Below are 60948 nucleotides of genomic sequence, written 5' to 3'. Positions count from 1 at the left end.
CAACTGACAGTTTGAGTTTTGGGTTTGGATTTTTGGATTGTGATGGAACGCCAAAACTTAGATGTGCTAGCACCTGCCAATTTGCTGATGGTTTGGACATGTGATGAAACAAACCTAGTAACTTTTACAATCCTACTACCTAACTGCATGATTTTATTCATTTTTAAATTTAATATACAGTTATGAGTAGTAAGTGAATAAGTTTGTATTAAAATAACATTGACAAAATAAAATTTTAGCAAATAATTTACATAAACTTATTGAAATATAATTGCACGTGAATTATAAATATAAAAATATTTTGTAACATTTCAATTTTGTCTTGAATATTACAAGTTTTTAAAATGCGAAGAAACGTTCACACTTTTAGAATTTCATTTATTACAAAAAACGTAATTTTGATTTCTACGGTGTTTATAGAAAATTCCTTTAAGACGACACAACATTATTAAAAATCACAAAGAAAAAGTCAATTATACCTGTAACATAAGTCTTTAAAAGCACTTGTTTTATGAGATTCGCAATTCAACAACTCGGCTCCTTACTGGCTGTGGGTTGGTTCAGCCTCCACCATTGGCACAGGTGTGTACGTGGTGGCATCCGACACGACAAATATCTGCCTATATGAACCTGGGTCGATAGGTGCTACATAAAAATCGTTTAAATTGATTAACTGAATAAGATAAAGAGGAACAAAAAAAATTGTTTGCTACATACAGATTGTTGCCAAAGTCACCGGTGTGGTACTTGGCATTTGTGTCGGAGAAGAAGTCGAGTTGGCCGTATGTCAAGAGGCGTGCTTTTTCCTGTGTGACATCATCGTGGATCTTGATACAAATGTTTTACTACAAATATCACAAGAGTAAGGCCGCTCGCCGGTATGCAGCCTTTTATGAATGGCCATAGGGGAGAATTGGGTGAAGCCTTGCCCACAAATATCACATTTGTATGGTCTCTCACCTATTTTTAAAATGACCGACATTGATTATTTACATATTTAACATAGAAAAAAAAGGAAAACAATTGTGCAACCTTTTTTTACTTAGTACTTATAACATGGTGCATCTAGTGTGGTGAATGTATCAAAAATGTGTTATTTCCCCTAGTAGCTTGGTAAAAGGACAAAGTACATATCTGGTCACCTGTAAGAGAACCACCCCAACCCAAAAACCACAGTCCTCTTTTTAGGTCATGACATAATAATCCTAATGAATAAACCGTTTCCTTTTTCTTCTCAAACACTTTTAATTCCTTTTGAAACCATCTTCCCATCTAATTCTATCTAGTTATAAACTTATAGAGGAAAGGCACTCACAATCTTCTGGAAACGGTAAATGTGGAAAGGGGTGTGTCTGACGCCCCATGCAACAGTTTTCAGAGGTGGGTCATGAAGGACAGAACAACAAACATAGTTACGGTGATCTGGTCAGATGTATCACAATTGCTTGGACCAAAAACCAGCAATGAAAGTATTAAAGCTACCACCCTTGGTGAAGCCAGCAGCGTAAATAGAGGTCAACAATACTTCCAGAAGGTATATCATGAAGGTCAAACTTAACTCAGCCAAGGAAATGAACTGGCATAGATTATTATGTACATGTTGAATATTAAAAATTATAAGATTATTACGAGCGGTAGAAAAGAGGGAACCGGGAGGAATCATATGTGTCATCACAACACAGTAATGACACATCTACACAGAAAACAAACACTTTGAGTGAGTACAAATACTTTGATTGAGTCTAAAATTTCTATTAGAGTATAAATTCATTTTTTCACATCTTACATACATTTGTATAATTCAAACAATGTTTGTAAATCCCAGGCCCTGAAAATAATCTCAATAAAGAATGAAACATGGCACGATAAAGAAAATGTTTTTCTAAACCTATCTCACACCAGACCGCATCTCACAATCTCCAAATAATCGTTGTTTTGTATGTTGAAATTTCAATTATATCAAGTCTCACTATTTTATGGAGTTTTGCGAGCCAAGGAAGAAAAAAAAATTGGCTGGAAAAATTCCATAAAATAGTACAACCTGAGATGCTTGATTTTTTGTTAAAGGATAAGAAACATGTCCAAAACAGGATTCTTCCTGGGTCAATCACAAGTGAGATTAAGTGGAATATGTTAAACATAAACACGTTAAGAATCCTGAAATTGTTATTGTTTATGAAGATAATAAAACTTATTTCATAAACCTTACTATAAAAGAAAAATATGATTCTCATTTTTGAAACAAATTACTTTTTGATGATGGGTTTTGTTGAGTTGGTGAACTCATGTAGAACCAGCTCAGGTTCACTTACTCATGAGTTGTTGAGTTATTCAAATATGTTCTGGCATTGCGCCATCTTCAGTGAGGAACTTAGGAACAGGAGTTTCTCGAGTGAAGATCAACCCAGTAAATGACCCTGTGCCAGTTCAACATGGGATTAGATTTTATTGATTTATTACTGGCTTACCTGTATGGCTACGTTTATGACAGCGCAGTGCATCTCTCCTCGCAAATGCTTTGCCACAGATTTCGCAAACGAAGCTTTTTTCGCCTGTATGCATTGTCGAGTGTATTTTCAAGTCAACCCTCGTTAAGAAGCCTTTTCCACAGACTTCGCACATAAACGGTTTCTCACCGGTGTGAATTCTCATGTGTGTCACCAAGTACGATTTGCTCACAAACAATTTATTGCAAACTGAGCAAGGGAATTGACGGTTGTCCGTCCCCGAATGGACCCTCTGGTGGCTCTTGCATAAGCCCTTTGTTATAAAACCACGTCCGCATATTTCACAGAGGTAAGGCTTCAGTCCTAAATGACGGTTCTGATGGTCCAAAAGACTGTGCTTTGTTTTAAAGTTCCTCCCACATGTTTCGCATGGGTAAGGTCTCAAATCACTATGCACCCTCTGATGAACAATCAAGTAAGACTTACACTGGAAGCCTTTTCCGCATGTATTGCAGGTGTAGTCGTAGTGACCCGTGTGCTTCCCTTCATGCTGGGCAAGACCAATTTTAGACCTGAACGTCTTTTCACACATTGAGCATTTAAAAGGTTTTTCACCAGTGTGCTTCCTCATGTGTTGAGCAAGTTTGTAATTAGTCCTGTATTCCTTTCCGCATTCATGACAGGTTTTAGCATCCCCTTTTACTTCTTTTTTCGGTGCAGGTTTTGACTTGTCATCAGCTTCTATTTGAGGTTCCAATACTGCAGACTGGCTATGAGCAGTCTGCATATGGGCCAGAAGAGAATCATCGTTTGAACATGAGATACCGCATATATTGCATTTCTTCCAATGTATTTCACAATGCTCTTGGAACTCGCTACTATTTTCAAAAGGTTTGCCACAGATGTTGCAAAAGTACCACGTTTCTTGATGTTCTGTCTGTGCTGCCACAAGAAAATTTCTTCCTTCTTCGATGTCTCCATTAGTTTTTAATTCTTGAGCCTGTACATTTCTAAAACAAATAAATACATTACCTAATTGTATATTAAATTTAAATATACAATATGATAAAATATATATTCACTATTTTTATTTTACCTCATTTCAGATATCTCAATATTATTTTCTATTTGTTCGTTCATTGAGCAGGAGTCATGGGCACTGTCTACTGCTGTTAATGTCGTTCTGTCATCGCCCTCGCTATCATCGGGCAATAGATCTTTTGAAAGTGAGTTGTCATTTTTTATGAGTACAAGCTCTGGCTCGCATTTTATACTTGAATTATCATTGAGAGGAATCCCCATAATTGTATCGAGGTGGTCGCCATTACTCTCCATATGGACATCCACCTGAGAATGTACCAAATTTATACGATAAAGATTTTTACTAAATAAAACTTATAGACAAATAGACTTTATACAGGTAATTATTCTTCATATACATTTTCCTAGCAGTCTGAGCTACAGTTTTCCCTTTGCGGTAAGAAAAAAAACCCATTAAGTGACAGAATTGCACTTTCTTCCTCCATTTTAAATTAACAAAACACATAGTAAAAGTAAAAATATGAGAACTCGATTGAAACTGACAAATAAAAACACCTTAACTAATCAGAAATCAATCAAATTTAAAAAACGAAAAATAAAAAAAGCATGATTTGTAAGAGAAAAAAAAACGTTGTTGACCACAAGATCATTTGTTAGTCTAAATTGAATTTCTTTTCCATAGTTGCAATAATAACAGTCAATGCAATATCACTGTCATGTTGCCCTCATGATCATTTGTTGTACATACTTAATTGGTAGCCATGATTTGAAAAAGAAATTTTTCCCCTAGTTGCAATAATAAATCATCAGTGTAATGGAACTTTTATGTGACACACCCTGACAAATCGTGGTCTACAAACACACATACAAAAAAAAAAAAAAAAAAAAAAAAAAAAAAAAAAAAAAAACCTTCCCCTAATTGCAATAGTATCTAGTAGTATCAAGTAGAGAGTAGAGTTAGAGCAGCGGCTTATTGAGCCAAAGATCGTGGGTTCGAACCCCGCTTGTGACACTAACTTTTTCATTTCAACCAAAACCATATAAAAAGATTAATTAATTGAAAGAAGTAATTTGGTCAATAGACCACTAAATATAATGGATTTAAGTAGTACACAATGTATCTGTCATGCTAACCACATGAACATTTGTTTTCTAAAATTGAATTAGTTGCCATAATTTAAAAAAAAAATCCCTTGGAATATATCAGTCAATGCAATACAACTGTTATGTTGACAACATGATCGTTTGTTACACTAAATTGAATTCCTTTTCCCTAGTTGCAATACTAACAGTCAATGCATTGTCACTTTCATGTTGCCCTCATGATCATTTGTTGTCTAAAATTGAATTGGTTACCGTCATTAAACAAACAAAAAAAAAAGCAACTAGTTGCAACAGTATCAATCAACTCAGTGTAACTGTCTTATTCTTAGTTTCAATAATAAAAATTAATGCAATAAAATTATCACATGACCATGATTTTGTAATGTGGTAGATTGCCTTGAAAATTTAATACTTATAAAAGAAATTATATTAAAATTTTAAGTACAAAAAATAATCAAGCCATCAATGCAATGCAACTTTCATGTTGATCACAGGATCATTTGTTTCAAGAATCGAATTGGTTACCATCATTTAAAAAAAAAAGAAAAAAAATTTCTTCCTTAGTTTTAATAGTAACAAGATAAGCAACTTTCATGTTGACCACATGATCATTTGTTGTCTACATTTGAATTGGCTAGCATAATTTAAAAAAAAATTCTCGTTGGAATATATCAGTCAATGCATTGCAACTGTTATGTTGTCCACATGATCATTTGTAATCTATAGTTGAATTGGTAAGCATGATTTGAAGAAGAAAAAATCAGCAGAATTTGTCTTAACCCTAGTTGCCATATTAGAAGTTAAAGCAATGCAACTGTCATGTTGTCCAGATGATCATTTGTAATCTACAATTGAATTGGTAAGCATGATTTAATCAGCTGAGTTTTTGTCTTAATAATAGCTGCCACATTAAAAGTCAAAGCAATTCAACTGTCATGTTGTCCACATGATCATTTGTAATCTACAGTTGAATTGGTTAGCATGATTTAATCAGCTGAGTTTTTGTCTTAACAATAGCTGCCACATTAAAAGTCAAAGCAATGCAACTGTCATGTTGTCCACATGATCATTTGTAATCTACAATTGAATTGGTAAGCATGATTTAATCAGCTGAGTTTTTGTCTTAACAATAGCTGCCACATTAAAAGTCAAAGCAATGCAACTGTCATGTTGTCCACATGATCATTTGTAATCTACAATTGAATTGGTAAGCATGATTTAATCAGCTGTTTTTGTCTTAACCCTAGTTGCCATATTAAAAGTCAAAGCAATGCAACTGTCATGTTGTCGATATGATCATTTGTAATCTACAATTGAATTGGTAAGCATGATTTAATCAGCTGTTTTTGTCTTAACCCTAGTTGCCATATTAAAAGTCAAAGCAATGCAACTGTCATGTTGTCGATATGATCATTTGTAATCTACAATTGAATTGGTAAGCATGATTTAATCAGCTGAACTTTTGTCTGAACACTAGCTGCCATAATAAAAGTCAGAGCAATTCAAATGTCATGTTGTCCACATGATCATTTGTAGAGACTGCAAAAATTCATTGAGTTGGTAGCTATGGTGACTTCTTAAAAGCTAAGAATAACATATTTTCATTGAGTAGAGTTATACCTCGACATTAGGGCTGGTATGCGGATGGATGCTGTCAGTATGGAGCGGCTGGGTGCAGATGAGCGTTTCCATCTGTATGCCGAGAGTTTCGCTACATGTTGTACTATACAGTGACTTTAGCATGTTGTTCAGGGCATACTCTGTTTTCATACTCTTTTCCCTGAACTCGAACAGAGCGTCCAATTTGTAGACGCACTCTTCGCACACCATTTTTGGAAGCTTATCATTGTTGTTCACCTGGGAGTGAAGATTTAATTTTAAATTAATTTTTTCGTTAAAAAAATTGCATGTTAGGGCTCACTTGTATTGGAAGACAAGCTGTGATTTTCTTGTATATCTGCCTAAGGTCGCCCTCCCTGTCGAATATGTGGAGGCCCATCAAAACGCTAGTCTTTGCACCGCAAAGGCGGCACAAATCGCTGAATTCTGATAGCTGTATGTTCACAGATGCCATTTCGACGGTGTTCACATTAAAAAAAGTACCAAAAATGCCAAATCTGTAAAATGTAAACGAAATGGGACCGTTCCACCGGCTACATGCCCCTCGGCCGTCTGCCCCTCATCGCCCCGCTGGGAAATTTGAAATTTTGAAAATTCCACCGAGGTTATAAATATTTTAATAAAGTTAATATAACTAGCCTAAAATAATTTGAGTGGGTAATAGATCACGGAGGTAAGAAAGGGAAAAGCAAAAGCAAGAAAGGAGGGTGCCATGTAGGATCGACAAGGTGGTAAACCTAGGCAACACCCTGTATATTCTCCCACCAGACCCTAATATAGCGTCATCCGAAGTCCTTACATAATCCCATCAATATAAACTAGCAAAATCCTAAATAAAATATATTTCAACCAAAGGTAATTATTCTTCAAATTGCTTATTCTTCAAGCTTAGATACTCTTTTCAATCATATTTGAGTCTGTATGTTGTACTATTGCTCTCGGTTCAAACTCGAAAAAAAAATAGTTTCCCAATTAAATTTTTCATTTCTGTCCTTTACATTCGATAAATAGGAAACTAGCTCTTTGCTGATGTATTTTTTTATATTAATTTATGACTATTTAGTCTGTTCAATAGACCATAAAGCGGGAACACTAAGATCAGGACTATCAAGATTCATCGATGTTTTTTTTTTTGTGCAAAACGAGTCCGCAAAGTCTCGCTGATTGTTGTGTTTACCCTCGTAGACATCATCAATAAAATAAACAATAAGCCAAACTAGACGAATTTACATTTTTTTTAAGGAAAATCATCTATAGATAGTTTTCTTCTGCAAGTTGCTCGTTATTTTGATTCAAATATTTAAAAACAAATACGTTTTTTAAATATGTATCACTCGAATTTTACCGAAGTGAAAAATATTTGGCATATATTAGCCAAAAAAACCATACTTATCTGGAAACGGGATTAAGATAAGAGTAAATTTATCAGAAAAAAGCACGCTTGGTGTAGACATTTTCTCGATAAAGAAAACCCATATATTGGTCATTTTCCTCTAATTCGTGGTTGTTTTAATAAACTTATCGAAAAGAAATACATTTTTTAATACACGCCAAATTATATAGCCAGGATCAAGAATGCTTTCCTGAAAACATTTCCTACTCAAAGAAAAACCACATTTTTGTAGTTGTCGGCTAGTTCCTGGTTAATTTGATAAAAGTCGAATATAGATACATGTTTAAATACGTATCATAAATTTTATTTTTATGTAAGTAAATTTATCAGACAACAAAAGACTTGCTGTAAGCTTTCCTCAACAAAGAAAAACACAATATTTTGGCTGTTTTCAACTAGTTCCTGGTTAATTGGATAAGCGTATTGAAACTAAATACATTTTTAAATACGTGTAACACGTTTTTATTTATGTAAATTTATTAGATTGAAAAAGACTCGTCTAGCTGGAAACCATATTGTGATGATTTTCAGCTGATGCCTAGTTAATATTATATCAATTATTTATTACTTTTATGTAAGGTCTTAGTTGAGGTGAAAAAGCCAGTGTCAAGAGCGGGATTCGAACCCATGACCTTCAATTTACACTCCACAAACTGCAATTAAAAAAAAAAATAACAGTTTAAAACTAGCCCCTTTCTATGTTTGTGCAAATATTGAAAATAAATATGTCTGACAAGAAGTTTTATTATTTTTGACATAGTAATGCAATTTTGTAAATAAATTTATATACATTTTAACACAGATAAATAAGTTTAAAAAAATTATGCCAACCGAAAAACATGGTCGAACTGCTTCGAATCTTATTAATAATTACATTTTATTACTCCTGAGTGGCAATAATTTTTCATGTATTGGCCAGTAAAATCACCCTAATTTGAAAACTTCTCGAGGACGAAAAAAAGTTCGAGATTTGATTACAGCTAGCTTTTCCTTAGAAGTAAAAAGAACCACAGATTTGACATGTGTATTTACATAAAATTTATGAAAAAATATGTTGGAATGAGTAAATCAATTCAATAGTTGAACGGATAGTTCTACTCAGAAATTGTTTGATTGAAGGCACGCAAGTTCTACTATATTGTTTCTGTCAAATTAGTTTACGGAATTCTCGATAAGTTTTTCTGCTTATTTTACACATTCTTTAGTTAGAATATTCCTAAATAAATTGGTAACATCAAATTAAAAATTGAATATGTATTTTAGGTGTGGTAAAATTGTATTGATAGTTGGAATGTGTGTTCAATTGGGTCACCAAACTGTGTATAGAAGTGACTCCCTGAGCCCGTTTTGAATGTTGTACTTCTGGTGACGCTTGGTGGCATCGAAGAGGGACCATAGCCTCAGCGGTCCGTAAAGAGCGATTTTAGGGCATAATTTTTAAAGTATGATACGAATCTTGTTGTTTTAACGAATAAAGTGTAAAAATCTAAAGAGGATTTTCAACGAGCGATATTTGTCATAAAATATTTCAGAAAATCACCAAAGGGTAGAATTTGAAATTTTAGTCCTCCGATGGTACAACGGTGTAGAAAGCTCGTCCTGTAAAAACGCCGATGTAAAAAAATAAGTAAAACGCTGTGGAAAAACATGGGAAAAAGGAAAATAAAAAAAACAACAAGTGGTCGCTGTATTCTGATTTGTTAACAACGGCGTTATCGAACCTTTCCATTGATGCGACCAGATATCAAATAGGACGTGGTTGTTCTCAGTACATTGTGGTAGAGTTTGTGATGTAGAAAATGGCTGGCGTGAGTGAATACTTTGCGATTGGAAGTATCGTCGCCTGCAAGACTTGTTACAACAAAGTGCTGGAAGGAGAGGTCCAAGCGTTCGACCCCCAGACGAAAATGCTCGTTTTGAGTATCCTTTTTTTGTACTTCAAAAATGGAAAACACGCCGTGGAAAACCCTTCGGTAGCCTCGGAGGGACTTTAGGGATTTTCAGGATTTACTTAAAGCCCAAGTCCCCTTGGTTTTTTTTCCACCGGGGGCGGCTGTTTGCCAGCGAAGCGCGGGTGGATGGGAAGCGCGAGACCCTTCCAGTTGGGTACGTCAACATTCCAACCGTGCGTCGGCTGTTTCCAATCCGCAATGTTTCTAGACTGCGATCTGCGACTGTCCCAACTTTTTCTGAATAACTATCTTTTGATTATGATCTAATTGTATGTTGTATGAATATTTTTCATAAGGAAGGGCGTTTCTTTTTGTCCTACCCGTCGAATAAACTTTAAATATAAAATAATAATAGCTGTGAGCTTTGGATCCATGAACACCACCCAGAAAACAGAAGAATAAGCATTCTGAAATTTAAAAAACTTATAATTATATATAATTATAATATATTTATATGTACTATTTATGATATTATAAATATATTTATTTATTTGTAAGGTTTCTGATATCTATTGGTCAGTAAAATTTCAAATGTGTTCAATATTATACTTTCAATATTATGTATATGATTAATATTAACTTAATTTATATAATTTTAAATATTTAGGTACTCATTTTCAGTTATGCATTGACCTGTTTGCAATTGCAGTTTTTTGTTATTGGCTTTGCTGAACTGGGGGAACACACACATACCCCCCCAAAAAAGAATATTGTTCATGTTTCGTTGCTGATGTAGAAATTTCAATTATTTCAGGTTTCGCTATTTTATGGACTTTTCCGTTCCAGTTTAAAATCTTGGGCAAGAAAAACTCCAGAAAATAGCGAAACCTGAGATAATTGAAATAGGAGATATTTGGATCCTTGTTTAAATTATATATCTAACTTCTGTTTGCAATTGAATTTTTTTGTTTTAGGTTTTGCTCAATTATCTCACGTGTTATTTTTTTATCGAGTTTGAAACGCTGGCTTGAAATACTATAAAATAGTGAAACCTGAGACAATTCAAACTCGAAATATTTGTATCATTATTTAAAATATATACCAACGTCTGTTTCCAATTGCAGTTTTTTGTTGACTTTACTGAACTGGAGGGAAAACACACCCACACACACCAAAAAAAGAAAATTGTTCATGTTGTTTAGTTGCTGATGTAGAAATTTCAATTATTTCAGGTTTCACCATTTTATGGAGTTTTTCGTTCCAGTTTAAAAACTTAGGCCAGAAAACTCCCAGCAAATAGTGAAACCTGAGATAATTGAAATAGGAGATAATTGGATTCTTTTTTAAATCATATATCTAAACTGTGCAATTAAATTTTTTCTTCTAGGTTTTGCTGAACTTTCACAAATCACACAATGCTTATTTACTTTTATATTTAACCACCTTAAAAAGACACATACCTGTACAATTATTATATTATAATATACTAGTATTAATTAAATATTAGTATTTATAATTTATGTATAAGTATATTAGTATGTATATATAATCAAATTGTTGATGTTGGTTATTTACTGGCATTAAAATTTCAATTATCTCTGGTGTTATGGAGTTCAAACAATTCAAATACAAAATATTGGGTTCATTATTTAAAATATATACTGACCTTGGTTTCTAATTGGAGTTTTTTTTTAAATTTCTTGGTTTTGCTGAACTTTAAAAACACACAAAGTTTATTATTTTTTTATTTACTTTGATTTTTTAAAAAAGTGAAAACACCTATTTATATTTGTTAATTCAGCAGAGATTGCAGAATGGAATGGTAACCAAAAACATGTGTATCTACGATGGTATATATTTCAAGACAAATAAATCCTGTCTCCTCTTCAGCCATACCAAGTTTTCGGGACTACTCAATGTGGCTGAAGAGGAGACAGAATATATATACCATCATAAATATAGATTTTTCGATTGTCCCCCAGTTCTGCGATCTTTGCTGAAGTTTTTATAAATATAAGAAACTTAGCAAAAATCAAAATTTTAATTAATCTAAATATATACTAATTTATACAATTTATGAGTGAAATACAAAATATTGACACTTATTTAAATTATGTATCTACTTCTCCGAATTGCAGTTCGTTTTTCTTGGTTTTGCTGAAGTTTAAAAAAACAGTTTATTTATTTTTACTTATACTTTTACTTTGAAAATATTGGGACCCTTATTTAAATTGTATATTGACTTGTTTCTAATTAATTTTTTTATATATATTTTGTTTTATTTTCTTTTATTGAATGAAAACAAAAGGTCAAATTGTTCTTATAATTGATTACACAAATATTCACTATTTACAAATTTCAATTTTTTTCTTTTTTTTCAGTTGGATGTGTTAAAATGTAAATGTAACATATTGCTATAGGATATTTATTTAATCATTAACCTTGAAACATTGAAATCAAGCTTACTAATCAAATTTCTTGATGAACTCATCAGTATGATTCACCAGTGTGATATAGGTACAGAACGGAGGATACAATTGTTCTCGAAGGGCGCAGTTTTTACACGCCCTGCATATTCATCTACACCTAATCTTACAACATTAATAATCGTCATGGCTAACTAAAAATGTCAACTCCAATCCTTAATTTGTTTACATTCTTAAGACTAATGATTTAATTTCTATTTTCCTTAACAATTTGTACAGAATGCCCTGCATCAAACAATAGACCGAGATGCAACAATGTTTATATAGTAAATTTATCGTTAGTTAGTGATGTTGAAGTTAAAAAAGAAGTAACTGCACCTCCTGAACCAACCAAACCATTAAATCTGCAAAGGGTGAGGACATTAAATTTGTTTGTCTTTTTGCGCCATACTGACTCTTTTTCTCAAATTACAGATAAACAATAGGGTAAGAAATAACATTGAACAGAAAAAATGTCTCGTAGCAGCGATCAAGGCTGGAGTCACCCATGAGGGTATGCTGCTCTTTCACACCATTAGCAAAACGTATGTTAAAAAAAGACCCTTTGGTCAAATTTTGTGTAGACGTACTTTTTAATTTTGTTCTGATCTGGTTATAGAATAAATGAAACAACTTGGCAAGGACCAAACATATTAATAATGAATCAAGTAACGATAACACCACCTTACAAAACTGAAAATATAAAGGGTGATTGTCATAGCAAAGCATATAAACATATTCGAAAAGTAGTAAGTTGACTCATATTACCCTTTAACTATATCTTTATGTTTTCTTATTTATTTTTGTTTTATTTTTTCAGGTAGAAAAACATTTAAAAGATATGCAGCTGATGAACAGCAAACAGGAGTGTGAAAATAAGCTAACTGGGGTCTCATCTACAGCAGGTGCAATGGCTCATTCACAGTAGAAGCCTATCTATCTTTTCAAAAAATTTAACCCTCGCCTCGATTAATGACACACGAACGTGTTGCCAGCCAAGAAAAACCCAAATGTTAATAGACTGACACTCAGAAATAATTATTTTGTATAGTATCATTTTTTACCACTCATCAATTTTTCCATAATATCCATTAAATTTTTTTGTTTCTATGTTTGAAATCTTAACAGACAACAATTAGTTATAAAAGTTCAAGTTCGTTGCTAAACTTATAATTTGTGTATCCAGATATAATTATTGAAATGCAATTAAGATAGTAAAATCTTCGCTGGTGTTCTCATGTGAGTGATTTTGGAGGAATCGAGGGCTAGTATTCTCTTTAGTATAACCATTTAAATTGAGAGATGGGTTATCTGTTCATATATCGAAGGTTTATAGTAAAATGACTGGCTATTATCGAGTGTGTTACAAGAATACACTTTTGAAATCTCTGTGTTACCATTGTAATATTTTGTAAAATTGAGGAGGACTTGGTATCGCCAATTTTGTACATTTATAGAAACCGAAATCTGGACCTCCATTAAGTTTAAATTTTTAAAAGACAGGTAAATTGAACGATAAAGAATTAAATGTTAAACAAATTATCCTTTCACCTAAAATACTGTCTAACTGCAATGACATATTTTCAACAATGGACTGGAGTCACTAACGTCAAAATGTTGAACGTACATACTTTGTATATGAAGATGTTTATCCCATATTGGGATAGAAGGAGACCCAATTATAAAATAATACTATAAAAAAAAAGGTACATTCTTATTTACAATAATTTTTTTATACCTTCCTCAAGCAATAAACGATTTTGTTATTCGTTTATTCATTTGATTTTGGCTTATATCTTTATTGTTATGTCAAATATTTTGTACATACAAATATTATTTATAAAATTCATAAAATGAGATTACAGCACTGTTACATTTATTTGTGTTTTTATCCTTTTTCTACTATATGATAAGATAGATGAAGTCATAAGAATTTGTACAAAGCAAATTACATACAAAATAATTCCTTTTATAAAAAGCCCTTTATTTTCTAGTTCTCGTTAAAACGCTCTTAAAAATTAATAATAATTCTATTTCTCATCTTTGCCTGAAGTCTGATTTGCTTGTCATAATTCTTTTTCAAGATTTCATTTCGCCAAATTCAGTCAAAATTTTTATGTTATTTCCCAGTGAAAGATGGATGTAGTCATGGGGAGATGCATGTGAAAAATGTTAGAAATTTAAATCTAAAATGCAGTCATAGACAAAATTATATTCAATTCTAGGTTTTCTGCTTTTTACAGTTAATGTTTTCATTGTACCCTACCTGCACATGATACTTGTCGACAATTTTCTAAAAATTCAGATTTGATAAAAAAAAGCATATTGGGAGAAATGGGTCCCAGTTAATGCTGACTTTATCTGGTATATGGATGGACCTGAGACCGAGTATTTGGTCAGGAGCTGGTACCTATAGTAAATGCAAATAAGCCTAGATGATATACTAGTCTTTATGGCGCAGACCATGTATAATAAAAATTGTGCCAGGGAAATCAAAACCTGCTTATAACCAAAAGACCATATACTTGGCACCTATACAGCACTAAAGTACCTCATCGGTAGTAAAGTTCAGACTGCTTAAGATTGCATCAAGCACCTGTCAAGCATTGGGGAAAACAACAAAATTACTATTTTGTATAGCAGAGCAGAGGGGCCACAAGGAGGCAGATAAATTGGCTAATGAAAAGTTCAAGCAGAACACCTATTGGTCCTGAACACTTGCACCATAACAAATTGCCAAAAACATATATCCATCAGTCAATTAATTGGTTAAGAATAAGTCATTAATTCAATAAGATCCCAGGCATGCAAAAAATTCATCAAAGTCACATTACAGAAACATGGCAGAATTACTATCCTAGGTCCTAGAAGGTATAATCACAAAGGAAGTGCTCACTCCAGAGGCATATGTATAAACTCAGAACAGCAAAAAAATGCGTGCGCAGGTATTGCCTAGAAGAGAGAGAAACAGCACTACTTGTCCTCTGTTGGTATGAAGGTCTAAGCAGACTAGGCTGAAATTCCTACTACTCGAAGAGAAAAAGCCTAGGCCTGAAGCATACACACGGGAGCACTTAACAAAACTGTAATTTAGTAAAAAGCCTTTTAATGAAGTGCTCTGGACAATGATGGAGATTGCACGACAGGCCAATATTGGTCGCAGTCCGCAAGGGAATAAAGAGGCCGTCTCATTTTGATTTTTGACTACCTGCCATTTTACTGCTTATGAACACTGGACCAAGATATGGTCTTGGAGTGAAAAAGTGGTTGATACTTCTAATAATGAAAACAGAAATTTTATTGTTTGATAGTTACCTTGGTCTGCCTACGCTCGCTGAATTTGTCAGTCAGACACAATTTGACATTTTGCCAGCTTCAGTATGAGTTAGGGTGATTTCTTGTTAATAATTTAGCTTTACTAGCTATGCTAAATTGTGAATTTCCTCCCGTGGTGTGATGAACCTACAGTTTTATAGTTATCTTTTGGTCTGTCTATCCTCGCTTATTTTAGCAGTAATTGTTGAGTTTGTGTGATTTCTTGTTACTAACAGCCTGGCTAGCTATGTTAAATTGTGAGATTTCTTCCTGTGGGGAATTATTCTTATAATTTGTATTACTTTGCGCTGCAATGGCATTCTTTTATTTTCCTATTATTGTTTACGTATGCAGATTGTGATTGGTGTAGATTGTTCAAGCTACGAGATATTAGAGTTTCATGTAGGATCATAATGAATTTCATTAAAAACAAAAATAAAAGACTTCAATTGCATTACATTGTTTTATTGTTAAAAAAAAAAAAAAAGAAAAACAGAAAGTAAGTAGTGCCGAGTATACACAAAAATTAATTTGAAATAAAAATTTTAAACATACTTTTCTGTGGTTATTTCAAACTAAGTTAATTAGTTTTATAAACAATAAATTAGAAAAACATTAAAAATAACACTTTTAAGATAATTTGTAAAGAAAATTAGTTTTGAAATATATAAAAACCGTACAATGAATTTACAAAATTCTAATAATTTGAAATTACTCAACTAGTTTTTTTCAAAGCTATGGTATAACTACTTTCTTTTTGCAACTAATATATTTAGTTAATACTACAATAAGACAATACTAGAGTAACAGTTATTTTCATTTAGCACCAAACAAAAAGGCATTTATTTTTCTTTCGTTGTCGTTAACCATCGTCAACACAATTGAGCAACAAAGGCACGTTTGTATTTTACTTTAAATTATAATGTATATAGAGTCTATGCATACAAATACATGACGTGTGCAGTATTTTTAATAATGTAACTCATATTAAAAATATACAAAACATTATCACAGTTATATAATTGATAACATAAAACTGTTTTTTTTTCTTTTATAAATTATGATGATGAAAATAATAAAACTGCACATTAAATTATTTCCTTATACATAATATTAATTAGTCTTTATGATCCACAATTAAGTAACTCACTTAAGTACAGGGTAGTGAGATGGTAAGTAATCATTGAAAATTAAAACAAATTTCGATGTCATAGACAACCATGCAAAAATTATGGTAACAAAGTTTAAAAATATGAAACAATTAAGACTAGAGAAAGATGAAACAAAATTATTATATACATATTTTGGTTTTAGCATTTGTCTTAAATGTTAGTGGTTGTTGTAAAATAAAATTTAACCTTTAAACAAAACATACATATAGGTAAAAGTACATTTGCGTATTTTATTAAGATATCTTCAAGATTCATTATCAAAATTCATTGTTTTGGTTTCTGATTGACTAGTTCTTACCTTAATTGCACAAAAACGAAAACCATTTAATACTGAAAGTGAAATTGCAATTCAAGTTGAGAAAATAGTCTCATACCTTATTAATGACCACAGATCATCAAGAAACAAAAAAATGAATAAAACAGGTCTTACCTTAAAAATTAGAAGTTTTGATTAGTAAAAAATACTCTAAATTGCTGTTTACAATATTAAGTTCTAAGACATTTGTTTATATACATATTTCTGTATTTGAAATACATACATTATTTTCTGTTTTTTCAGTTTTTATACATTTTTATCTTTATTTTTTTATACTTTTTTTTTGTTTGTTTGTTAAAGTGCAATTCGTCTTATCCCACAATTACAACAAAACTTGGCCATAGGCACAGGATACCTCGAACCGCATTCATGGCAAAACCGTGAACCTTCGGTTTTCAAAGAGTCACCTTCTCCAGCCGCTCTCGTCAGACTGTCAAAACAAAAAGAACATGTTACATGAATTCTATTCAATTTCATAAATGTATATGAATTTATTGTTTTGTCAAGTTGTCGTATTTGTAAATGTCTTAATGATTTAAATTACTTAAAGTAACAAACTTCACCGGCTGTTTTTAACAAAAGGAGTCAATAGTTAAACAAATATATTTACCACGAACATTCAGTTTTAAAGAAATACTTTATAAAGACATTCCCAATCCATGTTGCTTGTTTCTTCAGTATGCGATATATATTAAATTCGCAGTTACAAGGTTTGATTTAAGTTATAAATACATCTTATAAAACTTTAATTTATAACATTTGTAATATAAATCAACATGGTTTTTACAAATCAAGTTACTTTTATAACTAAGTAATAATTAACAATGTTATATTTTGTATAAATCAGCTATAAAATAAAAGTTTATTTAATAGTTCAAAGTTAGATCAAATGATTCTATTTATTTGCTAATCAGATAAAACTAAAATATAACACTCGCAATAAAATGAAAAATTAAGAAAAAAAGCAAAAACAAACAATATTAACTTGAAATTTTCAAAATTATTAAATTAGTTATCTGTTTATTATTATTATTATTATTTCCAACTTTATGCAGACATTTGTAGGAACAATACAGAAGTCAGAATAACCGAAGGTACTAGTTGATTCTTTAAATTTTTTTCCGAACATTTTTTTATTTGTAGAAAATTGGTAATATAGAATGTTATTCTATATATGTATTTAATAATTGTAAAATATTATTTGCTCACTGTTCTTTTATATGCTTATGAATACTTTGTATGTGGTGATGGTTTAATCCAGTGGTTTTTAATTTTTTTTATTATATCATGTTTTTATTAGTTCAAGAACAACTGGTTTTGCGAGTTTAACATTTCTCTATTGTAGTTTTAATTTTTATTACTGGAGATATGAAATTGTGGCCTATTTGCTTGATTTACCCTCCTCATTAAATGGTTCATATTTAAATAAATTTATTCATTTGAAGAAGAAAAATGTCTACATAGACCCTGAAGTTTCTTTCCCAATTCAACAAAATTGCATTAAAACAGAAGGTTCATTGGTCGCAGCAAGAGGATTTGGATAAATCAATCCACCTTCCTTACCTACTATACGCAGAATCAATGCTGGTAGAGAATTTTTGTATTTTCTTTTCTGCGATTTCTTCATCAGACCCTTTGTTTGCTGGCTTTTCAATTTGATTGGAACTGGAACTAAAAGGGGAGGAAGGTTTGATCGAAGGTACTGGAGAGGAATTCAGCATTTTCTCAAATTCTAACATCGAGACTAACAACTCAGCTTCGCACGTCTCAATATTACCGCTCGGGTTCGGACTGACAGGGGAGACAGGGTCAGGCACATTTTTTCCGTATAGCATTTGTTGCATATTTAACTTAGCTCTTGTATTTTGCCGGCCTGATTTACTTGATTCGACCGCCGAGAACGAACGTTTCATTTCTTCTCTACCTCTATTGTGTTTTCCACTCAATGCGTTACGATTACAATCGACCGAATCAATGCTAATGATAGAACATAAGCTTAAATTACTAAGACTAAAATTTTTTTTGTTATCAATTTTTTCAACCGGAGGAGACATGGTCCCGTCTGAATCTAAATTATTGTTTTCATTATTTTCCTGATCAGGAGACCCGGCATTACTACTAGTGACTGGTGTGTAAATTGCAAATGCTGAAACAGGAGAGGTTTTGGCAGTGGAAGGATTAGAAGGACTTGCTTCCTTTTCACCGTTGTTGTTGTTGCTTTTATACCCTTCTGGGCTGAACAATTCCAGCATCTGTTGCTCTGCAGACGCAAAGGGGTCATACTTTTCTGCATCTCTAAACATGAAATAGAAGTAGTTTTTAGAAAAATATTGACTATGGGTTTAAAGAAAACAAATGTTCCACATCAAAAACATGCATGAATAAATTAAAAGAAAGTTGCATCACAAAAATCTTAAAATAGTGTTTTAACCCTTAACAATTGATTGAAACCTAAAAATTGATCATTCACTATACATTCCGATATATTTTTGCTTGACAAAAACAAACAAAAAATATTCACAAATTATCAAAATAGTATAAACCAGCTTGAAAATTTTCAAATTAAAATAAATTACAGAGAATAAAATTTACAGTTCTTTGATTACAAATAAATTAACATAAACTATGCAATATTATTTACATGGTGATTAAATATTACACAAATATCACAACACTAATATTACTGAATTTCATGTACATTATCTATATTGTGCAACAGGACAAGAAACAAAAATGTGCAAAATTTCAATAATCCGTGCTGTATGATAATTAACTCACTCTAATGTAAATCGTTTTGGAAGAACAGTTGCAATGACATGTCTGACTACTTGTGGAAATACTCTATAAAATCAGACCCAAAGATATTACTTTTAACAAATAATAGTAAGAAGCCAATTTACTTTTTATATATTCTAAATTGTTGTCGAAAGAAATTTGCAATCATAAAAAGTAATATTAATTAATAGTTGTTACACATATGTAATATTAGCCATAAGACTTAGAATTGTTTCACATTCGTTATGAATCAATATAAATAACATATTATGATAAATAACTGTATTGCAAAAATAAATAACAAGAAAAATTACTATTTCATGAGACAAATTCACATTTAATGGCATTCAATTTTTTTTTCTATTAAAATATTAAAAATTGGATTCTTAATATGATTTTAGTAAATAAGAGATAAAATAATAAGTTATTTACTAGAGAGAACTAAAAAGAAATTACTTTATGCCTACCTATGCATAAATATATTTTTATAATAAAGAGTATCCTGTTCAAAAAATACCAAGTTAAAAAAATTAATATATAGTAAATAAAATATAGTAATACTGCAGGAAGAAGTACAAATCACCTACAGAACAGACATAAAATCTATACTAACCAGGAAGAGCTGCTTGGCTTCTTTAAGGGTGGTAACTTTATAGTACTCAGGCAACCAGATTTCCGTTTCATTCTATTTTTCTCCAAAACCCTATGGTGGTGTGGCCAATTGCTCGATTCTAAATTCGGGGGGTACTGGGGCGTGGACTGTTTATGCGAATCTTTCGACGAATTGAGTTTTGGCACAGTTTTTAAAGGCGGAAGCTCATAAATGCTTGTCTTTACCGTCTTGTAATCGTCCATGTCCTGCTTGTATTCAATTGTCTCGTAATATTTGACTTTTTTTCTGTGAACGGTAAAGTTGTCACGTTCTTCATGCCAGTTCGATGAGCTGCAATCCCAATCAGAGCTTGTATAAGCATCTTCAGCAAATGATTCAAATTCAAGGCTGTCGATTGGCATAAGTGATTTATTTTCGATATTATTATTATCATTATGATTAATGACTTTTCTAATAAAATTCTTATTTTTGTTATTTTCAACTTTCTCTTTAGTTTTTGCGTTGTCTCCTATAAAATAGCAATTATCAAATTCTAGGCTATCTCTATCCAGGCTTTGTGTACTCTCACTGCTAGGAGAACTGCAATGATTTGTCACTGCTTTCTTTGCTAATTCAGTCCATGTAACTAAATTATTTTTATTTACATTATTAACATTATCTTGAGTGCATTTTCTCAACTCTCCTTTTTTCAAGTTTTGAAAAAATATATCATTGAATGATGTCAAATCAGTCTGCACTAGCTTCGCATCAAGTGTCTTGCTCAATTTCCCCTTACATTCGGGCCTGCACATCCAATTAAGTTCATCCATGAAACTTAATGAATGCTGTCCAGATGGACTTTCAGGCTCCTGTGAAAGAAACTCGGATAATTTTGTTGCCATTATATCCTCGGCGAAATTGAATCTTTCTTGGCTCTCTAGATATTCATTAACGCTGTCCTGACTTAAACTGGAAGGTGGTGCAGAATCATTATTATTGACGAATAAGGCATCCCAAAAATCAAAAATATCATCCGGTTCTGATATGTTTGAACGTTCTTTTTGTAAAGTTTTTGAATCTGGAAGAATTTCTTGAACCGTGTTTTCTGATTTATTTGTATTGCAATCAGATTTGGTAGATAACAAATCAAAGTTTGAAATAAGTTCTGACTTAGTTGACTTGTCCATGTTAGATGATGTATCACACTTAATTGTTTTCAATATGGTATCCTCTTGTTCTTCCAAGTTTTCTGATCCGCATTCGTTCAAACAGTCGGAATGCTCATTAAAAAAATCAACATTTTTTTCTGTAAGACTGTACATTTGAGCTGTTGCGACAACTTCTTCAACTATGTTTGCTGCAACATAGTGCAAACATTTATTACAGCACAATTCTGATTGCTCAGAATTTGTATTATCATGATTAACAGTGGCATTGCTACCACAAATTGATGTTTCAGTACATTCTCCATTGAACTGTTGTTGTTCTTGTCTTGTTTCCAAGTCGGGGTTTGTATCTAAATTTTCGTTTTTTGCATTTTCCAAAATTGCAGACTCAGCATTGTTTTGAGCTTCTATGTAGGTATCGAACAAATCCATGTTGGTAAAAGCATCTTTTACTTCTGTTATCTTATTGATCTTAACCATATAGGATTGATTTCTTCTACAAGAATCGCAAGAACAAGAACTACTGCTTGAAGAAGTTAAATAGGAATCATCTGTCACAGAATCAATAATTTTAAATTCAGGATCACAGAAAGTGCTACCCATTGCACGGAAAATATATTCATTCGGGCTCACAGCTGAAGAACTGCCACTTGTTGATGGTTCGTGCAAACTATCACCTTTCTCAATCCGTGTTTCAGTGCATTGAAAATTGGTGTCTTTATTTTCTTCTTGCATATTTGAACATGATTCGTCAGTATAAGATATCGCTTTTTGTTTTGATTTCCATCTAAGGAACTGCATAAACTGTTTAGCAGCAAAGTTGAGAATTCTGTCCCTCCAATATGGTAGTGTGTATGAAATAATCGTTTTGGTGGTGTTACCTGTTTCTATTTTGGTATCTATTTCAGAATTACATTCTATCGTTTCAGCCATACACTCATCAATTTCTTTATTTTCTTCTAAATCATCTTCATCCAAGAGACAGGTTGATGGTTCAGATAAAGGTATATCTAATCCCGAAATGATTGTATAAGATTCTTGACCTACAACGCCGTTGGGTTTTGGCGATGCTTCCTCATCAATACGGGCAATCGTTTTATCTACAAAATCTTTAATTTCATTTGCAGTTATCGTTTCGATATTAGAAAATTGTTGCAATTTTCTTTTATACTTTCTCCCTAAAAATGAATCTAGGTATGACCTCGAAGTGGGGCTCTGTTGGGTGCTACCTGAAAGATTGCTATCACTACTTACGTAGCCTGATCCCTTTAAATATTCCATTCCTTGGATTCTAAGATTATTATCTGAGGGACCTTTTTCAGCTGGTTCATGTATGACACACGAAGAAACATACAGTTCTTCAATTTCATGGTTAACCTGAGTATCGTTCAGCTTAAATCCAGATTGCCCTTTAATTATACGTCTGTTTCTTGGTACAGTAACTCTTGGTGGCACCAACATCCTGTGGGTCGTCCCAATTTGGATCAGGTCCTTCCAAAGTTATCACACAGAAGTACTTACAATTTAAAAAGAAGTGTCTACATTTGTCTTAAATTGGCACATATTGGTACAACGTAGGAAAGAAAAAAAAATTACATTTGACATTATTAGTCGTGTTATACCAAAATACACCATTAGTACATTCTACATTTTATTCATATAAAAGATAATTGTTTAATATACTCACTTCTTCTTAGGGGTCGCCTCTGGGTACATTTTCGGCTTTGTTTTTTCATGTAAGGAAGCACTCATAGACTCATTTCGATTGTCAATTATAGAGGAAGTATGAGTAATTTTATTCTCATTAAGAATTCTGCAAAAAATATGTATCAGTACACATAGTCATAAAATTTTATTTGTTTTATTACCTAGGAGATGTGACAGGGTTTTTTACGACAACCGTTCTCGACCTGCCACTAACTCTCAAGGAACTTGATCTTTCCAAAGGACTCGCCATTTTTGACTTCTGGGCTTCATCTGAAATTTAAAAATATTTATCAGAAGATGAAATAATACCTCAAACTTTTTACCTCTTATTTTTAACCCTCTATTCATTTGCATTATTAATATTAACGTCAAAACTGATCAAACATTTTGAAATTTTCCATCACAAATCTAACACAAATTTTTCAAAATGATGAAGACAATTTATTATAGAAGTAGATCATTAGACTGAAAATTTATAGCTGGGTGAAAATCATTAAGTTGAACATAAACAAATCAATGTTGTTATGGCAGTCCCTTTTTATGTTACAGCTGTTCATGAACTCTGAGCAAAATGGATCAAAACATTACTATTGATTTTGTATTTTATATTGTTTTATTGTTTTCTGGTACAACAAACCTATCACTGTTTTATAAATATTAGAAATAACATGGCTTTTTATTGTTTTAAAATTTAATTATTTTATTTGTTAATCAATTTTTAAGAAAATATAATGAATAGAGGGTTCCATTTTTAAAAGACTTTTGTTTTCTTCCAAATAAAATTGTTTTAAATGTATTTCTCTTTAAGGTATTTAATTAATATCAGGAAACCTTTATGCTCAATAATTTTATTCTATAATGTTGAGGAAAATTTAAAAATATTATAAAAGAAACATATGTAAATTGATTACCTGTAATTTTCGGTACACTCATTGGACTTGGATCTCTACTTCTCGGCAAATACTTATCTCTTGTTAAAACTTTGCTAGTTAGAGGAGCTCGGTACTGAAAAATTTAATTTTCTTTAAATAAGTTCTTAATGTGAGAAAACTGATTTGACAGGTAAAACAAATTACCTTAGTTCGAACTTGCAATCTTTCCCTAGCCTCATTTTGTACATTACTAAAATTTTTAATTTTTATCTGTTGTTCTTTGCACCACTCAGTGTGCCTATCGTATGCCTTTGGGCCAAAATATCGCTCGCAGTGGGGACACTGCTCATGGTCAGATGGCTTAATGTGGACAGTAGGGTCGCTTTTCTTCCTGGCGGCAGCTTGCAGTGTTCTGGCTAAGTCAGCATGTCTGTCTTTCCACTTCGACTGCACTACGTTCTTGACAGGAGTTTCTTTTTTACCGCTTTTGGAAGTAGATGGAATATTCAATATGTCAGTCCCTTGCAGTCTTTGTTTGGCCGAGTCAAACTTTTTACGTTTCTTCATCAATGTTTTTTCACAAACTTTAGCATGTTTCGCTAAAGCTTCTGGACGGAATGTACGAGTACATGAACTGCAAGGCAATAGTATGGACGGAACTGGTTCGATTTCTGCAAGTAAACAGATAATAAAACTTTATATTACACCTTCAAACCTTGTAAAAATATATATTAATGTGAACCGAAGGAAGACACATTTCTAGTTTTAAATATTAAAAAAGTAAATGATTGACCGAGCTAACTCATCAAGACTGACTTAGAATAAGGATGCATTTTGCAGACAGTGCAAATTTGTAGTTATTCCACATCAGCGATTTTAATTTAACTAACTGTTTACTTGTGCAAAGATTATTTTTTAATTGGATTTAAAGTAAGAGCAATAAACTTTTTGTGTTACTCAAACGTCCAAAGCCTTTCCAAATGTTTAATAGATCCATCGTTACTGGTCAGATATGTTAAGTTTTATGTATAATAGTAAGTATGTTTTTAAATTTAATTATAATTTTTTAACTATTAATTTTCTTGTCACACCCTAGCAAATATTTAAAGGTTTTTGAATAAGGTTCCATAGACCTGATACACACATTGACACACACTTTTTTTTTAATCGAAAGCAGATTGGAAACAGTTTCAGCTCAAAAATCAAACAAAATACTATTTCTTACATAGTAAAAAAAATTTCCTAAGTACATAATAGTTTAATCAGGGAAAAGTTTTTAATAAAATTGCTTTCATATTAGTTTCTTTTTAATAAACACAGCATTTTTCAAGGCATTTCTCTGAAGTTCTACAAGATAATTTTAGAAAATTTATGTCACAAGGCTGCAATAGAACAGACTGATTTTCTTGACAATCACTTGTATTTAGATAAATAATTTTCTTAGTGGTAGATGTTTATCTTACGTCTCTTAACCAAATATTTTCTTTTTGGTTGGGAGTAGAAAATACATCTATTATGTACATAAAAAATTAGCAGACAGAAAATCATGAACAAGCTTCACACACCTAGTAACAATAAGGATAGTGATTGACTGTTCAACACTGAAAATGGAAAATGGTAAAATGCATCTGACTGGGACCAGGATGATTAGAGATTGAGCCAATGCTTCATCGCCTACCAGACCTCACCACAATATCTTATGTTAGTTGATAATTTCTTTGAAGGTAAAATAGTAAAAGTTTAGTTTGGTTGTTTTCAATCATTTTTGACTTTATAACATTACATAGATCAAAATATCCATCAGCCTTACCATCTTCCACTGGGTCTGCCTGATTACTGCTTAACTGAAACCCTTTATAAGTTATTCAATAAAATTGTGAGACTGACCACTGAAAATGGCTAAGCTGAAACTGTCTGACAGACCAAAATGATCGGAAATGATCAAACTATACGTCCGTAGCCCCAAGAGTAAGTTGTAGAGTATTAATTTAGTCTGCCACAGTTTAGAAAATATCTTATACCTACTTTAATAGTTATTCACTCAATGAAACCTTTCCTTGATAACAAATACAAGCTTTAACAAATCTCATTTAAAAAAAAATTGTTTTGTTATAGTTCTAAAAAATATGAATAATAAATTAAGACTTTTCCAAATGGAGTTAATAATTTCTCGAAAAATGTGAGTTTTCTCTATGTGGTCTGTAAGATGACAAAACTGTAATTTGGTCATTACTGATCATCCGGGTCTTATCCTTACTGGATTGGTCTGTCACAGAAACAATGAAGAAAATATCGAAACACATCTGACAGAATCAGCTAGGATAGGCAGACTAGAATGATCGGTCATGACCAAATTACCATTTCTAAAAAATTTGGGTATTTTAGTAGGCCAGTAATAAACCATAAAAATACTTTCCTTGTAGTTTCTGGACAGAGTTATAATAAAGTTCTGTTTGTTTCAGATCAGAAAATAGCCACCGATCTCTGAGGATGTTTCAAGTAAATAATTTATTGCATAAATTTTTAATACAGTAACCTCAACAGTTTCAATTTAGAAATTCTAAAATTACAATTACTTATATTGTGAACAAGTTTATTGGTTTTAACTAGTTCAGTGGTAATCTCTAATGAATATGAAGCCTTTTCAAACTTTTCTCAGTAGTTTAACTGATATAAAATTAAAAAACAGTTTCACCGAGCTAAACACTATCTAAATAGCAATAAAAGATTTGTTTCCTATTGCAATTATATTGGCCATGTGCTTTCAGGCGCACCCACTAAACTGGATTGGACGCTTTGATCAGTGATTCTTTGATACAGTTAACTCAGTAAATAAAAATCCAAATCCAATTGTAAGAAACAAAGTTACTCAAAAAATTGCTCAAATTTTTTCGATTTCTTTTTAAATAATAAATCGCTCTAGATAAATTCTAAGGGATATAAAATTTCAAGGTCAATTTGTAAAATGCTAAGCTTCCTGTAAAATAATTCCTGTCATACAGGACGGCTTAACGTCAAACTAGCTGGGTGTCACGGTGCTAAGCTTCCTGTAATTAATAACAATTAAATGTATCCTTGTTGGAAGGATTTGCTGTGAGTGTTACAATTACACCTATTGCTTTGAGATAAATAAGGTCAAGCCTTTTTGTGCTGAACTGGTAGTTTTAACTAGAGGTTTTAAGACCTGAATTTAAATACTAACAATTTTCTGTATAAGAGATGCCAAATCCCTAGAAAGGTTCTTAACAAAGCTGTCCTAGTTTCTAACAATCCAATCTTTTATTAATTTTTTCAACAATAAGTCACTTTAGATCATTTCAAATAAGTCTAACCAGTACTAAAAGACGATGAACCAAAAATTTACAACAACCTTCATACAATTAGTGACAAAAAATATTATCTTGAGTGAAAATTTTGTCGTGTGAAGGGATAGTAATGAAAATTTTGGGTTGTCTGTCAATCTAGCAGATGGTCAATACTTCATTTAGTATGATTGCAGTAAGAAATGAATCGAATTTGATATTTCATCTTGAGTAGTGAGTATTTTAAGTTCAGAAACCATGGGATTTGCCATTCCATAAATTGTAAACCATATTTTCGTGTTGGATATAAAGATATGTGTTCTCTGGTTAATATGGTTCATTTGTAGAAATACATGTTTTGAGAGAGACTGGAAGTCAGGGTGTCATTCTTGGAAAGGCCTGGACAATCTATGCATGTAGGCCTACCAGATATTCATAAGCCCTTTAAACATTAAAATGTAATAAACTTGAACTTACTATTAAATGAATAATGTGGGCTCAACACGTTGGGGCATGGTATACAATTTGACATTTTCCGTATTTCCGAATTTGATCTTCAATTTCATATCATTGAATTTTGAGTGGACGCCGGCCGCTGAAACTAGCCACCCGAATATTAGAGTGATATTTACCGAATTTGAGACTCTATAGATACATATGGATCGAACAGAAAATCGAGAACCAGCCAGATATCATGATGGAAATATGCACTAAATGCAATTTATTTAAAAAAAACATACGTTTATTTGAAACGCATGGATGTTTTTTCGTCATGTTTAACCAATGGATAAAATGAACTTTTCATAAAATATTGTCTACTGTCTACATGGGCGAAAAATTAAATAAAATCAAAAGTGAAAAATAAGGTGGTGAGATAGCGGATCAATACAGCTAGACGAGTTTCAATCTAGCCTAAAAGGTATATATTACATTGTAATAGATTGATTTATCTGCTTTTATATCAAGAAAAGTGCCTGAGCTTTTTGAAAATTGTAAAAAAACTTTATTTACTAATGTCAAATAAATATTTGTTTTGAATTTGAGGGAGTAAGTAAGCCAAGGCTACGAAAACGAACACCTGTTATTAGAAGATTATATAAAACAAAGAGTACAAACGTATGATCGCGGAAACGGATTATTTACTATTTTTGAATGTATTTAAAAATCGTTTTATTGAATAAGATATATAATTAATAAAATGAATTATTTGAAAGGCGAGAATGTTTACACTTACCTTCTAACTCGGCCATTCTGGTTGCTGTGGGCAACTGACTGCCCACCTTTTTATTTTGTTTGCAACTCCATATGAGCAATTTTTTTAACTTCTTGTAATTTACCATTTTCCCTTTTGGTCCAAGTCTTAAAACGATTTAAGAAATAATTGCGCGCTTATTTCCAGTCATAAGAGGCCGAAACAGCGTGTTTTGTCAAAAAACAATATTTTGTATACAAAGGATATGGGATTTGAGCAAGCAAGAGTCGAAGGTCAAATTATGAGAATTAAATCCAAGAGACAATAACACCTTCCCTTCCGGCGTTCAGACTGGAGACGGGTCTAGTTTTTATCCTAAAGGGTCCTAGGTATAAATATAGAGTAAGCAAGGGCCGAAATAGTTCTCCCCTGTATTCATAGATGACGGTGGAATTAATATTTATTTAGACTATTTAATTGTATTTGGTCTATGAAATTCATCCAAGGAAGACCCTAATCATAAAAGTAATAATTTCTTCAAACGAGATTTAGCAGAACCTAGCACAGACACAATGGTCCACAATTATACAAATTAGGCCGATTTCCGTCCAATCCCTCCCCTCCAAAAATGCTTCATTTCCGTAACTCGAGCTTAGTTCATCATTGGCAGCAAGCCGTGTTTACAAAATAATAGTTAAATAAACCTCAAATAGTATTTATTGAATTTAAAAAATTTTCCGCTTCAGATCTTAAGCTCGACCGTTATCAGAAAGAAAACAAACCAAGTCGATAAATTACTGATAAAACCGAATAAACCCTTCAATACAAAATTTTTGTTGTTACTTCATTACAGAAGAATTTGCTAATCTGAAATTTTTTTTATATTTTGGTCTGTTTCATCGGACATGACGTGCATGAATGTCTGCATGTTGTCTCATTTTGTAATGCCATGGGTCAAAGCCGAAGAGAATAAATTGCAATTTGCATTTCGAGAAAAATCGGCATATTAAAAAAAAGTTTGCCTCGTTTATTATTGAAATCGGAGATTTCAATGCACAGATTGGGTGACAAGAACTCAGAAAAAAACATGACAAAATGGCAAATTCATACATGCATAAAGAATGGAAATCGTTCAGATTTTTTTTTTCTACATAGAAGTAGAACTTTTTAAAATTAATTTATTTTTAGCTTGTATATATTAACACATATGTATTAAAAACATTTTTTTCTCCTGGTCAGGACACTCACACTGTCCAGCACTCCCAAGACACCTTAAAGGCGAATTTGCTGGTTTTCGGGATGGAAAGTGTAGAGTGCTTAAACAGTGGGTTAGGAATCAAATAGTACTTACTGAAATTAAAAAACTTTCGGCTTCAGATTTCAAACTCGACCATTATCAGAAAGAAAACAAAACAAATAGATAAATTACTGATTTAGTAGAATAAACCCTTCAATGCACAATTTTTCCACTACAAAGGAATTTGCTTATCTGAAATTTTTTTTAGCCTATATTTTTTATTTTGTTATGTTTCGACGGCCATAACATGCATAAATGTCAGTATGTTGCCCTCCTTTTCGTCCGGTTTTGTAGGGCCATGGGTAAAAGCTGAAGAGAATAATTGCAATTTTCATTTGGAGAAAAATCGGCATATTATAAAAAGAGTTTGCCTCGTGTTATTATTGAATTCGGAGATTTCAACGCACGTATTAGGTGACAAGAGCTCAGAAAAAATGACAAAATGGCGAATTTATACACACAAAAAAGAAGGAAAATCGTTCAGATTGTTTTCTACATATAAAACTTGTTTTATACAATTTGTTTGTAGTCTGTATATTAACACATATTACAAACATTTTCTTTTCTACTGGTAAGGACACTGACACTGCTTAAGCAGAAGGGTTAGGATGAATTGAGTGCTGGATGTGAAACTTTTGGAATCTGGATCGGATCAGTTTGTTGGCAAAGAAATGTTGTGGTCATTGTGGTCAATGAGTGTAGCGACAAGTCTGGGGACTTTTTATTGGAAGGATATGGATGGTTTGGTTGAGCCATACAGTACACACCATATGGTAAGTGGTCGCAGCTATAGTTGTGCTTTGACGGTCAAAATAAATTTCGGTCCTAAAAGCTTTCCAAGTTGTCCAAGTATTCCGTTTAGTTGTTGTACCTTAAAGTCTTGTGTGGAGATTCCCCGTCAGTCTGTATAGGTTAGTCCTAAGTATCTGACTGGACGTCGTTAGTTTCTCGCATGCTGGTGGATAAGGCAGTTTTTTAGTTTAGTTAGAGCAGCGGCGTATTGAGCCGAAGGTCGTGGGTTCGAGTCCCGCTCAAGACACTAGTTTTTCATCTCAACTACACTTTACATAAAAATTAGATGAGCAAATATATTAATATAAACCACAAACAATTGTAATTAACTATTATTAAAGATTCAATGCAATCTACAAAAATGTTTTCAGGATTAGTGCAGATATTTTGTGTACAATAATGGACAAACAAAACATAATAGATACTTAATTACATTAAAATTTTTCACTTCAAAGAAGCCGACGCCTTACACAAAATTATCTTTTATATACCGACTTCCTTCCCCACCCCTTCAAATCCAAACATATATAAACATAAAACAACAAAATCTCATTGGCACTCTCAACACGACACGCAAGGTTGGCACAATTACACAGAAGACAAACACTTTGAGTGAGTAGAAATACTTTGTTTGAATATAAAATATATTTTGCATTGTATAAATTCACTTTTCCAAATCCTAAATTGTTAAATGTAAACATTGTTTGTAATTCCCAGGCCCTGAAGATGATCTCAATAAAAGATCGAAACGTTGGCACGATAAAGAAAATGTTTTTCTGAAACCTACATCACACCCGACCGCATCTCACGATATCTGAATAACTATCGAATAACGGTCACTAATCTCTACACATTAAAATGTTCAGTGTTTTAGTCTTTTATGTTTGTATTTAGGGTAACTGAGATTCTCTCTATTATAATTTATTATCATTAAAAAAAAGTTACAAATGAGAGAAAGAGTCGATAGGTTTGATGGCTAGAAGTCACCAATAATTCTTGGTACTAGGAGCATTTCATGGTTCATTTTGCAGGTATTTCGCCAAATAAGAGGCATGGTAGTGTAAGCATTTAAACACTGGATAAAGACTGCTCATGCCAAGGCCTTTGGACTTTTTTTTCTGTATGGTAGCCAAAAGTAAGCTTTGAATCGAGATACATACCAAGATATTTAACAGTCTTGGTTCGTGGTGTAGAAGAGTTGTTTATTTTTACATAATTCAATCTTGATACTATTCGGTCTGATTCTCTAACTACTAAAACATGGGCAATTTTCTACAGTCACTTAGAACACTGTGATATACTCTGGTATATGAAAGGCGTATCATCAGCAAAGAAAACTATATCCTACGTTGTCTTTAGACTGCCAAAGTCATTTATAAAGATATTGAAAAGAGTTGGACCAAGAACAGATCCTTGGGGAAATCAAGCTCTTATGTTTCTTAGATTGCTCTTAATACGAAAATTTTTCTATCTGTCAGATAATTGCTAAGTTCAATAATAAGAGCCTTGTGCTAAACAAAGCCTAAAGCTTTTTCTCCATCAACATGTACCATTCGTAGATGTTTATTTAAATTAAAATTATGGAGAACCTTACCCACAATGAAAGTAACTAAAAATCGTCAAATCATCTAGTATAATATTTATTTTGAAATAATTATTACAGTACCAAATATTATATTATAATTCTACATTAAAAAATCAGGGATAACATCAATTTGAAATAAAAGAAAACACTCAGTTCTTTCGTCAAACTGTCTAAGAAAAGATCCTTCTTCATCAAGACTTTGAAACTATTAGTTCGTTCAGTCTTGTAAATTTTCGCTGCAGATTGAATATAATTTAAACTGTTCTTTAAAAAAAATTTCATACTGGAGGTTTTATTGTCGAATAAACCATTAAAATAATTAGCCAAGCCAACTCAGGGAGTCGTCAAAACATTTCCTTATTGACCCCTCTTGGTATTAGTTTTTGGTCCGTAACATTTCATATTCTAGCCACAGAGTAAATTCGTTTTTTTCCCAATTTATTTACATCCTCTTGAATATGATTTCCTGAAATGTCCTCGCGTTATTGTCAACAGGTGGATGTCTACACCTGGTTATTTTATATATGACCATCCTCCTAAAAAGCGAAAACAGATTGACCCAGGGCTCAAATTGTTTCGTCTTTTCTTTTAGTCCATGTAGCCTTGCGTTACCAGTTACATTCTACGTTACCAGTTCAATTTTATAGCTTGTTTACAAAACTGTAGGTGGTTTTTTAAATATCACATTTAAGTGGTCCTTCGAAGGTAGAGTTATAAGTCTGATGAGTGAAGATTGAGAAATACCGAAACGAGTCTGATCGTGAGACACAGTGATATAAACGGACTAGGATGAACATGAAGGTTCAAAATAATATCGGGACAATAAGCAATTTGGATACTGATTAATGAAAGTGTTTTTCTTCGTTCGTCATATCTCAAAAAATACCTAATGAATAGGTAATATTTTATTAAATTCTGCACATCGTTGCGTTTTTAATGGTGTAAAAGATTTAGGAAAATAAATTAAAAATTTCACGTTTAAAAGGAAATTATCAAAAGTAGCAGAAATTTACCCTTATTTTGCACTAAGTTTGATTTTTACCTAGTTTATATAGTTGCTATAATGTGTTTTCTAGCAAATATAAATACATAAATAATAAATATTTTTCTTTCATGTGTATAAATAAAATATAATATAAAATATAGTACCATAGTCGATGGCTATCTGCTTGAATTGTCTTCAACAAATTGTAGTGTCAATATTTTAAATTGTTTTAATTAATTAATCAATTAATGCAAGGTATTGGTTGAAATAAAAACGAGCCACGAGCGGGATTCGAACCCACGACCTTCGGCCAGATCCCAAAGCTTTCGTAAGCCTTTTTTGTGCCTTTCTTAAAGTGTATCCTTCACCCTAGGAAGAGGAAACCTCTTCCAGGAGTAGGGATCTCCTGCATAGGCTTACGCACCAAAGTGGACATGTTCCACTGTTTCTTCTTCCTAGGGGTGCAGACAATATCTGCACAGGCTTGTTTGTACTGTTCCGAATGTGTAAATATATCCCCGTGATCTGCAGTGTCCAGTACCAGCAGTGCTATTATCCTTCTCGTCCTATGCCCTCCTCAGTTTAATAGCGTAACGTTAGTAATTTTTTTTTTTATGAATATTTGCATGCCTTCTCTGGAATCTCTTTTACCAAGTCTTATTCTTAATCCATCGTTTTCATTTTGTACGTAAATGCCCTACCTTTATAGAAACTCCATTTTAAAATATATTCATTTACATTTAGACATAAGCCCTGGATTCAATGGGATTTCATTCTAGAACAGAGGTATTGCGAAAATATTCATCAAAGGACAATCGCAGACAACTGCTGACCGGACACTACAGAATCCGCTGGTATATTTTTAGATTCGGACACCAGAAGCAAGCCTATGCAGATATTGCTAGGAAGAAGAAGAAACAGTTGAACGGAGAGTAAAAGCGTAAGCTTGAAGGATACACACGGGGGGCTTAAAGAAAGTTTATGGATATGGTAAAAAGCCTTAAGCTTAACGAAGTACTCTAGATAATGATGGAGTTTGCATATACCAATATTGGTCACGTTGTGTTTGCTTTTCACCTTTAACCCTTAACTTTTTAACAATTAGCATCTACGATTTTAGAAATGATAAATGGTGGAGTGAGTGCGGTGTTCAATCCTTTTTAAAAAGATAATTCCTACTCACAGTAAGTTGTTGTGCAACGATCCGGATTTCGAGCTTTTAGCTCATCATCAGGTTGTAAAACTCTTTCAACCTGATGATGAGCTAAAAGCTCAAAATCCGGATCGTTGCAAAACAACTTACTGTGAGTAGGAACTATCTTTTTAAAAAAGATTCTAAGATTTTGTCCCTTTTGGTTGGAGTAACAAACTTTATTGTTTATTAACTTTGTAACAATAACTATTGTAATTCATAACAATTGCGGTTTTTTCTCCAGACCATACTGAGATCCAGATTATTCTATATTATAAGTACATACAGTTCCCTCAGTCAAGGTATCTTCTATTGTTAATCCATATTGTTGTCAAAATGTGTGGTGTTTAGTGACTGATCGCCAATGATAATTTGGTGATCGTGAGATGCGGTCTGGTGTGACGTAGGTAAGTAGGTTTAGAAAAACATTTTCTTTATCGTGCTAACGTTTCGATCTTGATTGAGATCCTCTTCAGGGCTCAAAGTGTTTGTTTTCCGTAGACGTGTTATTCTTGTCTGCCATGTGGGGCACTCTCAACACGAAAGACAAGAATGACACATCTACACGGAAAACAAACACTTTAATCCCTGAAGATGATCTCAATCAAGATCGAAACGTTGGCACGATAACAAATTTTTTTTTCTAAAACCTACGTCACACCAGACCGCATCTCATGATCTCCAAATAATCATTGTTGTTAAAGTTGTAAATTTATTCATTTGATATGATAAAAATGATGATTTGAGGCAACAATCACATTAAAAAAGACAATTCTTTTTTTGGTCCTATTGTATTTTATCTCTCTTCGATCCAATACGACCCTTTCGCCCTACTATCGCTTTCTCTCGACCCTTCTCCTGACAGTACAAATTGACTTTTTCAGTTGGTCAATTGGTTTAAGCCCTTTATTTCAGTATTGATTTCTCACTCTGTTCTTATGTCTTGTTAACGTTTTAAAAAGACAATAAAAGCATAAAGCTTTTATAGAGAAAAAACAATGGTTCTGTGAATGATATTCGGACAAGTTGAGATTTTTCATCTATCCTATTGACGAGAATAAAGCCACGTTTTAAAATCATCCTAAGGATCTGTTTTTTTTTGGTCCAATTCAACATCAAAAGGCCGACCCCTTCGTGTATGGTCGGGAAGGGTCGAGAGAGATCGGCTCCAGGCTGCCAGGTGAAAATCCAAAATGAAAAAGATCCATTCTGCTCCGTGCTCTCACAAGGTGTGGACGTGCCACGTTGACCAAAAGGAATATCGCGTCTTCGACAATCCGACCAAAAAGTGTTATACATTCTTTTTCCGAAAATGCAGGAAAGGATAACACCTTGCTTGTTTGACGAGGTGAACATCGCCGAGGCCGAGGTAACTTCCCTACAAATTTAAAAAATGTTCTATTATTTGCATGTACAGTTCGATCATTTGGGAAAATTTTTTGAATACAATTTTAAATTTTAGGCAGCCTTAGTTGACGACAGTTTTACGATTATGGCCGATGTGGAAGGTGAGTTTTTTTACCAAATAAATTTTTGACAATTGTTTTAAAACAGCGTGTTCATACCAGTTTTTCAGAAAAATTTTGTTAACAGAAATATAAGGTCGTGTATAACGTAGAAAATTTGGTATAAATTTAGAAATATTTATTAATCCGATTATTGCTAATGGACGTGTTATCGTTAAGTTGAATTTATTACTCTTTATCGAAGTTTGATCATCTCTGGACCCGATAATGTACCGTGCTTAAAAATTGATGCTGTTATTGTTCAGTATGCAGTTCAACTCCAAATACAGCCGATTTTATTACAGTTAATTTGTTATGATATTTTAGCTAAACGTGGTCCACGAGTTGCTCGTTGGAATCATGCAGTTTTAATCAGTATTGATTGTAGGCTCAGTTCGTTTTTCAGTTTGTTCAGCAGGTTAGATTCTGATGTATTAATCAGTGAAAATTTTAAATAAATAAATCTTGCAACTTGAAATCAACTTTAAACGTTTTTACGTATTGGTTGCGTCTTTTTTTAAAGAAAAAAGTTCTGTGTTACAATGCGTTTTTACACTTAATCTTCATGGTTTAATTTAAAAATAACAGGGAAAACTTGGGAAATGTTATGTTAAATTAACACTAATAATATCCTATAGTTTTAGACATAATTTTCTCAATCGTGGTAACATTCCAGCCGGTTAAACTCCAAAATTTACATTTTCTGATGAATTTTAAACTGCCTTGGAAGATTTTTATATATATAAATTTTTATTTGTGACCGTCCTTTTTGCACTTGCTGAATTTCGTAGCATTCTTCCTCGCTCAAGGAAATTTCCAGATTTCTGTATTTTTTACATCTAAAATGAAAACGAGTCTATAGAGGCAGGTGCCCACTAAATCAATGGTTGTCTTATCCCTGAAGTAACCCATGAAAAAATATAAAGGTTAAGAATTTAAAAATACTTTCAGAACAAAATTTTACTTCTTCTAAGTAAAACTGGGGAAATTTTATGTTAAATTAACACTAACAATATCGTACATTTTTAGACATAATTTTCTCAATCATGGTAACATTCCGGCCAGTCGAACTCCAAAATTTACAGATTCGGATGAATTTTAAACTGTCTTGGAAGATTTTTATATATATAAATTTTTATTTGTGATCGTCCTTTTTCCTCTTGCTGAATATCGTAGCAATCTTCCTCGCTCTAGAAACTTCCCAATTTCCGTATTTTTTTTACATCTAAAATTAAAACGAGACTAAAGAGGGGGAGGCAGGTGCCCACGAAATCGATGGTTGTCTTATCCCTGGAATAATCCATGAAAAAAATATAAGATTAAGAATTTAAAACTACTTTCAGAACAAAATTTTACTTCTTATAAGTAAAACTTGGGAAATTTTATGTTACATTAACACTAACAATATCCTATATTTTTAGACATAATTTTTTCTATCATGGTCGGTTAAACTCCAAAATTTACAGATTCTGATGAATTTTAAACTGTCTTGGAAGTTTTTTATATATATAAATTTTGATTTGTGATCGTCCTTTTTCCTCTTGCTGAATATCGNTGGAAGAGGATTAATAAGTGTTGACATTCATACAAATGAGTAATCCTGTAAACGTAAACAGAATATTTTATATAGATTTTTTTTAATGAAAACTTAAAATCCTGCATTATTTTCCGGACAACCCGATAATTAATTTTAATATATATTTTAAAACGGGCTAAGTGGAATTTACATTATTTGTAAATTGATGGTACATTGTTTATAGCAGAAAAAGTTAATTAACTCTCAGGCCAATGTGTATTTTGGCTTTATTTACAAAGAACTTTCTATCGTTCTTTCTTGTTAATATTTAAATAGCTTACTTAGGCTTTTTCACCCTTGATTTTTTTGACTTTGTGGAATGAACTTCATTTTTGATTTTCTTAATAATAATAATGAAAATTCCAGTTGTTATTTTCTTTATTTACAAGATGAAACGTGAATTGAATGATCGGGTTGTCGATCAGATCTAATCTACTGATACAGAACTTTCTCTCTTTAAATTAAATCATTATAACTGGTTAGTTAAATGTTCAAATCCACAATCCTTTCACATTGAAAAAACCTATTTTTCAGCCAGAAAATAAATCATTCGGCAAAAAAGTCACTTCTCTTTAAAGGAATACACAACTAATGAAAAATAAGCTATTTTAAAATAGAAATCAGTGATTGGACTGTTAAGTTCTAATAATTGTCGTTTTTGTAATGTATGTAGAAGTAATAAAGCGCGCATTATATACATTATTGAAAAGCAACGAGAAATTAGATTAATATTTATGAGATGAAAAGCATATTAGCAGCTGACAAGTCGATTTCGACCCATTATGCTGATCTTTTCGAAAATGTAATCAATTCATTTAAATGAAATGCATTTGAAAGAAAAATGTCGGTGTTTTTTTGCTGCAGAAATATATTCTATTTATTTTTGAAGTTCAAACAAATATGGCATGAATCTTTGAATATTCATCCAGTATGCAGGATGTTTAATTTTTATACAGAAGTTAATTCAAAACAATTTAAATGTGAGTAGAATAATTTTAAGCATCCTGATGGGTTGGGTAAATGCATAAAAATACGACAATAATGTAAAGGGATATCATAAATTGAGGACATCAAGAGAATTTCTAGATGAAACGCGTAAAACCACTTACCATGGATTAAATGGTAATTTTTCAATAAAAGGCTCTCCGGTAGCCTGTAATTAACAATCACTCCTTCATCGCTCCGTTAATATCGACGTCAATCTCCCTTTATGGATAAACCATTATAATTGAAATTTTCAGATAGTCGTGAAACTTCTTTTTTATCGGGTTTCGAAGATTGTACATTTGAATATTCAAGTTCTCAGGTTGAAGGACTTTTTAATACGAGGACCACTCGAGATTAAGACTCGTTCGAAACAATTTAGAAAATTGCAAGTTAAATAATTTCGAGTCATTTGCCCAGGGCAAAATGGTAAAAGTTTCCTCAATATGAATATTTATGTTGAACGATAATGTTTCAATAACAGGTCATTAAGCGAGTAAAATTTATACTTCACGATGTTAAAACATTATTTTTTTAAAATTCTTTTATATTTGTTATGCTAATGATAATTGATTGGACTCCAGTGTAGAATGAATTTTCGAACCACAGGGAATATAAGTTATGATTTTGAAGTTTTCATGCATAGGATTATCTAGTGTCGGTTTGATTGGAATTTTACACAGATATTAAATAATTACTCAGAAATCGTGAGTTGCGGTCTGGTGTGATGTAGGTTTCGGAAAAACATTTTCTTTATCGTGTCAACGTTTCGATCTTTATTGAGATCATCTTCAGGGCGCAAAGTGTTTGTTTTCTGCGTAAGTGTGCCATTCCTGCGTGTCGTGTTGAGAGTGCTAATCACACAGTTTTTACACAGTTATTAAATCTAATCCCAGATTCGTAAGGGTGAAATTTCGCACATGGACGAAAACGATCGATTTGGGCTATTATCGGCATGTCAAGTGGTTCGTCTGGCATTATATCTTTTATTACATGGAAAATTTATGGTATGTCGGGAAAGTAAAATCTGCTCTGATCACCGCTTTTGCAAGTTACGCAACTTTATTTATAAACATTAAGGACTTATCACGGCTTAAACAGTATAAAATTACGCTAATCTAAAATCATAGATGTATTTCATACTCAAACTGCTTTTCAGATGTGGCTGACATGGTTAGCGGTTATGCCGAGTGCATGGCGGAAGCTGTTCGGTACCTCATAGAAGAAGAAAATTACCCCAGCCATCATCCTGCAGTGCAGGCGCTGGAGTGTCACCTTTCCCAGTACAGGAAGCGACTACTGCAGTCTGCACTTTACCAGACAGGACTCTGCCCTATGGATCCCCAGTAGCTGCTACTGTCGCCCTCGAGGCACTGTGATAAAATCTGTACATTACTGTATATAGACCTATTTTTGTACATTTTGTAATAAACACGTTAGTTTTTATAAAGTGGTTAATTTTTAACCCTGGCTGAATTAATAGGAATTATTTATTAAATAATTATGTTTTGCCTGAAAAATTCACGTTTTAAAATAACTTCAAGCGTTGATAATAACAATAATTTTAAAGAAAGTTTATACACGGCACACATTCTCGGGAAAGTACGGACAAAAATGACAAAAATTTATATACGTTTAGTTCAAAATTGCGGCTCAACTCTCCCGGCTGCAGAACTTATTCCTTGCTTAATTCGTAAAAGCTTAACTAAATAGCTAAACTTGAGACATTAGAGCGAACAGTTACTTTCACTGTTGACACCGGCTTAAAGCAATAAATTGCAAGACACGGACCCAAAAATAAAATTTGATTCGAAATTAACCGAATTATTATTTTTTATTACTACAACTACAAAAAAAATAAAACAAAGCATTTGTTGATAATACCACGAGGAATGTCTAGTACTCTGGGGTAGTAAATGTGACTAGACTTCTATGTTTCCATCTAGTGTTGTGTTTGTGTTAATTTATTGAAATGAATGTAATTTATTAGCGCGAAAGTAAGAGGAAGCTTATAACCCCGCCCCGAAGAATACTCTGGGGTGAGTGTGTGACGTCTGGAGAGTAAAAGTGAGTAATTAGCGTGAAAGGAAGGGGTTGCTTATAATCCCGTCCCGAGGAATATCGAGTACTCTGGGGTAAGTGTATGACGTCTGGAGAGTAAAAATAATTTATTAGCGAGAATGGTGTAGGTTCAACCCCGCCGCGAGGAATATCGAGTGCTCTGGGGGAGTGAATGTGACCAGACATCTAGGTTTGTGGTGATGTATTGCATTTTGTTTCTATTCTGTATTTGACAAGCTGAGGTACAAACGAGAGGCTAGCATTTTAGGATATCGGCGTAATACAACGTTTAAGACAAACTACGCGCGAAAGAAGTGAAAAAGAGGAAACACGTAGAGGGCCGGTGATGACCTGAACTGTTTGTCGGCTCATAAACTTCCCCCTTTGTATATTGTTGATTATCTTTGTAAAAAAACTAATATAAACGTTTCAGGTTCGAATGTTCGCAGAAAAGGGAAAGTTTTTTTGGCACAAAAGTGGATGAAAATAGTTAAATTCATTGTAATAGGTCTCCCATAATTAGTGATATTCCTTCTATTATAATTATCTATTTAAAATACCGTCAAAAAGGGGGGCTACGGATGTTGGATCACTGATTTTAATGAAGTTTTTCAGTAATATATACTGCATAGAAAAATAAAGACACATGTTCCCCTAGGCCCTAAGAGCCGAGAAATTTTCAAATGTAATTTAAATTTTTGAATATTGGTTTCTATCTTACATTTGACGCTTATTAAATTGATATTTTGTTATTTTAAGCAGGATAAGAAAATAATATACTGGATTTTATTAAATGTATAAAAAGTAGCCAAAACCAATTGATGCTTCCACTAAAGTATGCCAAAAACGCTTGAAACCATCAAATACGCATTTTCATAGGAATAAAAAATTGGATAATTTTTGGGTCGGATTCGTTCGTGACAATTTTTTTTCTCCGATGGTGTTCCATTTCAAAATTCATAACATCCACATAACACAAATTAAAAATTCAAAGTATTATAACAATTAATTATTCTTTTTATTTAAGGTCTTCGTTGAGATGAAAAAGTTAGTGTCACGAGCTAGATTCGAACCCAGTATTATAACAGTCAGAAAGCTCAATATCTCTTCGCCTAATTCAATGACATTTGGATTTTATGTTTCTATTTTTTTATAGGTAAGAAAAATAAGAATGATCTACAAAAATTACTCAAACGTTTTATTTTGTACCTCCGGTTTTTATTTATTTACGGAGACTAAGTTTCTGCCATTAGGTGCATTTTATAGGATTCTAAACAAACAGAAAGTTTAATGTCGATCGGTTAAATCGTTTCAAATTTATTACCATTTTTGTGATTTTCGAACAAAATCGGAGTCAGGAAGGCGAAAAACTTTATATAAATTTTTATTTAGAAATCGTGAGATGCGGTCTGGTGAGATGTAGGTTTTTCAGAAAAACATTTTCTTTATCGTGCCAACGTTTCGATCTTTATTGAGATCATCTTCAGGGCTCAAATTGTTTGTCTTCTTCGACACGACACGCAAGAATGACACGATTACACAGAAGACAAACACTTTGAGTCCTGAAGATGATCTCAATAAAGATCGAAACGTTGGCACGATAAAGAAAGCATTTTTCTGAAACCTACGTCACACCAGACCGCATCTCACGAATTCTAAATAAATATCGATTAACGGTCACTAATCGCCACACATTTATATAAGTTTTTTTTAATGTTCCGAAAAATTTGGATTCACGTTGTTTTGGAGTGCAAAATCCGAATTTCAACTTTGTTCCTTGCTAAAAAATATACATTTTTTTAACCTACGCAAATTATGTATATCAATATCTACCATATTTATACTATGGCTGGTTGTTATAATTACATTGTTATGTTATATGCTATAGTTAAAGTAATTTTGACGTAGTGATGTCAACCCTTCAAATACTTGAACAACGAAGACAAAATCAAATTTAAAAAAGTGTCGAATTAAAAAAATTTCGGCTCTTACGATCCATTGATAAGAGTGTTGGGACAATCTATAATATTTTTCAACTTATTAGCATGCAGATCCCACGTCCGTAGCCTCCCGTGGTCAATACTAGGTTACAGAAGCACTTGGTCATGTTCGATCTAATAATAAATATTTAATCTGGTTATAATTGAAACCATAAGTTAAATAGATGTTCATATGTGAAGACCGCTTAAATTATTAATAATAAAATGTCCTGATGAAGAGGATACATTTCTCGAAAGCTCCATGAAGGAACTGCTTCCTTTCTAATGTGCCACACCTCTGATCGTTCTTTTATATTTAACATATATTTAAACTGATAAACTTTAAGCTGAAATTTGATTAGTCTACTAGATCCGTCTACTCTCGCTGGTTTAAAGACCTGGTAGAAAAAAAATTACGATTAAATAAACGGCATTAACTGCTTTGGGAAAAAAATCGTTGACCTATAAAAGACTTAATTTTTTAAGATTCCTGTTATCTCCCCATAAATACCCTTAATTTTGCTCTCTAAAACTCAATCCTTGGCTTAAATAAACTTATAAATAACACTAATAAAAGTCAGTCTATATATAAAATATATGGTTTATTTGGTTTTTATTAGCTTAAGGTTTTGTTTTAATCTGTCCGTCAAATGACCCTATAAATTTTTTTAAATGGTTGGGCAGCTTGATCAACCGTTAATGATTTCCGATGGCTTGTTTCAGTTTTTAAAGTGGAGTTAAACCAAATTGGCTCTGATGAATCAAAAAGCGAGATAACGCGGACCAAGAGATAATTAAAATATCGGCTTAATAATCTTGTTTGAAAGAGTATAATCCTTAGATAAAACAGTGAGTTTTTTGTTGTCTGCTGGAGGAAGAATCTGTAATTTGGTCGTTTTCTATGTTTTTTGCCTGCCTATCCTCGATGTTTTCTTCTATCAGAAGTGTTTGGGTGTTTTCAGCACAACATATCAGAAAAGGATTCTCTAGGAGGAAAAAATCAAGTTGGAGGACGGGACCACCGCGATAAGAGATATCCATGACTGCAAGGAAAGAAATGAGCAATATATTCCAGTTTTAGCTTCAGACCCACAATATTAAGGAAAAGTGGGAAAGTGAAAAAACTCCATTTGACAATGAAGGCACACTCTGTCGAAGCACTGGCGTGTCTAGAACTGTAGAAGAAGTCGATAGTATTTGGTCCAAAATTCAAATAAATGGTCAGAACCCAACTTCACCAATATATAGTAGGAGTACATACGAAATGTGCCAAATCAATCGAAACAGTACTGCTATAAGCTTCAGTAGAAGGAGACATCAACATGTCAGATAGTCAAGGAGTCAGGCAGGCACTTAGTTCACTGGGAGAATTAGGAACGTAGAACAAATTGTGTATTGTTTGGGCTTAAAAACTAAGGACGTTAAGACTCACTCTTGATGAAAAACGACCAAGTTAAATCATAATACCTGGTGGAACAACACCCGAGAACCGGCTGAATACTTCGCCACGAAAGTCTCATCTATACTTACAACAGACCTGCTGCATAAAGAAAAATTTATTGCTGACAATATGCTGACGACAGCATTCTTCAGTGTGACGGAGACATCATACCAGATAGCCTAGGAGTCAGACACTCAATGCAATAGGAAACTTATGGTCTGCTGTGTCTGAGGGTATTAGTTCCCAAGTATTGGTGAAAAGCACCCCAGGACACAGGAAGGAAGAAACCTCGTCAATAAAGTCCAGCCTAAACTTACAACATATCTGCTTCGTCAGGAAAAAATTTGTTGTAGTTTAATAGTCCTTCGTTTTTATTTAACCTTCCACTTATTCTACTATTCGATTGCATTTCCATCATTTACTTTAAAGAAGATTATTATTACATTTGGCTGGATATTGCCAAAAATATTGGGGGTGATAGAGGGTATGTAAATTCTGTGAAAGGGTGGACTAAACCACAATGTACATTAAGAATATGGTTATAAGGAGGAGCTCAATCCAGCAACCATAACTTCTATCAATGCTACTTATTCCCCGTATGGCATACCCAGGATAATTTTTGTGGTTAAATAAATAATAATATTCTTAATCTGTATCTCGTCGGCCTAAAAGTTCTTCTCTATCCCAGAGAAAGTTAAACTTATCATACTTCTGCATACTCTAGCAGTATAGGTCACATACTGAAAATGGCGTCAAGCCGAAAAGACCAAACATGGATAACATATTTAACTGCTTTAATCAATAGATTTCAGTTAGATTGTATAAATAAAAAAGCTTTCCGTTTCTTTCTCAGGTGGTACATGGATTTAGTTGTTCATTCCATTTCTAAAGCTGAAGTTTAAAATGGTTTACTGGTTCTCGGCTTTTCTTACCAATAAGCGAGGAACAAACGGCTCTATTGTTTCGACTTGGCTGAAATTTCCCTTCGGTCGGGCAACTTTACATTGAGAAAGTTGGGTGAACCCTGGATGTAGAGAGCTTTTACAAGTTGGGACGCTTTAATTGAGTTATTAACCCCAACTTGGAACATTAGTGGTTAAATGTCCTTTCATCAAAAGTAAGTTAATATCTTATGCACTTGCTAATGTAATTGTTACCATTTAATAAACAGTACAGAACCACATTTACGTCAGGAACAATAAAGTAATTTAGGACGACGTGTGAATGTGAATTTTTGTTTATAATTCTACAACCGTGGGAAGCAATTAACAAAAATCTATTGTAAATGAGACAACCTCTTTAATATATTATATTTTTGATTATAATGTTTAAATAGTAAAAAGTCTAAATTGTACATATACTCTCACAAATAAAAGTAGTAACTGTTTCATGTCAATAAATTCCGACAGAGTACAAGAAATGAAGAAAGAAAGGTAAGTGGTACTAGAAAGTGATAAGTCAAATCAAGGGAGTAATATAACTCTTTATTTATGCTATTTTATCCAATTAAGACATCTAAACATAAAATCGCGCCCAATGCGGTGTATTTCCTTGTTTTAATTAATAACAACCTCCACGCTTCCCAAGCAAAGTAAATAATTGCTTTAGCTCCCCGGAGAATTTTCTCCTAAGGAATCACTTAATCAATAAAGTTGAAGCACATTGGCGGATGTAATGTAGGTAGGCAATAAAATAATGACTTTTTTAACGGTATATATTTTATTTTATACATGGCAAGTTTTTAACTATTCGGAGATGTATTGTCCATTGATTGCAATTGATTTTTGCCATCTTTTATGTAGCAGTCTATTCCTTACGCATAAAATTCCCATCTTTTGAATCCAGGAACGTTTGAACACTTTCCAAACAATCAAAGTTTTGGCTATTTTAAAATGTTTGCATTGACTGAAATTAACTGTATTCACAAGGTGAAATTTCCCAATTCAGATTAGTTAATAATTGCTTTGGCAGAGGCTTCCTGGGTTACTGAACCCGCACCCCTCAGACAATGGGTGCATCAGTAGGGGGTTCATACGGTCATCAGTCCCACCTTAAAAATAATGATTAATAAACCTTAAAAATTGCGAAAAGGAGGGAAAATTCAAAAGGTGGGGTTGAGATGGGAAGTTGGTGTCCGAGTGGATCGAAGTCACGATAGCTCAAGTGGTAGAGCAGCGGCGTATTTAGACGAAGGTCGTGGGTTCGAATCCCGCTTGTGACATTGACTTTTTTTATCTCAACCAAAACCACAATTTAAGATTAATTACTTAAAAATAATACTTAATCACGGGAGTAGAGTATACAAGTGGGCCTACTAATTGAGGTTTGGACTCGTGGTGGTCGTGGTTTGCAAACAAATTGTACCTTTGTCGGAGGTAGAGTGCCTTCTCTATCTCTCCGGGGTTGGTGAAAGGCACGGCTGAAAGGCTGTGCAAGGAATCACAAAACTGCCTTTTCAGGGCAGTTCTGAACTTGGTTATTATTGCACCACCTCACTAGCCAAGGACTGTGACAAGTCCATGCACTTAAAATCTTCCTGGTGTTCTCCTTGAAAGCTCTGGGCGTCTGAGAAGTCCCCTCGGGGATATGTCCGGACTTTAAAGGTCCTCATGAGTCTCAACAGTCATGACTAAACATGAACATCTGTTCACAGTACTTAGGGATGGTACTGTTTACTATTAACCGTTTGCCCTTCTGCAAAAGCTGTCCCGTCAAATCCGCAGTATGAATTTTCGTGTGCATTAGTTTACTTTGGAACAGCTGGAGCCGTCGACCGGGTTGTCAATAAGCTTTTTTGCGGACTGTGTTTTTGTAACAGTGACGATAGAGGAGTGAAGAACACATTGAGATGCGATACGCCAAATTCTTTATGCTGAGATCGTGCGGGATGCATGTAGAGTACTTTTGTACAAACCCAAGTCTTTGGACGTGGTTTCCAATAGTTGTTTGGGAAACATTTAACATCTCTCCTAGTTATCCGGGGGGGGGGGTCAAAAATGGATTTACTTCTAGCCTCAATATGTCGTCGTCAACTCAGAAGGACGTCCATCATCTTAATGAACAAAATTTCCTTCTTTAAATCGAGCAACGGAATCGCTGGAGTTTATGAACATTGCAGCATTAGTACATAACACTGCACATAAATTTTCAGTTGCAACAGTTGCATTGTTCTTTTTTTGGAATTCATAAAGTAAACAAAGCCTTAAATGCGTTTCATTCAACCTATTAAATTATCCAACACAGCTAAAGAAGTGGAAAAGAAAAACTGAGGAGATATAAAACCTTTTAATTTAGGGATTAAACAAGTGTATTTATACACGAAAATAGTATAGATAAAAGTGTAAATATTAAACTAATTAATCCTACAATTGAAAAACTATATTATTTTCTTGCCAAACCATAAAATCGCTTTGGAGCTGCCTACCACGTCGGTCCTTAAAGGAAAAAGGTTGATCTTTCATCATTTTGGTAAAAAAGCAATTTACCGACCGTGCGTGACACTCGGAGGGTTCTAATCATACCGCGCCCTACAAAAGCTGCTGATCACCTGTTCAGTAGTTAGTCCACCAGTGGGTCCTAATTTATTTATATCTGAACGTTCTATGTTCATTGCATCTTATTAAGATGTTCAACTATTCCTTGAGAAATCTTATGCGAACATCAAAAGCATCTTTCCGAGCACGCCTAGAAGTAACGTTTTTTTTTAGTTTCAAACATGATTGATTTTACTTTCAATCATTCCACGATTGATTTGCCGTATAAAACATCTTTGTCTATAACGCTTATTGATTGTTTAGACTTATTAATTATGTAATTTTTATCTCAACCAAAACCTTAATTAATTGAAAAGAATTTATTTGGTCAAGCAGACCACGAAACCTAATAAAATGTAATTAGCAAAATGAAGTATACTTCACTAAAGCTCTCGTGGCCATTTCATTTGTCGCCGAGAATCAAAAAGATTACACGATATTTGAAAAATGGAAAAAGGAGGGAAAATTCGAAAGGTGGGGTTGAGATGGGAAGTTGTGTGGATCGAAGTCACGATAGCTCAAGTGGTTTGCCAGCGGCGTGTTTAGCCGAGGGTCGTGGGTTCGAATCCCGCTTGTGACAATGTCTTTTTTATCTCAACCAAAACCTTAATTAATTGAAAAGTTGATAATTAAAGTTTAGGATTTCTTTTCTTAGTTTAAAAAATAAGCTAGCCTTATTTATACTAATGGCTGAAGTAATCTGGAGCAAGATGTAACTGTTTGCATCATGGTGGAATCTTACTGCGGATACATTGACCAATAATTTTTCCCTTTCCCTCAACATCAGCTTCTCGAAAAATGTTACAACGAGGCCACTTTCATTCGGCAATCTGTTTAAATGAATCTGTTTAAATCCAGAGGGATTTCGAGTTCCTGGGCTCTTTCCAACCAGACCTTAACCCAACCAGTCTTTATTCTTACACTTTCATGAGCAATCAAATAAGCCAGCTTGTTATGATCATTGAATGTTTTGGCAATAAAGGTGGAATGTAATTTAAACTTAAAAAAAACAAACAAAAAACGACGTATTAATTTCTAAATATATACCATAATTGGGCGTATTGTTGGGAATGGATAATATTCTGTTAGCAGCGAACCGTTCCAGTTTTTCTAAATCTATATATACTTTACACACACAAATCTCAACTATTTCCAAAATTTAATTTCAGTTTTCCATCTTTCGTTTGGTCGTAAATTACGTTTATTGTTTTTAAATATCATAAGTTTTGATTTACTCGTATTAACATTAACACAATACATTTCTAAATCTTCTATCATTTTTTATAACACCAAAGGAGAGTCTACCAGTAATACCACATCATCAGTACATAACAGTTTAATGTAAAAAGGTCCTATGGTATGTATCGTATCGCTTGTCACTTCGCTCCAGTGGGCACGAGAGTGTTGCGCCGATAAAAGTCGTGTCGGGCGATTAAAGATCGCTTAATTTTGCATCACTATCGCATCACTCGAGGCGGTACTGCGCTTTAATATTTTCAGAAATATTGGCATTCAACATACATACAATTCTTTTTTACCAATGCAGCAGATCTGTACGTGTAGATTGTGAGAGTTTCTCGACCAAGTCCTCTGCCGGTTTCTAGGGCGATGTTCCACCAGGCATTATTCTTTAACTTGATCAATTCCGTAATTACTGCTTTCTTATACCAGTTTGAAATTTTACAGAAGGGTTCGAATTCAGGGTCGCTAGTTTAAAAAGTTAGATCACAAACGTAATTCCGTTAAAATTCTAAAGTGATGTCTTTTAAGAATGAGTTTTGAAGGAGTGTTTACATGTTAAGAAATCAAGGGGCCGATTTATAAAATGTGTTCGGCTCTGCTTAAGGAGGGTAGGACTAGGTTTTTTTGTATCCCATTGTGTATGAATGGAGGGTGAGGGGTCATTTGCTCCGGTTTTATGTCCTCCCTTCCCTTCGAAATGAACTCATGTTTTTGCTAATCAGTAGTTGAATGCAAGTACAAATAAATATTAGATTTACAAAAGTCCTTGGACAAAAAACGATCAATATAACATACTTAAAAGGATTGTTCTCTTCAAAACATTGGTTTTTGTTATCCACGATTTTTATTCATCTTTACAATTTAAATTTCACTGAGTTTCATTTGTTAGTCGCATTATAATTTCAAATCCTTAGCGTTTTACAAAATTGCCATTAGCAGTTATCCATAGCACATAGTTAGGGAGATAAGCCGGGAATGGCAAGAGTCATTCCATTCTGCGATCATTACTCAACAGTTTACGTTTTAAAGGAGGGTTTTCTTCGTGCTTTATCGCAGTTGATCAAAGAGATCTTTGCTTATTTGAATAACTTCAAGGTTCATCAAGTTCACCAAAGCATGGATCATTTTTCACACATAGTTTGACGATTGTTCTCGAAGAGTTGGTAAAGTTTGGACTTTAGAAAAAATCAGTAAACATTGTCTCTGACTAATTACACACTATTAAAATTTTAAGTGTTAGAACGTTTAGAACATTTAGAACACATTAAATGGGAAATAAAATATGGCTGCACATGTAACGTTCTCTCTGACTCGCTTTTTGTAAAGGATGGTTCTTCTCAAAGGGTGTCTAAATCTATCCGGATTTCAAGCATTAAACGCTCATCATCAAGTTGAAGGATTAACTCCTACTTTGTTACTGCTTGAAATCCGGATAGTTGTAAACAACAACCGTGTGACCGCAAGATTTAGTCGTTGACACGGCGCTCATCACTGTAAGGTAAAGGTCCCGGGTTCGAATCCAGCGGCCCTGCATTCGAACCCGACACAACTTTGAAATTTTTTGTTTGTTTGCAGATAAACTCTTTTATCTTTTAAAAACTTGGTTGCCGTTCAAAAAATAAATGGTATAGTTGCTATTGAAAATGTGGATAAGGCAAGAAAAATTCAACTAGGTTAAAATTCTCAAAATCTTGAATCTTAGCGGTAGTAAAATTTGGAAAACATTAAAATGTAATTCTATTGATTCATAAAGCACAAGGTGAAAGTTTTACAGCAGCGGATATATTACATTTTATAAAGAGTTATTATTTCCTTTGATACTATCACACAAGAGAGCCTTTTTTCAAATAAGGATCAAAGAACTTGATTAATGAACAACTCAACATAAATTCTGATTATTATTTTTTTAAAGACGTGTTTTTCTCAGATTACACGATTGTTGCAGACAACCCCTGGACAAATTTCCGTGCCAGGGTAAATAATGCCCTATCCGAACCCTTACGAATCGGGATGAAAGGATTACGAACAGGAAACGCAAGCACTAAAATAGCCTGGACACGTTCCAGTTTCAAAAACAACCTGCTTCCGCCACCTTAGGAAACGCCGGAAGAAAGACGCTGCTTTCAAATTAATTCATGACGAGGATTTTATTTTAGAAAAACTATCTCTTGTGTCAAACCCACTTCGATTTATTTTAATATGGCTTCTGTTCAATCTAATAAACTAAAGAGAAACTTCAAAGAAACATATTTTTATCCAAGCAATTGTTACACGGCAGAAGTTTTCAAAATCTTATTTCCTTTCGTGGTTTGCTTTTAAACACTTTCTAATTATCCTGGACCTGGAATTATTCTTCATAATTACCGTTAGGCGTTATCATAGTAAAGATTGTAGCATCCGTTACACTTCTTTTTGGATTTGGTAAAACTGGAATCTAGTGGAAGGAAATCCTTGATTAATCGCTTCCTAAGGACGAACCTGTTAATTCTAATTAATTTATTGCCCCCAATTCTGCCAAATTATAAATAAACTGAAAATCCTGTTTCGTTGGTCGCACGGAAAAGTTTGCAGCACAGGCTGGATAGTCACAACAAAGATTTTTTTGTGGAAACCGTGGCGTTGGGGGAAATTACACCAAAAGTGATAAAATTCGCCGACATCGGTAAAAATGGATTCATACTCCCATTTTAAAAATAATTGTACAAGGATTGTAAAAAAGTTCCCAATATCCAGTATTGAAATGAGAGATTTCTTTGCGTTGTCTACGGAGAGATGAGCCTAAAAAACAAACAAATAAAATATAAAATAAATCAAAAGGAACGCACCAGGAATATTAAACAAGAACTATGACGTGTCCTATGAAGGAACAAAAAATACACAAATCATAAACCTTGAAATAAACGTCAAGACAGAAATTGAAAAATATTCTAACAATTATCAATACATCTTCCGGCAGACGGTATTTACCATGCTGTATAATGTTACTTTACTTTGTTTTGTATACATTTCTTTTTGTTGTTAAATAAACATTATTATTATATCAATACACGTTGACAACAAATGTACATAACTGACGAATGTATTACATTACGATTTCTGGATAGTAAGGTTTGATTAGTATTTGATTAGGTTAGTTGATAGTAAGGTCGATTGGTCGTAGTAACGATGTGTAGAAGTGGGCGCTTATTTTGCAGTCTGCCCAAAGTAGGGTTTACGAGTAGTCGATCCTAGAAAATCCTCTGCCCTGGAAAACATTCCGAGATTGCTGGTCGGCATTAGTTTTCAGATATCATACCCACCAGACCGGCGTTCTGCAAGGGAGTATTTTATGACCAATAATCTACACAGTCCTGACAACCAAATCGCGGGCGGAACCACAATCCCTTCTCACTTTCTCACCTTACCTACTCTAGCGGCTGAAGAAACCCAATACCACCTACATACAGGGGCACTACTGGCAGCTTGTAATCTTTTTTTTTTATATGTACCCTATGTGTACCCTAGTAGGGACAGAAATCTCGACAGCAGACTGACGTGGAATCCCTACACAAGACTTAAAAAACAACTTAATACAAGACTTGGACTACTACGAAGACTTCTAAAACCGAAATCGACTTTGACAATAAAGATAAAGCTGATATTGTACAAGACTTTACTAACACCAATATGGACATACGGAGAGAAACTGTGGGGTAGTGCCAAGCCTTCCAATATCCAGCGCATTATTGTGTCACTAACCACACTATGCACAATGACCTCAATATTCCTTTCCTCAACGAACTGAGCAGGGCCAGATGTTCCCATCTTTACTCATGGGTGTTGAGACCCATGAGGATGTTTAACGTCCGGACTTATCCCCAAGGGGACTTCTCAGACGCCTAATGTTCTCGAAAAAACACCAGTAAGATTTTACATGCATGGACTTGTCACATCCCTTATACACATTGACACACACACAGCGAGGTGGTTCAATACTAACCAATGCTCAGAAGTACCCTAAAAAGGGCACATCCATACATGTGCCTTGAAAAAGGCAGTTTTGTGGTTTCCAGCAAAGCCTTTTAGCCATGCCTTTTACCACCCCCGGAGAGATAGAGAAGGCACTCTATCTCCGACTCCAGTTGGCCAGTACCCTCCAGCTAAGGTACAATTTGTTTACAAACCACGACCACCACGAGTCCAACCTCAATTAGTAGAGCCGCTTGGATACTCCACTCCCGTGGTTCAGTGTTATTTTTAAGGTGGGACTGATCGCCGACCCGGGAGGTCATATGAACTCCCTACTGATGCACCCGTTGCCTGAGGGGTGCGGGTTCAGTAACCCAGGAATCCTCTGCCAAAGCAGAGGGGGGAAGAGGGAGGGAAAAGGAAAGGGGTAGGAACGATGACGAAGGTAATAGGGATATTGCCTCCATCATTGGTTACCCCCAGGCACCAGGGTTGATGATCGGACTTTGCCTGGGCCCACCGGCCAGATTCCAAAACTTCCACACCAACCTTTCGAACCATCCTAACCATACTGCTCGAGCCCTCTCCACTCATTCCCATCCTGACAACCCGACACGTCGCCTCAACCGACGGTGGCCTCGGGACCTCCGTAACACCTAATCCTACACATTGAGCCATTGCTGGCTCCTCTAAGCATGTGTTCTACCGGTGCAGTGCTGGTATTAGAGCTAGTGTGATATATTAGTCATGTGTACATATTTGTATAGTATACGGTAACACAAAAAAATTACAAAACGTTTCTGCGCAAGGTCCCAACACTAACAATAACGCCAGCGCTACACCCGGAGGACACATGCTATGAAAAACCACTCAAAGTTGACACTCATTGTGAGGAATGTTCAGGCGACGTGTCGGGTCCTCTGGATGAGAATGTATAGCTCAAGGATAGTTCGAGAAGTTAGAGTGAATCTTTTGGAATCGGGAACGGATCAGCCAAAAAGAATGTTGAGGTCGTGGGTAGTGAGGTTAGTGACGTAGTTAAGAGTTTTGACAATTTTTCTTAGAACTTTTGATTGAAAGGATTGCCTGTACTGGTTGTTGGTTGGCAGTTCCTCTCCATACGTCCAAAATGGACACAATAAAATCTTGTATAAGGTTAGTTTAGTGTTGACAGTCAAGACGGATTTCGGGCCTAGTTGTCCAGTCTTCTATTAAGTTGATTTTCAAGTCTTGGGTGGGTTTGGCATATCTAAAGCAAACTTAATAAAAAACACGTTTTGTTATTTTAACATGAAACAATGTAACATTATTAGTAGTATATAATTATAATTGACCGTAGTAATTATTTAAATTATTTATACTTTTTATCCATGGTCTTGGTTGAGATGAAAAAAACCAGTGTCACGTGCGGGATTCGAACCCACGACCTTCGGCTCTGGGCCGCTGCTCTAACCACACAGCTAACGTGATTTAACTAACCACTTCACATAAAAATTATAAATCACTACAAATATAAAGTCACGATGTTGTTTATGTTTACGTCAACTATTAATTAATCTTTATGTTTTTAGTTGGTCCTAGTTAAGCAAAACAATTATAAATCAACTATTTTTTTATTATGGAAAATAAATAAATACAAGTGCCCGGTTTAATCTTTGAGTTCGTTTGGGATTTTTTCCCCTTCCCGTTCTGACTAAATGGAATTTGGCATATACAAAACTTCCACATTTTGTGAGGATGGCTAATTTTGTCTGTAGATCATGACAGTAAGGAAATTATTATACAATTATTTTTTATTTTTTAGAAAATTGATTTATTGAAAACAAGAAGAAGGGGTTTGGTTTGGTTATTTTTACAGTGATGGGGGGTGGTGGGGGTTGGCGTGAAATCGCAAGTTTACACATTTTTTTAAATAATCAACCGGGAGGTTGTATTTTTTTGAAACCAAAAGACGTCCTCGTGGCATCCGTTTGAAATCCCGCCAGACAAAGGAAACTCACGCCGGCGAGAGGATTGCAAAACAAGTCGAAACCCAGTTTAAACTTTAACTGGAAAAATAGAAGGACGCAGACGACAAGCTTAGACTTTTGACGTCGACCTGTCCGCCAGATGGAACATTCGAGGGTACGTGCACATGGCCAATGGCCACAGCTGTTCAACTCCCATATTGTCTCACCCACCCCTCAGCCCGTCACGTACCAACTCAGTACTCAACAGTCTTTGACACCAAATACATTGAGGTAAGGATTATTATTCAGAAATCCGAGCTAAAGCCTAACAATTCTCTTTCAGAGAAATCTATTAAATTAATATATACCTTTTCCATTTTGGTTCTGTCAATTTAAAATTTACAAATGGATTATTATTTTCAGAGTTTATTAACAGTCTAATTCTTATCATTTTCATACTAGAAACTAATATACTACGCGCAAATAAAAAAATGATCTTCAGATATAATTAATAATGATTATATTAATCAACTGTTACTCTCTTCTTAATGCTATATTTAATACCATATTATTTATTAAAAAAATACTTTTAACTCTTCTAGATATATTTTATTTTAAAAGCACTTTTTTTATAGCATGTAACTGTAAGTTAATAGGCTAAGTACAATGATTAGCGTGTGCGCGCCTGCCTGCGATCTACTGTAGGTGTATTTTTTTAAATAAATAAATTATTATCTTGCATAACTTTACAGCGTTATGAACTTTTTTCGACTATTTCTCTTTCTTATCTTTTCTTTTTAACAGAAAAACACAACATTCTATTAAGAAGTGTTTGTATAATTACGATTCCAGGTGGTTAATGGTTTTCCAGGGCCCAACGGTCGGAGTTAATTTATCAACTGTCCTATCAGCACGGAAACTCGCGATTATGTCTTGTTTGAAAACTTGAAGATGTAATCAATATTTTTTGCAGGAACAATGGGGAAATGAAAAGAATCCAAAGAAAATTTTATTCGCCTTCAAGCTAAGACATTCGTTAATTTTGGTTTGCCGTGATAGAATTTAATCGCTTTTATTATAGATGAAAAAAGTTTTTTTTCTTTGTGTAAGAAATTTTAAAGCTGAAATAGAGACAAATTGGAAAAATATCTGGGAATAATTGGTTTGTCCTGTGCCGGTAGGGGTTGTCCGTTGTAACCCTGGAATGCTTAGCAACGCCCCTACCTGATGTAAAAACCGGATGAAATTTCTGGGGGGAAAAATCCTAAATAGATTTCTCCCTTATGTGGATATTTTTTGATTGTATAGATTGGCAACGGAAAATTCAACTGGGAACGCGAAATTCTGTTGATTTTTTTCACTAGGCTATATGTAGTGCTTATGTTCTGTACAATTACCTCCAAGAGATTAACAATAATAAACAGTTTTATTATTATTATTACTATTAATCCATTTAAATTTAGTGGTCTAATTGACCATGTTAATTATTTCAATTAATTATTCTTTTTATGTAAGGTCTTGGTTGAGATGAAAAGGTTAGTGTCTCGAGCGGGATTCGAACCCAAGACCTTCGGCTCAATACGCCCGTGCCCTAACCACTTGAGAAGTCACAAGAGATAGCTCAAGTGGTTAGAGCAGTGGCGTGTTGAGCCGAAGGCTGTGGGTTCGAATCCCGCTCGTGACATAACTTTTTCATCTCCTCAACCAAGACCTTAAATTAATTATTATTAAATTTACATTTTGTTACCGGGGGGGGGGAGGTTAAAGGGTTTTTAAAAATCAGCCATCTATGACGATCTTTCGCTTTTTAATTCAACTGTGCAACGGTTGCCTGTCAGCTTGCGTTAAAACTGTACAGGGCGGGGTCTGGAAATACACTCATATGCGGACAGAGGTAGATGTATGTACTGTGTATAGTTCGTCACATATTCTGCACATGCGGTTTGCATTGGTCCTGCATGTCAGATTCCAAGGCAGGCATGACCGCCGACCACCACCACCTCGTATAAAAGAAGAATGTTTCGGAGACGTCGGTGGCCGCAACGGTTTAGGCGTTGACACGGCGCTCATCACTGTAAGGTAAAGGTCCCGGGTTCGAATCCAGCGGCACTGAATTCGAACCCGACATAATTTCAAATGAGCTTTTTTCAAAAACACTGGCACTCTGAGGGTTTATACATCGTAAAAAAGTCTGTTTGACCTGCGACAGACAGTACAGATAATTATTGTTAATTTAGGTTTGAAACGAGTGATATAGATCACCGTAAGCTGAGCGTGAGACCGTTAAAGCCATCTACCCCTGAATAATTATATACGGATTCGTCTCATTCCCTTGGTCTTAATAAAGCTGAAAGGATTTTCTACTTTCTGTTTTAAAATTATCATTTTGTCTGTTAAATTCCTGTGTTAAGTTCCACCCAGATTAGCGTATATGAAAAAAGGTATAGATTCAAAATGACTAAAAAGTCAGCGATCCGTCATATCTCTTTGTACTATTTTCCCTTAGAGGTTTTTTCGGATTTGAATAATTACTAGTAGAAAATAATTCCACGGGACGAAGATGCTCTTACAAAGGGAATTATCAATGAAACGGTCCGTAGGATAACTTTGGCCGACGTGTCAAAAGCGGGGCAAGGGCGGATTTATTAATGTAGCCAGAGCGCAGTATCCTTTTAATCCCAAGATAGAATCTGTTTATTCTCGTGCAGTCTCTCGGATGTTGTTAATGTAGCTAGACGCGTCAAACTTTTGTTTCCAGGATTCCAGCCGGGAAACAAGGTAAATCTAAAGGTGGTATTGATTTTCGTCCTGCCCCGCTTATCTAATCTTGCTCGATATAACAATGAACACGCTCCAGAAACGAGCCATTTACTGACTCATGCCTAAACAAAAACTGCTTAATTTTTATTTAGATAATATTATCATGAGCGAAAGAAAACATCGAACAAAGGTTTTTTTGATTTTTATGATTGATAAGATCGTTCAGCTATTGTGTTTACGTTTAACAACAGATATTATGAATCAGCTATTAATAATTTTGCCGGTATTTGGATTTAACGTTTATTTAAACACGAACTCAACATTTCCTTGAATATTTTTTTCAATTTTTTACATTGGAATCATAACCTCGGGACATTAATAGCATTTACTCATAACCTTTGATTTTCCGCCAACTTTCAAAAAGAACAATTGTTTACCTTTGGAACAAAGCATTCGTGGAACTTGTCCTATGTTTCTTAAAATACATGCTAAACCATTACTTGATCTAAGAGGTTAAAATATTCACTGATTAATCATTTTATGTTTGATTTCTATTGTTTAATATATAAAGGGCGTCCTGTGAACAGACGTCAATTCTTCAGAAAGTTATGCTACTTTTCAACTTCTACTTAAATTAAAATAAAATAAAAAGTCCAGTCTTAATTCTCAATTGTATAAGAGACATTTCAATTTTCAGAATACTTCAATCTTTCACATCTTTATTTCATAAAGTCCCTCGTATCCCATGAAACGTTAATCCTGCTGTAAATTTGATTACAAGATTGGGAAGTGCAATGAAAATTCTCTGAGATTCATTTGTTTTTGTTTTGTATTTTCACCTTAAGCAAATCAAGTACAAATCGCTCAGAAGATAAATTTTATTTTTAGTATCAAAAGATCTTGCGTAAAGTTTAAGTGAGATTTTATTGGTTCTGTAAGTGTCGCTTAGAGAGACATGACGCTTACAGAAAAGTTGCCCCTACCAAGTGATTAAATGATCTGTTATAAATATACTTAATTTCTTAATTTGTCTACTTGGTCAGTTATAACTATACAATAAAATGTCCTATATAATTGCACTAATAAAACATCAAATGCGCAGTATTATATATATATAATNGCTCAAGTGGTAGAGCAGCGGCGTATCAAGCCGAAGATCGTGGGTTCGAATCCCGCTCGTGCCATTGACTTTTTTAACTCAACTAAAAACCTTAATTAATTGTTTACGTTTACGACACAATTTTCCCCAATTCGGTCAAGCCGGTATTTTTATAAGCGTGTTTTTTTAATTTCGCTTGTAATATAATTCCTGCAACGCCGGGATTTTACTTTTTTTTAATGAAAAGTGCAACACGCTATTTTACAAGAAGTTAAGTTCAAACTTTCGGCATTTTTTAGGATTACTAGATTGAAAATATGAAAGTGGACAGAGTATTTTGGCCTAAATATGAGATCTATTTCCACATCATGTCTACTTCGGAAAAAGTAATTTTTCAGGAAAGGCAAAAACTGATCCTAGGAATTTTGGAAATGGAGACCTCAAAAAGATGCCGATTATTTCAAGAGAATTGTTGTATCAGATTATGTACTCCTTTGTTATTGGCAAATTAACTGAAATGCAGATCCTTTTGGCTGTTTTTTTTTCTCTCGTTTTTAGTTAACTAATTAATTTTTTCCAGTCCATCTGCAATATCATTTAAGTATAGAAATGTATGTCCTATTCTTGAAATATGTACAATAAAATTTGAACTATTTTATCACGGAAGTAAGAAGTAAGTGTTAGCCAAAAGAATGTGCAATTCCATACAAATCTGGTCTCTAGTTATCACCAAAATTAACTTTTAATTGACAAAAATTTGATTTCCATTTAAAAAATTACTCATTAAGATTTTCAATCTTAAATTAATAAATAATAAAAGTAATGCAAAATAATAAAAAGATTCTTTGTTACAAAATTGTGAATACAATAATAATAATAATAATGTGTGGTGATTAGTGACCGTTAGTCGTTGATTATTCAGAAATCATGAGATGCGGTCTGGTGTGATGTAGGTTTCAGAAAAACATTTTCTTTATCGTGCCAACGTTTCGATCTTTATTGAGATCATCTTCAGGGCCTGGGATTTACAAACATTGTTTAAATTTAACAAATACATGTAGGCTGTGGAAAAAAATGAATTTATACAATGCAAAAAATATATTTTTTATATTCAATCAATTACGCAGAAAACAAACACTTTGAGTGAGTAGAAATACTTTGATTAGCCAGGGTGCTTTTTATCTATGACTAGTTCGTTGTGAATCGGTAGACAGCATTGTCTGAAGAGGATGTTAAAAGGTCCTTTCACTTTTTCTAGGAGAGGTTTATTTAGTAGTTGTGGTGGTCATTGTCATCTGCTCCGCAAATCGGACGTAGTTGGCTCTGTGGAACTAGTAAAGGTAGGTGTTTTATATTTACGTACTCTGTTGTTGTTTGGATTATCCAGAAACCATTTGGATAAATTGATGAAACCCTGACGAGAAAATCGAGGGTTTGGCTTGGTGTTTCTGTCCTATCTTTCTTGCCAGGAGTTGCTCCAGTATCAAAAGCACTACCAGGTCTTTTTCCAAGGAGAATTAAAGGTTTCCTATTTTAATTGTCGGATTACTATTTTATTTTGGACAATGTCGATTGGTGAGGCGAAAGCTTGGAGGGTGTGAGTAGGTCTTGACCTATAAGCTTTCCTTGTTCTCAGTTATGTTACTCTTTCTCTCTGCTTGATTATGCTTCTACTCCACAAAGAATCAGTTTTTTTTAACTGAAACGATCACGAATCAACACGTCATGCGAGGATTGATGGACCGGATTTACTATCCTTGACTTACCTTGTTCAGCCAAAGGCAAATTGGTCCATACATGTGCGGAAATGATTTTATCCCCCGATTCTTTGAACGGTACCTTAAGATTTACGGAATCGGGCCCGATACCCGGCGTACATCTGTCAGCTGAGAAGCGCGTGCTGTAATAAAGGCCCGGCCACAAAATAAGACATCCCTCTAGATAAGAATTGGTCACGCCCCTTGTTTGTTTTAAAGTCTCAGGTATCACACCCCGAAGTGGTCGCTTCGTGCTTCCCCGAAGCCATGGAGTTTATTAATTGCACCCTTAGACAAACATGTTTGATTTATTAGGCGATAACATCCTTCAGGGTTTACAAACTAGTACGTCTCTATTTCGATTTGGACTCGCAGGCGTTTTTACTACCTCCGGGCCTAAATAATTCTTCTGTGAAACTAATTCTTTCAATAAGTTAGCCGTACCATGTTTCTCATTAAAGAGCAAACTATGGATGTATCTGCTTTGTTGCCCAGGTGTGATGCTAATTATTAGCTTGGGAAAGAACAAAAAGGAAAACTGTTAAATAAAAAACAACACTTTTTTAAATACTGCGGTGATATTTAGTGTAAGCCAACAAATATAAATGAAATGTAATATGTGAAAGAAATCATAACCGTCCAGTGGAGCCAAAGGTTTCAAATTGATCCAAGAACAATTTGTAGGAAAATACATTGTTGTTGGTCTTGAACTATCGTTTCTTACAAGATAATCGCATCCCACAATAGAAAAAAGAAGAAAATCTAAGAAGAATATTTATGTAAATTAACGTGCGGTGTTTAGTGACCGTTAGCCAATGATTATTTGGAGATCGTGAGATGCGGTCTGGTGTGACGTAGCTTATAGAAAAATGTTTTCTTTATCGTGCCAACG

The 60948-nt window shown here is 33.7% G+C and overlaps 4 protein-coding genes across 8 annotated transcripts in view; 2 read left to right on the top strand and 2 right to left on the bottom strand.

Annotated features, from left to right (window-relative positions):
* Window positions 1-275: 275 nt before the first annotated feature.
* LOC106670133 (zinc finger protein 260-like) lies at window positions 276-6909 on the bottom strand. The gene is made up of 6 exons (XM_014400212.2): window positions 6514-6909; window positions 6213-6449; window positions 3544-3794; window positions 2469-3457; window positions 718-960; window positions 276-645 (listed from the first exon to the last, which is right to left on the bottom strand). The coding sequence occupies exons 1-5, from the start codon at window positions 6664-6666 to the stop codon at window positions 788-790; spliced, it is 1803 nt and encodes a 600-aa protein (XP_014255698.1). The 5' UTR covers window positions 6667-6909; the 3' UTR covers window positions 276-645; window positions 718-787.
* A 2260-nt stretch (window positions 6910-9169) lies between these two features.
* On the top strand, window positions 9170-13456 carry LOC106670138 (protein LSM12 homolog A-like). The gene is made up of 5 exons (XM_014400215.2): window positions 9170-9525; window positions 12203-12336; window positions 12398-12507; window positions 12582-12711; window positions 12783-13456. The coding sequence occupies exons 1-5, from the start codon at window positions 9405-9407 to the stop codon at window positions 12888-12890; spliced, it is 603 nt and encodes a 200-aa protein (XP_014255701.1). The 5' UTR covers window positions 9170-9404; the 3' UTR covers window positions 12891-13456.
* Window positions 13457-16158: 2702 nt separating this feature from the next.
* On the bottom strand, window positions 16159-28715 carry LOC106670126. Of its 4 annotated transcripts, none has more exons than XM_014400189.2 (7): window positions 28414-28713; window positions 24082-24548; window positions 23917-24010; window positions 23167-23275; window positions 22986-23111; window positions 20154-22760; window positions 16159-17195 (listed from the first exon to the last, which is right to left on the bottom strand). In XM_014400189.2, the coding sequence occupies exons 1-7, from the start codon at window positions 28517-28519 to the stop codon at window positions 17060-17062; spliced, it is 3645 nt and encodes a 1214-aa protein (XP_014255675.1). In that variant the 5' UTR covers window positions 28520-28713; the 3' UTR covers window positions 16159-17059. The 4 variants fall into 4 exon arrangements, with proteins under 4 accessions (XP_014255675.1, XP_014255676.1, XP_014255678.1 ...); XM_014400190.2 differs by lacking the exon at window positions 28414-28713 and adding an exon at window positions 27657-27913; XM_014400191.2 differs by lacking the exon at window positions 16159-17195 and adding an exon at window positions 18975-19060 and having other exon boundaries at window positions 28414-28715.
* Window positions 28716-54493: 25778 nt separating this feature from the next.
* The window catches only part of LOC106670096, a 15106-nt gene continuing 8651 nt past the window's right edge, over window positions 54494-60948 (top strand). Inside the window, exon 1 of one of the 2 annotated variants that reach the window (XM_014400113.2) lies at window positions 54494-54731. In XM_014400113.2, coding sequence (XP_014255599.1) covers window positions 54601-54731 — 131 coding nt within the window. In that variant the 5' untranslated portion in view covers window positions 54494-54600. Of the gene's footprint in view, window positions 54732-57109; window positions 57219-60948 lie in introns of those variants that run through there. The other variant, XR_001341024.2, reaches the window with a different exon arrangement.

Source organism: Cimex lectularius, unplaced genomic scaffold (genome assembly GCF_000648675.2).
Source record: "Cimex lectularius strain Harlan isolate CLEC.00 unplaced genomic scaffold, Clec_2.1 scaffold40, whole genome shotgun sequence".
NCBI lineage: Eukaryota > Metazoa > Arthropoda > Insecta > Hemiptera > Cimicidae > Cimex > Cimex lectularius.
This window is presented reverse-complemented; position numbering and strand designations above follow the sequence as displayed.

Bases quoted from the DNA above. Each gene is read 5' to 3' on its own strand.
- LOC106670126 (XM_014400189.2), bottom strand. From the start codon at position 28,519: ATGGTAAATTACAAGAAGTTAAAAAAATTGCTCATATGGAGTTGCAAA. The intron at 24,011-24,081 runs GTAATTTGTTTT...TAAATTTTTCAG, and splicing joins GATTGCAAGTTCGAACTAAG to TACCGAGCTCCTCTAACTAG. The intron at 23,276-23,916 runs GTAATCAATTTA...TTTAAATTTCAG, and splicing joins GAGTGTACCGAAAATTACAG to ATGAAGCCCAGAAGTCAAAA.
- LOC106670133 (XM_014400212.2), bottom strand. From the start codon at position 6,666: ATGGCATCTGTGAACATACAGCTATCAGAATTCAGCGATTTGTGCCGC. The intron at 6,450-6,513 runs GTGAGCCCTAAC...CTTCACTCCCAG, and splicing joins CAGCTTGTCTTCCAATACAA to GTGAACAACAATGATAAGCT. The intron at 3,458-3,543 runs GTAAAATAAAAA...TATTTGTTTTAG, and splicing joins ATTGAGATATCTGAAATGAG to AAATGTACAGGCTCAAGAAT.
- LOC106670138 (XM_014400215.2), top strand. From the start codon at position 9,405: ATGGCTGGCGTGAGTGAATACTTTGCGATTGGAAGTATCGTCGCCTGC. The intron at 12,337-12,397 runs GTGAGGACATTA...CTCAAATTACAG, and splicing joins AACCATTAAATCTGCAAAGG to ATAAACAATAGGGTAAGAAA. The intron at 12,508-12,581 runs GTATGTTAAAAA...ATCTGGTTATAG, and splicing joins TTTCACACCATTAGCAAAAC to AATAAATGAAACAACTTGGC.